Source organism: Mastomys coucha, unplaced genomic scaffold (genome assembly GCF_008632895.1).
Source record: "Mastomys coucha isolate ucsf_1 unplaced genomic scaffold, UCSF_Mcou_1 pScaffold15, whole genome shotgun sequence".
In the NCBI taxonomy this organism is placed as follows: domain Eukaryota; kingdom Metazoa; phylum Chordata; class Mammalia; order Rodentia; family Muridae; genus Mastomys; species Mastomys coucha.
In genome coordinates, this window is record NW_022196897.1 from 144,273,804 (window position 1) to 144,326,303 (window position 52,500).

The 52,500-nt window shown below is 48.2% G+C and overlaps 1 protein-coding gene across 1 annotated transcript; it reads left to right on the forward strand.

Moving 5' to 3' along the window:
- Positions 1–8,790: 8,790 nt before the first annotated feature.
- Positions 8,791–36,778, forward strand: Lbp (lipopolysaccharide binding protein). The gene is made up of 15 exons (XM_031372581.1): positions 8,791–9,193; positions 11,104–11,218; positions 12,169–12,297; positions 15,718–15,873; positions 16,347–16,410; positions 20,519–20,582; positions 23,261–23,352; positions 23,859–24,035; positions 25,447–25,506; positions 27,894–28,061; positions 29,230–29,297; positions 29,753–29,795; positions 31,789–31,852; positions 32,607–32,683; positions 36,369–36,778. The coding sequence occupies exons 1-15, from the start codon at positions 9,070–9,072 to the stop codon at positions 36,411–36,413; spliced, it is 1,446 nt and encodes a 481-aa protein (XP_031228441.1). The 5' UTR covers positions 8,791–9,069; the 3' UTR covers positions 36,414–36,778.
- The last annotated feature ends 15,722 nt before the right edge of the window (positions 36,779–52,500 follow it).

Here is a 52,500-nt window from a genome sequence, read left to right on the forward strand (position 1 = left end):
GTAAATGGAAAACATGGAACTGAATTGAGTGGTGTCTGAGTAGGGTATGGCTCACGTGGTTAAGAGTTTGTAGTCTAGCGGCGCTTGGCTGTAGGTTTGTTGTGTTCTGCGGCGTCTGGTGTCTCTAGCTGAAAGTGGTGAGCAGTCTCCAGGTGAGTGATGCTCTCCGCGCGCAGAACAGCAGCCTCTACAGTGGTACTGGGAGCGCAGCAGCAGCAGTGGCAGCCGCTGTGGTACTGGGAGCGCAGGAGCGGCGGCAGCCGCTGTGGTGGTACTGGGAGTGCTCCCTGCGTGGCGGCAGCGGCGGCGGCGGGAGCCGCTCTACCTGGCAGCTGGGGTCCCAGCGGACGCTCCACGTGGCCGTGCACCCTGTCTGCCCCGGCGGTGAGGAGCCGGTCGGTAGACGCAAACTGCCGTGTCCCGGGGCTCGGCACCAAAATGATGGGTTTTGAGTCGCGGCAGAAAGCGCCTGCAGACACCAGGCCCAGGCAGTTTCATGTGTAAGAGGTTTAATTGGAAGGGGGTAGGGGGTAGCGGCGCAGGAAGAGAGAAGGGGGAGAGAGAAGAAGAGAGAGAAGAGAGAGAGAGAGATGGAGGGAACTACCCACATATTTATATGTGGGGTGACGTAGTAATCCCGGTAAAGGTGGGAGCTGAGCCCAATGGATTCTGGGAATATGGTCGCCGTTGTCTTGGTGACAGGTCTGTGGACCCGCCCACATATCTGTCGCAGATAGGTTCTGGATGCTAACAGGTGTGGTGTCTGACGAATCTGGAAATCCCTCTGAAGGTTGGACCTGTAAGGTATAGACTCTTATAGACTCTTAGGTCGATGGGATAGAAAAGGAACTCTAGAAACTGGAATAGGGCCTTGGGACCAATGCATAAGCTCTGGTGGATGTCAGAGATGATGGAAGGCACCCGTTTCTGGGGAAGAATAAGGCAGTTATTTAGGTAAAGCCACCCATCTTTTGCTTGTGTGGTCCCTTTGCCAAGGAATTGATTCTTCCCCTAGCTGGGGTTTGTAGGAGCATATCAGGAAGAAGATGTGCCCTGTGGGTCTGGAGGAGCTGGAAGCCAAAACCCTGACCACTGAATCAGCCTTGCCATGATCCAGAGCTAAAGGTCTGTGGAGCTCTGGAGCCCCCAGCAGTGAATTGTGGTCACCTCTGCAGGGAGTTGGAAGGCCTCCAAGAGCTTGACTCAAGGGGACCACCAACAACAGGAATGCCCGTGGTGATGAAGAAACCTCTTTCCTTCCATAAGACCGAGTGGCTATGAGCTATTGGAAAGGCATGCTTTGCATCAGTCTGGATGTTATCATGTTATCCTTTGGCAACATGGAGTAAACTGGTTAGAGCAATTCGTTCAGCCATTTTGAAGAGGTTCCCACTGGAAAACAGTTCACCTCAGCAAGATTACCACTGCCTATGCCACCTGGTGGTTTCCTGAGTTGTCTATAAGGGAACTTCCATCCACAAAAAGGGCCAGTTGTGGGTCTGTGAGAAGTAGGCTTAGGAGGCCCGGAAATGAAAGAATCTGATCTGCTGTAGTTGGAGGTTGTGAGTCCCGCGGAGGCCACACTTGGTCAAAGGTAAGAGAGTCTTAGAGCACTGGCTAAGTAGAATGCTCAAGTATATGCTATAGTTGGAGAGCAGAGATGAGGTTTAGAGAGGGAGACATGATACCCCAGGGAGCCAAGAAAGTTTAAGAGTAAAGAGGTGGTCATCTGGGACAGACAGGGTGGGGCTGGAAAGCAGGAAGTCATCTACTTATTGCAGAAGTTTACTAGAGTTAAGATCAAACAGGAGAGGTCCCAGGCCAAGGCCTGGCTAAAGAAATGCAAACTATCCCCAAAGCCCTGAGGGAGAACTGTCTGTGTAAGCTGTCCCACAGCAGGCCCCTGGAGGAGTTGACTTTGGCTGGACCATGGTGGGATGGGGACTGGCGGGTCTCCCCTGTTTCCTCTGTGGGATTACCCTTGGCCTCGGGGCAACTACTAAGGATTGGGGCTAGAATGTAGCCTTCTGCTGTAGCTAAGCTTGTTGGAAAGATGTGGGTGTCTCCTCTCGAGCATTAAAGACCTTAAAAGCCATCTTTACTAACTCCTGTATGGGGATTTGATTACCATCCTCAGCTCTTTTTTTTTTTCCAAGTATCTTGTGGTGACTGGGAAATCAAATTGGTAGTTAGAATTGTGGCTCCCACTAGGGAGGCTGGGTCATGGCAGTTGTATTGGATCAGGATCTATTGTAATCAATTTAGAAAAATGGCCAGATTTTATCAACTTGTGTAATTTCACAAAGCTTATCAAAGTTAACAACTTTGAGACCATTTTCATGCCTTGAAGGAGGCAACAGACCATGAGCTTCCTCCCTCTGGAGGCCATTTTGACCCAGTTGATAATCCTAATTAGGTTCTGTGGCCAGCACCACCATGTCACCCACGGGGAATATACAGTCTCCGAGGTGGGTTTGGTCTACATACTGTCTGGTTGCTGCATGAACCTGTTCATACTTCTTGGGAGTGAGAGTGGAGGCCTGGATGACATAAAGGCCATGCCATGTTAAGTCATAGCAAAGGTAACAGAACTCCTTAATAAAGGCCAATGAGTTGGCAGAGAAGGAGCCCAACCATTTTTCAGTCTGGGAGAAATCTTGGTGGTAGAAAGGAATGTGAACGTGAACAACTCCTTCAACTCCAGCCACAGGCAGAACACGTGACAGTGTAGGAAGGGGAGGGGTAGGTGGGGAAGAAGGAAGAGATGGGTACAAGGAAGAAGGTTGGTCACTAGGCAGAGCATGTGATGGTGTAGGAGGGGAGGAGTAGATGAGGTTCAGGGAAGAGGTGGATGTGCCAGGGACTCAGGTACCTCAGTCAGGACAGAGGGTGGCTAGGGGCCTGAGCCCTGGATGGAAGGGTGCCTGAGGATGCCATAACCTTGTCCAGGAAGACTTAAGTCATCTAGCACTGTGTGCAGAGGGAGGAGCAGGAGCACAGTTCCCCCCAAAACTTCAATATAAGGGAGTTCAAATAATTTGTCCATATACCAGCAGAAAATTCAAAATCGTGAATGTTATAGTTGAGTGCCCTCTGGTGACCAGTTGGACTCATTGCCCAAGGTGTATTGCAGCCAAAACACAAAACAAAGGAAAACTAAACTCTTTGGATGTATGATCTGAGACAGCCCTAATTTCGATACCCTAAGAGTGACCAAGGATTGGGTTTAGACTCAATATTGCCCATTTCCAAGCCTGTGTCAGTAACTTGAAGACTGTGATGCAGTGTTCCACATAATAGCCTGTGGTTGAACAGTAGGGGATAAGGGGTAGCCCTGGAAAGGACTTCTCTGAATCCTAAGGCTCCCTGGAACAAAGGTTGTCTTTGTTCTGGAAAGAACAGACTTGCCATGGCACAGCCGTGGCTTGGCAGGGGATCCCAGGGGTCTGAGACCCAAAAGAGGCACCTGGTACCTCTTGGGCAGTAGCTGGGAAAGGTGACTAACTGTGAATAAAAAAGTTATTGTGTCAGGCAGAGAGAGAAAGACTCCCCACTTGGCTGGGGACTCAGCCCACCAGGCTGGGGGCTCAACTCCTCCCAGGTTCTTGGCACCAAAATAATAGGTTTTCTCCACTGAGGCAATAAGCCAATTCAAGCTGAGCGGTTTGAATATGCTTGGCCCATGGGAAATGGCACTATTAGGAGGTGTGGCCTTGTTGGAGAAACTGTGTAGGCAAGCTTTGATGTCTCTTACTGCTCAAGTGTAGAAGAGAGCCCTCTTCTGCTTGCAGAAGACAGTCTCCTTCTGGATGCCTTCACATCAAGATGTAGAACTCTCAGCTCCTCCAGTCCCACGTCTGCCTGCACACTGCCATGCTTCCCATCATGACAATAATGGACTGACCCTCTGAACCCCAATCAAATGTTTTCTTTTATAAGAGCTGCCTTGGTCGTGTTGCCTCTTCACAGCAATGAAATCCTAACTGAGACCAAAATTGGTACTAGGAGTGGAGTGTTGCTCAGATAGGCCAGACCATGTTTTTGTTTGGAATGTGTATTTTGGGGCTTTGGATTTGGAAAGCAATGGAATGCTTCAAGTGGGGCTTAATGGACCATCATATTAGGAATATGGAAGACATTGGTGCTGAGGGTGATTTGAACTGTGGGGGCCTGGCTGAAGAGATTTCAGATGAGAGAAATTTTAGTATGATGTGGATTTTTCTTGCCCTCTTCTGGGGAGTCTGGATGAAGCTAAAGTAAAAAGATTCAGATTAATTGCATTGAGAAAGGGGGTCTCAAAAAAGCCTAGCATAGACTCTGCCCTGTGGTTCAGTCTTTGGAAGAAAATTTTTATCTAGTGTAACAAGCTGAGAAAGGAAAAATTTAAAATATATGGTTCAAAGACTAAAGGAGCACCAGGAAGTGAAATGTAGCTAAGTCCTGTGTTCAAGGATATTAAGTGGGATTAAGGGACTTGGGGACAAGATCCCACCCAGATAAGCTTATTGTTTGTGTTTGCAGTTGAACAAGGGATGGTTATATCAGGTTAGGCATTATTGTTACTTGGGTTTTCTTTCTTTCATTTGAATGTAAGGAGATATGATTATGTGTCAAATTGACAAGTGATGGATTGTGATGGCTAGTCTCAGTTGTTGACTTGACAATATCTGGAATGAACTACAATCCAGAACTTATAAAGAGCTTGTGAAAAAGATAAAGAAAGGCTCAGGTTCAGGCATGGTGGTACACACCTCTCATCCCAGCAGTCAGGAGAGAAGACACATGCAGATCTCTGAGGTCAAGGTAGCTTATGGAGCAAAGTCCTGGATGGAAAAGCTAGCTTAAGCACTGAAGGGATTAGAAAATAGAAAGCTGGTGATGATGTAATAGAAGGGGGGGCATATTCTAGCCTGAGCAAGCAACAGAACTCAGCATTACCCAAAGGTAATGTAGCTCTGACTTTAGAGTCAAGAAGAGAATGGCATACTGAGAAAATTGATGCTGGTTAGCTGGAGCTAAGAAATTAGCAGAAGAAATGACCAGCATCATTGAGATGAAATCTTCTGGGAAGTGTTTTCTGAGAACGCTAAGAGGTTGTGTTCTAGAGATATTGTGCTGACAGCCATACTTAGTGTTATGCAAAAATCACCTAGATGATAGCAGTTTTAAAGTCATGAAGGGGTCATGGAGAGCAGCTAAGGCTTGCCTGCTGCCATGCTTCCTGCCATGATAATGGACTGAGCCTCTGAAACTATAAGCTAGTCCCAACTAAATGTTTTCTTTTATAAGAGTTGCCTTGGTCATGGTGTCTCTACACAGCAATGAAACCCTAACTAAGACACAAGTCAAATCAGGAATATAAAAGCATGTTTATTGAGAGATAGCTCTCAGGAGGATTCACCTATCTCACAGGAGGAAATCAATGAAATTGTAAAGCAGGGGAGTTTTATAGAGCTTAGATACCAGGATCTCACCAGCCTCAAGCATCAGTATCAGCATCAGGGCCATGTGTTCCCTGATGTCTCTGATGAATCTTGGGGCATTAGCAGGGACCTAAGCCAGAAAGGCCATCAGTGGATGGGGTAGGAAGGCCAGACCTGGAGCAATAATAGCACACTGACTGGCAGCTCTGAGATCCAAAGGTCACTGCTGTGGGAATTTCCCATTCCTGCAAACATCTCCTGGCTGAGAACACCCTCAAACCACCTGAAATAGGAAAAACAAATTCCCATTTCCACTGTACTGGCTGGTTTTGTGTGTCAACTTGACACAGGCTGGGGTTAGCACAGAGAAAGGAGCTTCAGTTGGGGAAGTGCCCCCATGAGATCCAGCTGTGGGGCATTTTCTCAGTCGGTGATCATGGCGGGTGCCATCCCTGGACTGGTAGTCTTGGGTTCTATAAGAAAGCAAGCTGAGCAAGCCAGGAGAAGTAAGCCAGTGAAGAACATCCCTCCATGGCTCCTGCTTCCTGACCTGCTTGAGTTCCAGTCCTGACTTAAAATGTAAGCTGAATAAACCCTTTCCTCCCCAACTTGTTTCTTGGTCATGATGTTTGTGCAGGAGTTGAAACCCCAACTAAGACATCCACCCACCAAGTCTCCAGTCTCCAAACCATCCCTCTCTCTCCTCAAAGCTGCAAAGCCCAGGAAAGTCTCCCATTCAACAGCAATTCACACAGGGAACTGAGGCCTGAGGGAAGAGGCCAAGGAAATGAGGAAGGAGCTGAACATAGCAGGAACATGTCACCCTGGCCAAGTTTAGGGGAAGCAGAGGCTCCCTGGGGATCCTGGGACATGTGTGTGTGAGCTCTGTTCTTCTCCCAAGCCTCTGTCCCTGTCTTCTTTATCCTAGTGTCTGGCCCTAATATGTCACCTCCTCAAACAGGCTTTCCTTGACCAGTGTATGGGATGGAACCCTGTGGGGCCTGCTGGTGGCCAGGAGCTACATCAGCTACCCACCAGAGGTTAAAGTACACACACCCTAGGAGGGCTGAGCAGGTACAGGAAGGAGTGTGGGCTTAACCAACAAGGGCCTGGCCTACAATGACCTCAATAAACATAGCTTCCTTCTAATCCCTGTCAATGCTTAGCAGCAACCACAGAGTGAAATAGACCTATCTGGAAATACCTAGGCTTGGGGGCTGACCCAGGGACAAAGGCCTCCACAACCATCTGTCCCCGTAGCAAGGATTACATGGTACACGGAGCAGCCAGTCCTGTGGGATTACCTGTGCTGCACATGCACACATAACCTCAGTGCCTTCAGTCCTTTCTGTGTGTCATACCATTATCCCCTTCACATTCATTCTGACAAAGTTACTAAGGCACCCCCAAGGCAACTCTATGGAAAGTGAACAGACTCCATCTTTAATTTTTTGAATTATTTTTTATATGTATGGTTATTTTTCCTGTATGTGTACCCCCTGTGTGCAGTGTCTGAGGAGGCCAGCAGAGGGCACTGGATCCCCTGGAACTGGTGTGAATAGATGACTGAGCTGCCATGAGGGTGCTGGGAATTGAACCCTGCTTCTCTGTAAGAGCAGCCAGTGCTCTTAATCACTGAGCCATCTCTCCAGCCCCAGTCTTCATTTTTGATGAAGAGTACCAAAGGATCTGCAATCGTGTTTCTAAGTGACCATTGTTACCACAAAGCAGAGTATGGTTAATGTCATGCTGGGAAAGACGTGCAAGGGAATCAAGGATCTCGGGGGAAACATGGGAGTGGTCAGGGAAGGGTTCCTGGAGCCAAGGGTGGAACAAAGTTTAAAGTTACTGGAAATTATGGGCAAGAGCTGAAAACACAAGCCCATCCCAATTGTAAATCTTGTTTTCTGCTTTGGTATTTTATTATCTTTACTTACTACAAACATAGAAATCTCCAGGACCACATCTCAGTGCCCAGTAAACTGCAGAGTTATATGTTCTGCGTGTGCTGAGCGAGCATTCTACCACACAGTTATATCTTGAGCCCCCAAATACCCACAATCCTCCTACCTAAGCAGAGACAGCCCTTCATAACTTCTTGAAAATTTTGACTTTGATCAAAGGCACAGAACCCTGCAATGTCATTAGGAATGGCAATTCCCGCTTATTTCTGCAGTTTTGCCATCAAACCAGACCCAGATGCTGCCCTCTGCCTCTTAGAAGCTGGTCTTTGGGAGACGAGAGCTGATACACAAGAAGTCAGGTTTATTCCAGGGCTGGCAACCTGGATAGTCCAGGGAGCTCTAACCCTCAAAGCTACAACGTGCTCAACACAAAGAGGTTTCACAGGGAGAGAAAAGACTAGACTGTGGGCAGAAAGGCTTCCATTTCTCAAGCTCTTCACAGCCCTGAGTGTGAGTCATTTTTATTTTCCTCTTACTTTCTGGCTGTGGAACACTGCTGTTTTGGCCTCACATACATGGGTGCCTTGTGCATGCCTTAGTACTATTCCACAGAGCCTCGGCCTCCTACATTCACTTTACACGCTTAGGACTTTTCCGTGTCAGCCCTCGGGGCAGTGCAGGGAAATTGTGTTAGTTTATACTCAGAACGAAAGGCTAAAGAGGGCTCTGGTGTAGTGTGAGGGTCCCCATGCCGAGCATCTACCACACCGTTATATCTTGAGCCCCAAATACCCACAATCCTCCCATCTAAGCAGAGACAGCCCTTCATAACTTCTTGATCAAAGGCATAGGAAGACCTCCTCTACCCCATCTCCAAAAATAAAAAAACAAACGGAAGAATCTTCTAGAATGCAGTGAAACGGGGGGGACATGTGATCCTCACAAAAAGTGAAAGAGAAAGCGGGAACAGAAGGATAATACTGCCAAGTCCAGCTCTCAGAAGACTGGCACCATCGCAATCTCGCTGGGCAAGACCATGTTTAAATCAGAGTGACCAGTCCCTCTCCCCTGCCGCCTTAGCTGGAGCTCACGCCTCTGCCTGGGTCACACGGCGCGCGAGGCAGCTGACACATTAGAACTGTTATGCACATCAAGTTCCAGGAGGAATCTGGCTGGGGTCATGGGGCACAAGGCTGTTTTGAGAGCTTTGGGGCGGGGGTGTTTGGTTTGGCGTGGTGCTGGAACGATTTGCCAAGGTTCTGTCCAGACAGTTATCCCATAGCAAGGCTGGGAGGAGAAGTGCCTATTTAAACAGTTAAAAGAACGAAGAGCAGGAGAAGCCAAACCTACTTTTCCTTCCTGCTTTCATGAGCTGGACTGTGACCCTGAGTGAACCTCAGTTTCCTTTCTGTGACGCCAGGTCTTCCTAGCAGAGAGTCAACAGATTGGCTAAGGCAAGGCAGTACCTCCAGGGAGTGTGGGGTTTCCCCCTCCTCCCTGCAAGGGAAAATGGGCGTGGCTTATCCCCTTGGAACCAGGCCCACCCTCCTAACCTGTGCAGCGGTAACAACAATGACCCCGGTGGTGTCGCAAGCAGGTTCCAGTCCGTGGGCCTCTCTTTCCCGCTTCCAGGAGCCCGCCCTCCCTCAAGAACCGCCCCCTAGCCCTGGGCCTTGGCTAGTTAAAGACACCAGAGCCAGCCCACATTGTCACAATCCTCAGTCCCCCACAGAGCATCCAGGATGAAGGCTGAGAAGGGGCCTCTACTGTCTACATTGCTGGGGCTGCTGCTCCTATCTATACCAGGGACTCGGGGTGCCAACCCCGCCCTGGTGGCCAGGATCACCGACAAGGGCCTGGAATACGGTGAGAAGTCGAAATATAGGCTGGCCTGGGAGGTGGGACACCAGGCGCATTATGGATGCGGAGGGCATTGTCCCTCTGGTAGGGAGCCTGCTATATGGGTTTGTGGCAATAGCTGCGATTCTGGCTGGTCACTCTCCAGATGTGTGACCTGAGCACATAGCTTGTATTTGGGGGGCTGGGTGGAAGGCTTGGGTTCCAGCAGCTGAAGCAGGAGGTAACAGAGAAAGGCAGCTAGCAGTGGGCAGATAGGCGCTCAGCCAAGTGCTTGGTAAACAGCCCCACCCCCAGCTCCTTTGTAAGAGTCTTGGTGGAATTTGAAAACATCACCTAAAACCACAAATCGTAAGTGGAGGCAGTTAGAGACTGGGAGGGACCAAGCGATGCCAGGGGCGGGGATGGGATGTGATGCCTTGGCATCTGAGTAGCGGTCATGTGACTTACCAAACATTAAAACTTATTGATCAGTAACTGCAAGGTGAGATCTCTCTGTCTCTCTGTCTCTGTCTCTGTCTCTGTCTCTCTCCCTCTCCCTGTCCCTGTCCCTCTCCCTCTCTCTCTCTTTTCCTCTCTCTCTCTCCCTTCCTTCCTTTTTAATTTTTCATGTATTGGAGTTGAACCCAGGACCTTGCACATGCTAGGTAGGTACTCTACCACAGAACTACTGCCACAGCTGCACCTTCTCTTTTTCATTTTTTGAACTTTGGACAGAAACTCACTAAGTTCCCCAGGCTAGCTTTGAACTCACTCTATAGGTCCAGCAGGCCTTGAACTTGTGATTCTCCTGCCTCAGCCTCCTAAAGGAGCCTGGGTCCGTCCCATTTATGCACCACCAGGCTTGATCCAACTTTACAAACTGAGAAAAGGATTTGACAAGATACTGAGAGTGACACAGAATTATCGTGCCCAAGGGGTGAGGGAGCTGGGATGTTTGTGCAGCCCAGACCTATCACTTCAGTAGAGCCTCCATTGCCTTACCAGTGGAGGCCATAACACTCCTTCAGTGGAGTAGGGATGGTGGGGTCTAAAATAGGCTATGGACAGAAGGGAAAATCAGGGAGGGCTTCCAAGGGGAGGTAAAGTAAAACTGGCAATAAGAACTAGCCAGGGACAAAGGGTGGCGATCCTGCTGTATACACCCTAAAGAAGCGGTCGCATTGAAAGGGTAAAAATGGATGTCAGTCACTAGTGACCCATGTTCACTGCCCGGCTGGGGACAGACTCCTGGGCAGACTCTGGTCAGAACACTGAGTGGGGCCACTAACCGCATTTGTTTGGGAACCCCGAGTCAGGAGCATTTGTCTTCTGCCCCTTTCCTTGGGCACACGTGCCAAGTGTGTGCATCCAGTGCTGGCTGTGTGGTTCTTTCCACACTTTTAGTAACACCCTCTTTGGTTGTTGTGGGCATTTGCTGAGTGCCTACTGTATGCCAGCCATGAGCTACAATCCCCTGTTCTGCTCTAGGTTGCTGCTGGTTTGACAGACTGGGCTCCGGGCTCCACAACCGCCCATGAGAAAGTGATGCCTGGGGATTTGTTCAAAGTCACTCGGTTAGAAAACTGTTACACGCAGGAAAAAATCCCTGAAATCCTCCAGGGTTTTCTACACAGACCTAGTCCTGGGGAGGGCCACACTCAAGACACTCGGCCCTCATTTTCTGCTCGTGTAGTTGGTAAAGGCTTCTCTGTTCTCCCCTGTAAAATGGGCCCACGATGCCCTGACAGTCCTGCACGATGAGTAGCTCCTGCCTTCCGTGCTGCCTGCCGTGAATGGGCTCGGCAGCCTGTACCGTGACTACCGGCAGTGAGGAAGCTAGCTTCTCTAGCCAGGGATGGTGGGAGCAGCTGAAGAAGTTGGAGCACAGGGCGGGAGGCGTGGTGGCCAGGCTGACCTCAGTTTTTCCTTGTCTGCAGCGGCCAAGGAGGGGCTGCTGGCTCTACAGAGAGAGCTGTACAAGATCACACTGCCTGACTTCAGCGGAGACTTCAAGATCAAGGCCGTGGGCCGTGGGCACTACGAGTTTCATAGGTGACTAGAGAGGGGACAAAGCCAAGGAGTGGGTCCTGGAAACCTCTTGGGTCAGGCAGTGCGGGGTTCAGGGGGGCCTTTTTGAAGGGTCTCCAGCTGGGTCCCTGTGTTCAACACACAGCAGTGTTAATGCTTCCTGAGTGTGTGGCCCGAGTCTCAGTTTCCACATCTGTATAATGGAACTGATGCTGTTCTCTCCTTTAGAAGGCTAATTCGGGATCTGGCCACTCTGAGTGGCCTGGAAGGGAAGGCAGGCTTAGAACTTAAAATGAAGTGCCCTGAACAGTAACATTGTCTTTTGTGGATGGAGCAGTCAGGGAAGGCATTCCAGAGGAGGGGGTACCTAAGCTGAATCTTCAAGGCTGAGACCTATGATGTACTACTCATGGGCAGCCTTGGCTCCTCTGAGGGCTATCTCAGGCTTTCTTAAATCTGGCTTCCTAAGCCAGGCAGTGGTGGCGCATGCCTTTAATCCCAGCACTTGGGAGGCAGAGGCAGGTGGATTTCTGAGTTTGAGGCCAGCCTGGTGGCCTCAGCTACAGAGTGAGTTCCAGGACAGCCAGGGCTATACACAGAAACCCTGTCTCAAAAAAAAAAAAAAATCTGGCCCCCTTCCTGGGCATGAAGAGCATGGGGTTGGAGGAAGGATCTGCCATTTGACACAGTGTATCTGTGGACCCTCCCCAGGATACTGTCACAAGACACCAAGGATCACAGGGCCCAGTCCTGTGTACCTGCAAGCTACTGAACCCCTTTCACAGAGTGTAGTCCCCCTAGCACCAGACTGTTGCAGGTCCCCAGTGACGTGAGGAGGGTTGTCTGGCATAGGAAGAATGCTGAAAGCCAGGGAACCTGATGCTATACCAGACAAGGCTGTGACGGAGCAAGTGTGGTTCCTGGGGCAGCTGTATTGGGCACCAGCCTGATGCCTCCCTCCTATCTCCCTGCAGCCTGGAGATCCAGAACTGTGAGCTGCGTGGCTCCTCCCTGAAGCCGCTCCCAGGCCAAGGCCTGAGTCTCGCCATCTCTGACTCTTCCATTGGCGTCCGAGGCAAATGGAAGGTGCGCAAATCCTTCCTGTAAGTTAAGTTCCATCTACCCTTGGACCCATGACTTTGGCCTTTGTTCCTTCTTCCTGGGTCTTCAGAAAGACCACATGATGGACACACAGGTGTAACCGAGGGGACTGGAGTCCAAGTCCCGAGTCTCTTTCTCTTTCTCTCTAGATTCCACATCTTCTCAGGGGACAGGCCTGCTTCCCTGAGGGCTCTGAGTGAACTTAAGGAGACCACTTGGCCTGTTCCCGGTTTGTTCCCTACACACAGATCTAGATCCTAAGGCTAGGACCTCCCATGAGCTAGAGCTATTCTTGGGAAGTGGCCTTCTGTGCTCTCCCTCAGAAAGAGGCTCTGAACAGGAGCTGTAAACTCAGGGTCAGTTGGAGCTCATGACATAGGAATGCCGGGACTGCAGGAGACACTCATCAGTGAGCCTAGCTCCACCTACTCACCCTCCTTCCTTGGCCCTGCATCACTGAGCTATTCGGGGTCATCAGCATTTCAGCCCCTAGATGAGGTAGCCTCATGAAAAAACACACTAGGGTGACTCAAGGGCTGTAGAGGTCAGAAGGTGATGGTCAAGGAGGCAGCAGGCCTCTCTCCTCAGCTTGCACATGGCTTGTGCTTGCCACATTCCCACGTGGGCTCTTGACAGCTCTGGTCTCTCCTGCATCTTGACCTCCTTTGACCATGGTTCTCAACCTGTGGGTTGAAACCCCTTTGGGGGAGCAAAAGACCCTTTCATAAGGGTCACCTAAGACCATCGGGAAACACAGATATGTACATCACAATTCATAATAAAATAGCAAAATTTACAATTATGAAAATAATTTTATGGCTCCAACAGGAGGAACCTTATTAAAGGGTCACAGCATTGAGACAGTTGAGAACCACCGTCCTATGAGGACCCACCCTCTTTGCCTCTGTTAATCTCTCCAAAGGGGCTGTCTCCAGGTGGAGCCACTACCAAGAGGCACAGGGGTGTGGCTTTAACACGTGCACTTGGAGACATAATTCAACCCAAGGTGGAAGAGCTGGCCAGTCTCCGCCTGGCTCACGTCTACTCCTGAGACCTGCAGTGTCCCGGGTGGCAGTTTCCAGCCACATGTTTTTGCAAAGTGCCTGAGATGAACAGAGAGCCCCAGCAGAAGTGTGAAATGGCCAGGTTTACAGATTTGGTGTAAAAGTAGAAGAGGCACAAATCTTAATAGTTCTTACATGGGCCACTGAAGTTTAGACACTGAAGTGGCAGCATCCATTACTACACTTGTTTGGGCAGCTGGAGAGCAAGCTCAGCAGTTAAGAGCACTGGCTGCTCTTGAAGGGGACCTGACTTTGCTCCTGGGTTTATGTCAGGCAGCCCATAGCTCACTGGAACTCCAGCAACAGGGAATGCAATGCCCTCTTCTGGCTTCCACGGTCACCTAAACACATATGCACATAATAAAAATAAATCTTCCGCCGGGTGGTGGTGGCGCACGCCTTTAATCCCAGCACTTGGGAGGCAGAGGCAGATGGATTTCTGAGTTCGAGGCCAGCCTGGTCTACAGAGTGAGTTCCAGGACAGCCAGGGCTACACAGAGAAACCCTGTCTCGAAAAACCAAAAAAAAAAAAATCTTCAAAAAGTAGTTTTGCCTCTTTCTCTGTTGCTTCAGTGTGGTCAGTAGGTGTTTGTAAGTGGCATGTGTAACTCACACCTGTGTCTGTTGAAAGCTCAAGTGTATGTGGCAACTGTGTGCACTCACTATTTCACCAGGGGCACTGGACCACACCCCTTCCTCCACCCGCCTTTGTCTCCAAGCTGCCTTTAACCATCTTTCTTCATGAGCATATGAAGTTCTGGTCTATTTTCTTTGAAAATTGCTTTTTTATTTATTGTTTGTTTTAGTTGGTTGGTTTTGGTTTTTTTGGAGACAGGGTTTCTCTGTGTAGCCCTGGCTGTCCTGGAACTCACTCTGTAGACCAGGCTGGCCTCGAACTCAGAGGTCCACCTGCCTCTGCCTCCCAAGTGCTGAGACTGAAGGTGTGTTCCACCACCAACAGGAGCCTTTTTATTTTTTTCTTTAAACTCGCAGAGCATGATACTGATCGTTTGACACATGTACATTAGTAGCTTTCAAGCACTCAGAAGCTTGTGGAATCATGGCCTCTATGCAGGTCTCAAACATTTCCATCACCACAAAGAACAGTCATAACTACTCCCCACTTCCCACTCTGTCCCCCTAACCCCAGCCTGCACAGCTCCTCCTGCCCTGGACCTCTGCAGTGAACTTGAGCACACCACACCACGTGTCTGTCCCTGTCACTTAGGCTTTGAAGTTCATCCACATCACTATGCATGATGGCATTGTATTCCTTAAATAGAGGCTGTCTCACAAGTAAATCATATTTTGCCTGTTACTTTAAAAAGCTGCCTGGGACATGAAAGCCCAACACATGTTCAAGCTATCTATTTTTTTAGGTTGATTTTATTTTGACTGATGGGGGGAAGGGTAGTGAGTGTATGGTGAGTGGGTGGGAATGGATTCATGACTGCAGGTGCCTGTGGTGGTCACAGGCACCTGTCACCCTGGTCCTGGACTTACAGGCTTGGCAGTCCTCTGATGTGGCAGCTGAGAACTGGACTCGAGTCCTCCACAGAGCAGAACACCCGCTTAACTGTGGTAGTCGCTCCAGCCCGGTTCATGCTATTCCTTGTCTTTGTTTGTTTGTTTGTTTGTTTTTGTTCTTGTTTTGTTTTGTTTTGTTGTTACCCATGATGGCTTCAGAGAGCTACCCACCCACCACCCGCCCCCAGGCATCAGGGAGAAAGAGTTGGGAGTCTGGGCCTGATAGTGCCCAGCTGTGCTGGGTTGTTCTAGAAAGTTCTCCCAGAGTCCTCTGGGGGCCACTGTGCCTGCAATGTCTATTTACCTTCATCTTTAAAAGTCTTCTCAACCCCGTGGGTGGAAACTGGCATTGTTGTTAGTTTATTCCCCACACACCATTTCCTATTCTAGAGCTGCTTGGGGCTTGGGTTCCTTTCCATTGATTTCTCCCTTCCTTATTAATCTGTTCATTGTGTGGATTAAAGAATGAGCCCCTGGATCTGCTCATGTGTTAAGGAGCTACTTGCACTGTCTTGGGAAATGATTTTTTTCACTGTGTGTATTATGAAATTTTCTTCTCCAGTTTGCAGTTTACCAACCACTTCCTTTCTGACTTTGAAGAGTCCAGATATTTCTAGAAGTCCCTCTGCCAATTCCCAAGGTGTTCTGCTAGCTCTTTTCTTTATGATTAAATCTGTTTTATGTATGATTAAATATTTTAATTTGGGATTAACTTGTAAATGTTTGCTTGCATCTACTTGTTTTGAGTAAGGATCGGCTCGCTTCCTCTTTATGCTCCAGTGGTTTCAGATCCTAGCTGCAATGAGTAACTGAGCTTCCTACCTCCTCCAGGAAACTTCACGGCTCCTTTGACCTGGATGTCAAAGGTGTCACCATTTCGGTGGACCTCCTCTTGGGCATGAATCCCTCAGGGAGGCCCACAGTCGCCGCCTCTGGGTGCAGCAGCCGCATTTCTAATTTGGAGGTGCACATATCGGGAAATGTGGGGTGAGTCACTTCAGGGACTCCCTGGGTATGGTCCTTGGTGGGCTCTGGTAAGTGTCCAGAACTGGGTAGAATGCTTACTGGTCCCCACGGACATAAGACCATCCTTTGAGGACCCTATTGGGATAGAGAGAGCTGAGGTGCCATTTCAAGAAGTCAACAGACTTAGGGGACCTTGTCAGAGGAGGAAGCTGGGTGCTGAAAGGACATGCAGCTTAAGTTCAAGCCCCTGGTCAATTTACTCTGCTTCCCAGTCTCCATTCCCCTGGCTAGAAAACAAGACTCTGACCTTAGCAGATCTGGCAGAAGGCTGGGACCCTCGTTTTGTGAGAGCCTGTGGGTGCTGTGAACCAAACCTGGGTCCACCTGCAGGAGCAGTATGTGCTCTTAACCGCTGAGCCATCTCTCCATCGACTTTCTCCATCCCCACTGTCCCAGAGACAGGCGGCTGACTGTGTGCTGTGTCCCCTGCCTAGGTGGCTGCTGAATCTCTTCCACAACCAGATCGAGTCCAAGCTCCAGAAAGTAATGGAGAGTAAGGTAAGAAAAGCCAGCGGGGACCAGTGGATCTCCCCACAGGCTTCTGTCTCTGACAGGCTGTCAGGGTCCACAGACCCACACAGGATCACAGCTCAGAGAGGAAAAACCACTTACCTAGGCCTTAGAGACAACATAGGGTGGAGCTGGGCAGGTTCAAGGCTCTAGACTCCATTTAGTTCCACCCAGTTAGGCAGAGAGCAGCCAGGTGCCTGGCCAAGGTAAAACGGGGTATAGAGGGGCAGAGACCCCATCTCTCCCCTTCTGGCCTTGCCTACCATGTCTGTACTATCCTCCCTCCTCAAATCCAAAAAGAAGTCATTGCCCAGGTGTCTCCAGGGACCTGGCAGGAGTCTGGCTGGTGGGAACTGAGCAAAATCATGAGCCCCTGTCCTGGTTACAGAAGCAGTGACATCATGTCATATTTTCCTATATAAAAACTAATATGATATTTCCAGGTTTTATATAGCATTTATTTATTTTATATATACAAATGCTCTGTCTGCATGTACACCTGCATGTAGAAGAGGGCATCTGATCATATTATAAATGGTTGTGAGCCACCATGTGGTTGCAGGAAATTGAATTCAGGACCTCTGGAAGAGCCGCCAGTCCTCTTAACCTCTGAGCCATCTATCTCTCCAGCCTATATCTCCACGTTTTATAAGTTTTGACTAGAACATAGACTTTTTATCCCATGTAAATGTTCAATTTCTATAAACACACTTTCACCCCCAAATCCAAGTTGTGAAATGCTGAAGGCTGGAGCTGTGTCTGTAACAACACGTTTGGCTTTGCACACCCTCTGGTGGTTGAAGCAGGAACATCGGAACACACTTCCACACACGTTGTCCTGGGGTCTAGGTGAACTTGTCAACCTCATACCCAGGCACCCATGACATATTACCAAAGTGACTCATTCCCTGCTGCTGCTCCTAATAATGATTAGTAATAATATAGTAGTATACATTGCAATAATTATCACAAAATACAGTAATTTAATTATTGTTTTGCTCAATTAATATAATTAATGCAGAATATACTATTCTTATTTTCAAACAACAGCTGCTGTTGTGTAATCTTGTGCTTCGGACAGGAATAATGAGATGGTTTTTATTTTTTGTATAATCTTGGCTATTATTATTATGATGATGATAATGATGATGATGATGTTTTGAGACAAGTTCCTACTATATAGCCCAGGTTGGCCTCAAACTCCAGATCCTCCGGGGTTATAAACATCAACACTAGCTCTCTTACTCCTGCTTCTCTCCCTTGCGTATTGCCTCTTTGTTCCCCCTCTCTCTCCATTTCCTTCCCCCTTTCTCCACGTGGTCATGGCCAGCCCCTTCTTCTCTACTCTCTCCTTCTCCCTGCCTTTCTCGGCCTCTGCTACACTCTTAACTCTCCCCCTCATGCCCTAAATAAACTCTTTTCTATACTAAAAAAAAAAACCAAAAAACAAAAAACCAAAAAACATCAACACTAAACTGGGTTTGATCTCAGACTTTGAAAGCGAGAAGTGTACTAAGTTAGCGATGCTGCCTGGTTAGAGCAGAGTAAGAGCCTTCCTAACAGTGGGGCCCCTTGTGCCATAGGCCTTTGACGAGCTGAGCACCTTGGAAGAGTTGAAGATCTAGCTTGGCCCCTGCTCTCTATGAGTTTCCAGACATCTCCTTTCTGTAAGCTCCCATCTGTGGCTGCTACGGGACTTGCTCTTCCCTGCTTAGGGTAGAATGCACTTTCTGAACCTCCGGGGCTAAGAAGGCATACTCTCTGTAAGACATGCTAACACATAAGAAGCACTTGGCCTCCGGTCTTGTGAGCAAGCAGAACACAGCGATGCAGAGGTCGCAGGGCCTGTGGGTACTGGTCAGGATTTAAGTGCAGAGGGCTCCCTCCTCCTTGCAGCCCCCTTAGGCACGGTGCTTCCGTGCCTCCTGAAGGCCCTGCTAGGCATCCGGGACCAAGGACACCACGTTTCCCCTCCACAACTATTTAGGTCTCTGAAAGAATAGAGTACCCAGGCTCAGAATTTGGGGGGTTTGATGGGATATTGTCTCCCCAGCTGTCCCCCCACATCTCCCAGGCTATCACTCCTTCTTTTGCCCCATGCCATCTCACACATGACCTTCTCTCCTGGCTGCAAAGAGAACCTGAGCCGTTTCCCTTTGGCTGCCCTGCCCTCACGGCCTTCCCCACTGCCTATGTCCTAACTGATAGCATTCTAGAACCGTTTGTCCTGAAGTGTGCACTGCGTATATCTATCCTCTTCTTCTGAGACGCCACCTGCGACCGCAGCTCTAGGGCAAAGTTTCCATGCCACTGTCTTTCATTGCACGCATGGGTACACTGCAATCGGTGGTACCTCACAAGTCAGAAAGTGCTTTAGGGCTGGGCACGGTGGCACACACCTGCGATCCCAGCACCGGAGTCCTGAGGCGAGAAGATTTCAAGTTCGGGGCCAGCCTGAGGTATGTAGCAAGAATCTGTCCAAATGGAAGAGAGCAGGACAGAGATATCTCAGTGGGAAAAGAACCTACTGTACAAGCCTGAGGATATGAGTTTAGATGTTCAGCCGCATTGTAAAAGCCAGTGGCATGGTGCATCTGTACCCAAATGCTATGGGGTTACACACAGGCAGGTCCTGGGGGCTTGCTGGTCATCCAGTCCAGCTGAATAGTGAGCTTCAGATTCAGAGAGAGACTGTGGTTCGAAAAAACTAAGGTGGAGCAGGATAGAAGAAAATACCTAAAGTAGACCTGTGGCTTCATCTGCATGCACAGGGGCGTGTACCTGCAGGCATGTGCACACATGCATACGACATACAACAACCACAATAGAACGGGTGTGTACCTGTGGGCATGTGCACACATGCATAGGACATACAACAACCACAATAGAACAGGTGTGTACCTGCGGGCATGTGCACACATGCATACGACATACAACAACCACCATAGACAGCAAAGAAATGCTGTTTAAAGTGAAAAACTCCTGTGCACACATAAACAAAGAAAATAGTTATGGATGCCCTCGGATGTAAGCGAATGTAAGTTGACACAGGACATGGAGCTGTACTCTGAGACAGGCTCCTGGTGGACACTGGACTTGACCTTTTCACCTGTGAAATTGGCTTGTTGCAGACTCCACTTCTTCAACTGGCTGAAGGTGATCGTTCCGTGCTGTTAACCAGTGGTTACATTTATTTATTTACATATTTATTTCATTTGGGAGAGGGGGACACATGTGTCATGGTGTCCTATAGAAGCTGGAAGCTAATTTGCAGGGGACATTCTGTCCTTCCACTCTGTGGGTCCTAGGTATCCAACTCGGAATGTCATGGTTGGTCACAAGTTTCCTTACCCACTGAGTCACCCCACCAGCCCCCATCTCTATATTTAGGACCCTTTTCCTCCTCCTGGCTTCCTCTGTTGTCTGGAGGGAGCCACACGGCTAGCACCTTGCCTTTCAGAGTCTTTACTTTTGTTTTTTTTTGTTTTTGTTGTTTGGTTTGGTTTGGTTTGGGTTTTTTTTTTTGAAGCATTTCTTCCTGGTCATATTTCATTGGCTTATATAATGTCACAGCAGCCAGGACAGCAAACAGGCTTGGAAACATATATTTCCTGCTTTTAAGAAGCTCACAGCTCCACTGGTGGCAATAAATTGTCTGTAAGTGGTTCATAGACATGACCACTGGGTTTCCTAGGAATATACTCAGGAAGCAGGGGCTGCAGCAGCTGTCACGACGCAGCGACAGCCAGCAGGGGTTGACTGTAGGACCCCTACACCTACTTAGAATGGGCCAGCTGTTCAGCTCAGAGCTCCTGCTGCTTCCTCCCCTGAGAAGCCTGTAGTGGTGGCAACCAAACCACCTCCCACCAGCGCTTTTCTCTTTGTAGATGGCCAGCCTTGGGCTCGCTCTCAGCAGTCTCCTCAGACCCTGTTGGAATCCATTATCAGGGCTGATAGGATTTTTTTTTTTAAATCACTTGTGCTTTGACTGTGCTTGCCATGTGCTAAGCATTTACGGTAGTTGAGCGCAGAGCAAATGTCACCAAGAGCTCCCAAAGGTGCAGACTCACAGCCTTTCCTTTCCTGTACCTCTCAGGTTTGTGAGATGATCCAGAAGTCTGTGACCTCTGACCTGCAGCCTTATCTCCAAACTCTGCCAGGTAGGGGCACCATTCACCCTTGGGGAGGTAGGGCATCACACACCCCTGGGGGCCTCTATTTCTCTTCATTTTTCATAAGCCGATATTTGAACTATGTCAAGTATTCAGAGACAAAAGAGTAAAAAGTCGTGATTTAAAATCCTCTTCTTCCCCCAGCTTTTCTACCATGAGGTACCCTTGATGGTTTCAGATCATTTCTTTGCATGTCAAAGCAGAACAACACATAAGCTCATGACTATGTGTTCTCCTGTGCCTGAGTATGTGTGTGCGTGCCTAATTGTGAATATTTACCTCTCAGTAGATGCAGTATAGGCATTATTCTGATCTTTAAATTTGAATGACTTAGTGAAACTTCTATGTCAGTATATGTAGGGAGAGAGAGAGAGAAACAGAGGCAGAGACAGAGAGTGCCCTGGACTGGACTGTCCCCTCCTCCACAGCCAGGTCCCACACATAGTCAGCTGAGCCAGTCTGGGCCTGGGGTGAAGCAGTGTCAGCAAGTGGCTTTTTATTGCTAAACATGGTATCTAACTCCTATCATCCCAGCACCTGGGAGGTAGAATCTGGAGGACCAGGAATTCCCAAGGCTAACCTTTAGTGCATAGTGAACTACAGGCCAGCCTGGGCTACATGAGATTGTCTCAAAAACAAATCCTACTTTTAACCCAAATATACTGACGGAGAGAAATACTGACAGTGTAAACATAGCCAGACTCCGGACCAAGAAGGTCTGCTCAGTCACAGTGCTCAGCAGGTGTCAGCTCTGCGCTGCGCATGCGTGGAATCTCACTGTCTCTGAGACCCTCCCAGGAGCCAGAGACCTTCCAAGTCTATCTTTCAAACAGGAGGTCAGTCCACACTGCTGCCCAGGGATGTTCATGCACTCTCCTTACTGATGATTAAGCTGCCAGCACACAGCCGCCCCTCCATTTAACTCCATTGTGCTGTTGAAGGCCCATTGGGTAGTTATTGTTACAGATTGTCCTGGGCTGGACTGCAGTGAATATTCTAGGATCTGTGGCTTCAAGTATAGACTTACGAATGACGTCACAAGCTCGGCTGTTCAGTATTGTATTCTGCCAAAAGGTTTCCATAGCACTTGAGGCAACTGCACAATTTTAACAGTTGTGTAGTATTCCACTGAGGGCATCCTCAGGTGTTTATCAGCCCCCCCGCTGATGAACATTGTGTTAGTCATTATTCTATTGCTGCAAAGAGACACTGTGATCAAGGCAACTTTTCTGAAAGAAAGTATTTAATTGGGGGGGCCTGCTTACAGTTTCAGAGGATCAGAGGAGCAGCTGAGAGCTACATCCTGATCAGTAAACAGAGAGAGAGCCTGGGCCTGACATGGGTTTTTTTAAACCTCAAATTCCACCCACCACACATCCAGTGACACACTTCCTCCAACAGGGCCACATCTCTTAATCCTTCGAATCCTTTCAAATTGCCATGCCTCTGTGACAAGCATTCAAATACATGACCCTACGGGGCTGTTCTTACTCAAACTACCATAGACAAAAATTTGCTATTTGCAAGGCAGCAGGGAGTTCCCTGCTTTTGCTCCTTGCCCACATTCAACAGTACATCTGAGGAGCAATGTTTCCAGTCCAAGTTCCAGGGTGCATATGGGAAGTTTGCACTTGACAAAGAGCCTGAATATTCTACAGTGAGGCTCCTGGGCCCCTGGGTGGCACTTGTTAACACCCCTTCAACTGAGGCTGAGACTGGCACATCTGACTGTACATGGAACATTCGCTCAATCAGCATTGTGGAAGGGATATTCCCACCGGGCCCGTGGGAAAGATCTGGACTTCATGGTCATTTTGCTTAGCATGAAGGTCTTTTGTGCGTGTCCCTCAGGTTGGCTGTGACTACCCAGCTCTGGAAACTGCTTATGCCTGAAGCTGAGCCCCAGCGCTTATCCACCACGGGAGTGGAGAATTCTATCTTGTCCCCTCATTAGAGAGGCACAGAGGGTCTTTTATAAGATTAATTTTTATTATTTTAAATTGTGTGTATTTGTGTGTGTGTGTGTGTATGCATAGGTGTGTATGGCATGTGTGATGTGTGTGTATATTTGTGTGTGTGTATGTGTGTATATTTGTGTTTGTGTATGTGTATATGGTGTATATGATCTGTGTGTATGTGTGTGTGATGTGTGTGTATGGTTGTGCGCACACATGAACTCAGAAGTTCTGAAAGGCTAGAAGAGTCAGATCCTTCTGGAACCGGAGTTAAAGGTAGTTGTGAGCAACCTGACCTGGGTGTTGGGAATTGACTCTGGTCCTCTGACCATCTCTCCAACCCCCTGACCATCTCTCCAACCCCTTGACCATCTCTCTAACCCCCTGGCCATCTCTCCAATCCCCTGACCATCTCTCCAACCCCCTGGCCATCTCTCCAGCCCCCTGACCATCTCTCCAACCCCCTGACCATCTCTCCAACCCCCTGACCATCTCTCCAACCCCCTGGCCATCTCTCCAACCCCCTGACCATCTCTCCACCCCATGACCATCTCTCCAAACCCCTGGCCATCTCTCCAGCCCCTGACCATCTCTCCAGCCCCCCAGGTGGAGGCTCTTGAGAGATGCAGTAAGTGCTCCCTCTTCTTTACTTGCTAGGGCCATACCTGACCCCACGTCTGCCTCTCACTCTGTTCCTGTTCTAACTCACAGTCACTGCGGAGATCGACAGTGTCCTGGGCATTGACTACAGTTTGGTGGCGGCTCCTCAAGCGAAGGCCCAGGTGCTGGATGTGATGTTTAAGGTGAGGGTGCAAGAGCAGGAGTTAACCACAGGACACAGGCCAGTACCCATTCTTGGGTCACCTCCTCCCCATCTTCAGGACTGTCCTCATTTTTAGTGGTTCTTGCTGTACACGGGGGTCAGAGTTAAGGAGTAGCAGGTAGGGTTCCAAGCAGTGGGAGTCATACAAAATGTCTCTATATCACCCTCAGTCTCAAAACTCCCACTTGCCATCTCCAACACCACTTCCAGCACCTAGTCCACCCTGATGTGGGAGGGTATCGGAACTGGGTGGGGCAGATGGGCTGGCCAACACCTATACCGTTGTTTCCATAAAATGAGCACTTCCAGGGACCTTATGCAGTAAGAGACACAAATTTACCTAAAAGAGTTCACCATTAGAGGGGCAGTTTAAGATGATGTTTCTAAGTCTGTGCCCCTCATCAACCAGGTAGGAACCCCCCGAGCTCAATGGCTAGCCATAGGATAGACTTTAAATAGTCCAACTGTCCCCATTTCTCTCTCCAGGGTGAAATTTTTAATCGGAATCACCACTCCCCGGTTGCTACACCCTCTCCGGCCATGAGTCTACCTGAGGACAGTAAACAAATGGTCTACTTTGCCATCTCAGATCATGCCTTCAACATAGCCAGCCGGGTTTATCACCAGGCTGGGTACCTGAACTTTTCCATTACAGATGACATGGTGAGAATTTGGGCTTCACTGTACTCCTGGGACAGCATGGCTCATCCTCCTATCCATTTTGTTTTACTTCCACTATGAAAATAGTGAGTTATAGCTAAGCAAATATCAAGACCAGAAAAATGTATTAGCATAATTTCTATTCATTTCCCCAGGTCACCAGAAAACTCAAAGGCCAAAGTTCTTTCTCCCAAATAACTATCAAAGATTTGTCTGTGCATCTCTGTTTGACCTTCTAGTCTAGGCCTAGTCTAACTCGTATTTTTCTCTTATCCTGAACTCCTGCACTGGCTGCTCTTCTAGAGGTCCTGAGTTCAATTCCCAGCATCCACATGGTGGCTCACAACCATCTGTAACAATAGTCCTGTAGGATCCAATACCTTCTTCGGGTATGCAAATGTACATACAGACAAAACACATCTGTCTGGGAGCTTCCCTGAAGGCAAGGTGAAAAGGGTACCTAATTTGGTGAATTGGAATGAAAGAAAGAAAACATGTTTTCTTCACACATTCCTTGAGGTACTGGTTGCCAGTGGAATTTGCAGTCAGGAGAGTGGCTTTCATAGTAAATCACACCTTATAATCCCCTTATTTTTTTTATAGTGCCTCTTAAGAGTTGGGGGTCTGTAAGCAACGTCAAGATGGGAACACAGAGTGATCACCCTGGCAAAGATTAGGGGTTCTCTGATGACAGAGAAGCAGCATTGTCCCCGAGGTGGTTTCTCCCCATTCCACTACAGCCTTTAGTGTCTCCCACCTGCCTCACAGCGTGCTCTATGCGATGCGTGCCTGAAGTAAGGACAAAAAGCCCAGCCCAAAGTCACACAGACAAGCTGGGAGCTTGTCTCAAATGGGAGAACCCTCAAGGATGCCCATAGGTTCACAGCTACATCCCATCCCCAGGAGATTCACACGCTCTCTAAGACAGAGGCCTCATGGTAGCCTAGGCAACTGGACCCATAGGAAGAAGCTAGTCTTGACCTTCCTCCAGTGTCATGGTCCATGCTGCTTATCAACCTGACAGGATCTGGAATCACTAAGGAGACAAAGCCCTGAACATCTCTGTGCCGGGGGGGGGGGGGGGGGGGGTGTCCCAGATTAGGCTAACCATGGTGGGAACCCAGCCACCTGTGGGCGGCACTATTCTGTAGGCTGAGGTCCTGACTGAGTGGAGAGAGTGGGCCAAGCACCAGAGCCACTCTCTGCTTCCTGACTGTGGACACAGGGTGACCAGCTGTCCCAAGCTCCAGCCATGATGAACTGTACTTTTGAACTGTGAGCCAAAATATCCTTCAAGTTGCTTTTGTCAGGTATTTTGTCACAGCCATGAGAAGTGACTAACTCGTCCATCTCCACAATTCTCATCAGAGTTCTAACGAAAATCTCCCTAATGCCCCATGTCATCTTGCTGCAGTTACCGCCTGACTCCAACATCCGGCTGAACACCAAGGCCTTCCGTCCCTTCGCTCCCCAGGTAAAGCCCCTTCTGCCTTCCATGCATACAACTTATGTCCACCAGTTTGCCAAAGTTTCTCTCTAGAACCTGTAGGACCCTCTCTGCTTGACCCAGAGTCAGAGGCTAGTGAGGAGACTCCAGGGAAGGCCTGGGAACTGCAAACTTGGGAGCACCTTTCAAAGTCCTTGCAGCATGGACCTGAGCTTCCCTAATGAGTCTTTTTCAGGTTTCCCTAGTTTTGGTGTTAAGGAACTCAAGGAATTCTGGGAAGGGCACCTTAGTTAATATTACCTAACAGCCAGAGGGTTTACCAGAAGCTAGGCACACTCAGCTTGCTTTAAGGGGCTCTTACAACATTTGAGGTGTGGGAGATGGGAACCCATGGTGCACGTATGCCACAAAAGCTCTCTGCTGAGTTGCAATTCAGCCCTCTGTTTTCTAATACAGGGTCTCCTATGTAGCCCAGGCTGGCCTTGAACTCGCAGCTTCTTCCGTCTCAGTGTACTGAGAGCTTAGAACTACAGATGTATACCACTACAGCCAGTGCTGACATTTTTCTGAATAGAAAGGGAATTCTCACAATTCCAAAGCTATAAAAGGTGACGGAAGGAGAGCCTCAGGGCCCTGCTTGCCCCTGGCACCCACTTTGCATGGAAAAACTCCCCAGTTTCCCAACAGTGTCAGATCCCAGAGATTGTGAGGTGCCATGCACGTACTGGGAATTGAACCCAAGTCCTCTGCAGGAACCAACTATGCTCTTAACCACTGAGCAGTCTCTCCTACACCTGCCCCCTCTTCTATAATCGCTACAGGAGGCTGTGTGCACCCCCCACCCCCACCCTGCCTCTTGTTTTTTTTTTTTAATTAGATATTTTCTTTATTTACATTTCAAATGTTATCCCCTTTCTTGGGTTCCCCTCCAAAAACCCTCTATTCCCTCCCCCCTCCCCCTGCTCACCAACCCACCCACTCCTGCTTCCTGGCCCTGGCATTCTCCTACACTGGAGTATAGAACCTTCTCAGGACCAAGGGCCTCTCCTCCCATTGATGACCAACAAGGCCATTCTTTGCTACATACGCAGCTGGAGCCATGGGTCCCTCCATGTGTACTCTTTGGTTGGTGGTTTAGTCCCTGGGAGCTCTAGGGGTACTGGTTGGTTCATATTGTTGTTCCTCCTATGGGGCTGCAAACCCCTTCAGCTCCCTGGGTCATTTTTCTTGTTACTCCATTGGGGATCCTGTGCTCAGTCCAATGGTTGGCTGTAAGCATCCACTTCTGTATTTGTCAGGTACTGGCAGAGCCTTTCAGGAGACAGCTGTATCAGGCTCCTGTCGGCCAGCAGTTGTTGGCATCCACAATAGTGTCTGGGTTTGGTGACTGTATATGGGATGGATCCCCAGGTGGGGCAGTCTCTGGATGGCCTTTCCTTCAGTCTCTGCTCCATCCACCTCCTGGTTCTTTTGTGCAGATATGCATGCTCTGCACGTTCCCTCCCTCCTATTTGAAAACCCTCCATACTGTAAGATAAGTAGCTTCCTCCCCCTCCTTTGTGGTCACACCAGGACAACCTGCCCTTGTGCAAGTACAGTCCCCAGAGAAGGACGTGTGGACTGTTTGCAGCCTTCAGTGACTCTTCAGCGTTGGCTCTGCCACCACCAGACCTTTGTGTATGTCACTTCAGTTGGTCCCCCAGATAGTTCTCCTCTCTCAACTCTTCTCTAACCACACCTTGTAGAAGGCTAGAATACCGTGCAGAGAGAAATTAAAATAATGAGAAAGAATTTAGAAGTCTGGACTGGAGAGATGGCTCAGCATACAAGAGCACCTGTTGCTCTCAGCAGAAGACTGGGTTCAGTTCCCAGACAGTTCCCAGGGCCCTGACAGTGCAGGACTTGAACATTCAATTCCTTTCTGAAAATTTAATTTGTTTTAAAATTTATTTATTCTACTGTATGTCTACAAGCGTTTTTGCTTGCATGTATCTATGCATACCACATGCATGCCTGATGCCCACAGAGGTCAGAAGAAGGCGTCGGATCCCTGGAATGGAGTTGTGGATGATTGTGAGCCACCATGTGGTTGCTGGGAATTGAACTCAGGACACCTGGAAGAGCAACTGTTACCCTTAACCTCTGAGCCATCTCTCCAGCCCCTGAGTCTTCTTAATGCTGCAACCCTGCAGTGCAGTTCCCCATGTTGTGGTGACCTCCAACCATAAAATTATCCGTGTTGCTACTTCATAACTGTGATGTTGCTGCTGTTACAAATTGTAATATAAATATTTTTGGAGATAGAGGTTTGTCGAGGGGGGGGTCGCAACCCCCAGGGTTGAGAAACACTGCTCTAGACTCTGTGGCCCTGTTTCCTTCTTCTGACATGATCGATCTCCACATTCTACTCCCAGATAAGCAGAAAGTACCCCGACATGAACTTGGAGCTCCTTGGAACAGTGGTCTCTGCCCCGGTTCTGAATGTCAGCCCTGGGAATCTGTCCTTAGCCCCACAGATGGAGATTGAAGGCTTTGTGATCCTGCCCAGCTCTGCCCGGGAACCTGTCTTCCGCCTTGGCGTGGTAAGGCTCAGAGACTTTGCAAATGCCGTTCCCCTTCACGAGCGCTTTTGTTCTCACTCTCCTCAGCTCTTAACCGATAAATTACAACCCCAGAGAGGGAGGGCTTTCTGGAAGCCTCTTATGGCCGATCTGCCTTACCATTTGCATTTTTTAAGTTTGTGGCACTCTATTAACTCTCCTCATGGTGTTTATTGCCCAGGCATTTGTGTAGCTATTTGAAGACTTGTTTATTTAGTGTGGGTGTCTCCCTCTTAGTCGAGGCTTAGTCTTTGTCTTGTTGCCTTGAAGACTACATCTCCCAAGCTCCCTTGCATTCTCACTTCCAGCTTTATCAGCCAATAGCGACATTGTCAGGATACTGGCTGGACTTTCTCTAAGTCCTTGACTAACCTCCTACACATTACCACCCCCCCAACCCTGGGGTGGGGCTGCAAGGAAATGATGGCCTTCTTAAGGTCCCTTCACCCACATCATCATTCCCCTGACTTAATTCCTTCTAAATTAAATACTAAAAGTGTTTTTCTTTCTTAATGGCCTCTGGCTAATGGGCACATATTTCAGAGACTCTGTGCACTGAATGAAGATTTTGCTGTCTTATTTTAGGCTTCAAACTCAACAAGGCCAAACTTCTGAAGGGCAATTCCTCAAACAGGGGTGTGTCAGCCTTTCAGAATGTTGGTTTTTTTTTTTTTTTTCAAGACAGGGTTTCTCTGTGTAGCCCTGGCTGTCCTGGAACTCACTCTGTAGATCAGGCTGGCCTCGAACTCAGAAATCCACCTGCCTCTGCCTCCCAAGTGCTGGGATTAAAAGCGTGCACCACCACCGCCCAGCCTTCAAATTGTTTTTTAAGTAAACTAGAATTCATTATCATTATTACTAGAGCTGAGCTGGGTCCTAGGGTAGCCGGCCCTGACCTCTGAGAGCTGAGTAAGGTTGCCAACGCCAAGTCTTCTTTTGGCACACCGTTCAAAGCTTATCTGCTGTGATCCCCAGCGATTTCAAGTAAACCTGACCATGTCTAATTTCAGTCACTTACTGATCAACACACTGAATGCCGTGGGAAGCTGCAGTCCAGAGGGTGAATTTCCGACACTGCCCGTTCCCGCCCTCATCCCCAGCATCAGAACCACCATCCTTAAAGCCTGTTTCTGTCTCCTGCCTCTTCCAGGTCACTAATGTATTTGCCTCACTAACTTTCAACAACAGCAAGGTCACCGGGATGCTGCATCCAGACAAGTAAGTATCCTCTATGGGGATGGCTTCACAGCAGGGGAGGGCTGTGCATGGCCTCCCAGCCAGGCTCCATCTGGACTCTGTGGCTGGGGTATGGGTGGGATGGGACACCCCTTTTAATGTTGAGGGCTTGCCATTTGGGAAATATAAATAGTACATACTCTGGTTGGCTTAGTCCTTTTTGCTGTCCTGCCTCACCAGTTTCTAATGTCTGAATGGCTAACAGTGCTTTTTCTTAGCCTATGAATTTCAGATCTCAGATGTACTGGGTTACCAAAAAGCTAAAGACAACGCTTTGACGCTTCCCCCAGCCCCACTTGCCTTCCCGACACTGCTGTATCTCTGTTTCTCCTGCCCCTCCCCTCTGGCACCAGCACTTCCCCCTCTCGGGGGACCCACTTAGCCTCCCTCTGCTGGGATGCAGGATGCTCAAGCCCTGTGATTCTGCTTTAATACAGGGCACAAGTGAGACTGATCGAATCCAAAGTCGGCATGTTCAATGTGAGTTACTATACTTAGTTATGACATGATTAAAATGCCAGTTAATTGGTGATGTTTCTGAAGCAGTTGCCATAGCGCCTAGAATAGGAATGGGAATAAAGAAGAGCAGATCTCTGCCCAGAGCCCCTGTAGAACCTCTCAGAGATGCAAGACAGGGTGGAGGGGTAATTATGTCCCAATATAAGGTTGGCTATTGGGCAGAATTATTTTAACTGCAATGAAAAGAAATCCTCCTCAGATTGTCTTGAGCAAAGAGGTGAGGCTCACAGGGTCTCATAACTAAAAACAAAAGGCAAGGCTTAAGAGATGCTTCAGTTGGCAAAGTGCTTACCAAGTATAAGGACCTGAGTTCAAATCCCAAACACACAAGTAAAAAGCCAAGCCTGGTAAACCCAGTGCTAGGGGGTAAGGGGTATCAGGTGGACCCCTGGAGCCCTCTGGCCAGCCAGCCTCATCAGTGAGCCTCAGGTTCCAGTGAGATACCCTGTCTCAGAAAATAAGGTAGATATCTCCTGAGACATGACATCTGTCCTTCATAATACATACATACATACACACACACACACACACACACGCACGCACACAGGTACACAAGCACACATACACGTGTGCACACACACATACACACATGCACATACATGCACACACATGTATTTATCCATACACACACACACACCACACACACAGGTACACAAGCACACATACACGTGTGCACACACACATACATGCACATACATACACACACATGTATTTATCCATACATACACACACCACACACACAGGTACACAAGCACACATACACGTGTGCACACATACATACACACATGCACACACACATACACACATGCACATACATGCACACACATGTATTTATCCATACATGCACACACCACACACACAGGTACACAAGCACACACACATGCACACACACATACACACATGCACATACATGCACACACATGTATTTATCCATACATACACACACACCACACACAGGTACACAAGCACACATACACGTGTGCACACACACATACACACATGCACATACATGCACACACATGTATTTATCCATACAAGCACACACACACACCACACGCAGGTACACAAGCACACATACACGTGTGCGCACACACATACACACATGCACATACATACACACACATGTATTTATCCATACAAACACACACACACACCACACACACAGGTACACAAGCACACATACACGTGTGCACACATACATAACACATGCACACACACATACACACATGCACATACATGCACACACATGTATTTATCCATACACACACACACACACCACACACAGGTATACAAGCACACATACACGTGTGCACACACACATACACACATGCACACACATGTATTTATCCATACAAGCACACACACACACCACACGCAGGTACACAAGCACACATACACGTGTGCGCACACACATACACACATGCACATACATACACACACATGTATTTATCCATACAAACACACACACACACACAAGACAATTACCACTACAAAAAACTAAGGGTGGGCACTTCAGGTAGAGCTGGATCCAGGTGCTCAGGTCTGTGTATCAACAGCCTCTCCCCATCTCCCAAGTCCAATAGACAGGCACTTTCCACTGGTAAAAATCCCTAGAGTCTCCTGTAGTTTAATTTTTCCGGGGGGTGGGGGGAAGGAATTCCTTAAGCTAGCTCTCATAAGATTAAAGTTAGTAGCTGGTTTTGTTTTGTTTTGTTTCGTTTTGTGACCAGGTCTCACTGTGTAGCCTTGGCTGTCCTGGAACTCACTTTGTAGGTCAGGCTGGCCTTGAACTCGCAGAGATCCACCTGCCTCTGCCTCCTGAGTGCTGGGATTAGAAGAGTAAAGATTCGTAGTCAACTCCACCATTATTACCACATGGGCTGAGGTAGATGCCTTCCTTATTGGGGCACAATATGGCTGCATGGTCACCTGCCCCGCTTCTCTTCTCCCCCAGGTGAACCTGTTCCAGGCATTCCTCAACTACTACCTTCTCAGCAGCCTCTACCCTGAAGTCAACGGTAAGAATGCCTCTGGGCCTTTCCAGGTCTGGAATTGATCCCACTTCTGGGGAAAGAGTGTTTGCACCAGAGTCGGAAACCAGGGTCTCCTGAGAGCTGAGCAAACCTAAGCCATCACTTCTCAGAGCTTTGATGGCCACTGTGGGATGGAATAGTGAAAGCAACCTCATCTTCTTCCGGGGCTCCATAGGGATTTGGAGTCGAGACAAGTCTTTGATGCAGGGTAAACTCCTCATGGGGAAGGAGACACTTTCGGAAGTGCCCACCAGGATTAGGTCATAGTAAGACAAGGTAACGACCTTGAATATACATTTTCCAGTCCTCTGCCCAACTCCATAGTAAAATAAAATGTAAGATCCAAGCCCAGTTTTGTGACATGTGATCAGCAGGCTACAACAGGAAGCATGTGGTAGAGGCCAGAGAGCTGCCCACTGGTCCTCATTATACGCTTACGCTCTTCCATACCTGCCACTTCCTCCATCAGACCACATGTAGTTGCTTAGGTGCCTTCTCAGCCACTTAGGGTTCAAATCTGCCGTTTTCTGGCTTTGGGAACTAGGACAAGTTACTTGGCCACTCTGTGCCTCCGATTCCATATTTGTAAAATGGGAAGAGCGATAACACCTAGCTCACAGTCTTAGGTAGTCACTGAGTGGAGCACACTCCATCGAGCATATGTAGAGCATATGGTTAAAGATCTGTCTATCACTGTCAGTCATCAACACATGTCCTCCATGATGTTGTCAACCCACAGATGAGCTGGCCAGGGGCTTCCCCCTTCCTCTGCCAAGGCGTATTCAGCTCCACGACCTCGACTTCCAGATCCTCAAGGTCAGTGGGTCCAGTGGGGCTGTGGAGGTGGGAGGGGTGGGAGCTGAGCAGCCTGTCAGGTCTGGAAGCCACTATTCAGAGGATGGTCCCAGTTCAGTATTGCAGCCGTGAGACTGCACGAGGACAGAGTGTAATTAAAATACGCCAGGAGGCCATCTGAATGTCCTTTAGAAGTAACATGAAGATGAAGCGCAGGGTTGGCGGTTGGCAGGAGATGCCTCAGTGGCTGAGAGCAAGTCTTGTTCCTTCAGAGGACCATAGACTGTTTCCAGGCCCCATAATGGGTGGTTCACAGCTGCCTGTAATGTACCTGCAGCTGGAGAGGATCTGACACCTCTCAGCTCCATGTGTACCTGGGCTTACATGCACAAACACATGTGCACGCGTGCGCCCGCGCACACACATACACACACACACAAACACATGCACACACACAAACACACATACACATACACACACATGCACACACACACATACACGCACAAACACACACACAAACACACACGCACAAACACACATGCACGCACACAAACACACACAAACACACATGCACGCACACAAACACACATACACACATACACAAACACACACGCACACAGACACACACACGTACACACACACAAACACACGCGCACACACATACATAAACACACACGCACGCACACGCACGTGCACACACACACACACACAAGCTGCCGCTCCCTGGTGGCCTCATAAATATCCTTCGTATCATCTAAAATGTCTCTCCTTGACGAAGGACACAGAATCGTGAGCTCCTGGGCTTCCCTTTCTTGATGCTCTTGAGTTTCTGTTAGCTAAAGGGGTGGGAACTGGGCCAAGTTCAATTCTTCCACAGGGATCCACCCCAGTCTTTAATGGTCAGATGGCGATGGTTGATCTCAAGATTCTAATAAACATGATAATGTATGATAAATCTTACAGCCACATCCGAGGTGCCAGACATAATAAAGACACTAATTACATATGCAAACACACAGATGTTGTCACTATTGGGCAGGAGGTATTTGACACAGCCTGGGGCTTTAAAAGGCTCTTTTTGAAAATCCCAGCCTTGCCAACAGGTCACGTTCCAAAGGCCGTTGGTAAGTTCTAAAGGTTCCCTGGGTTTATTTGTTTGTTTGTCTAATTTTATGCTGTGCTAGCTTTTACACATGCTGGGAAAGACTCCAGCGCTGGGCTACTGCCTCGGTCTGCTTCTTAAGTGGAGGAGTTGTACTCCAAATGCAGCTTAGAGTACCCCATTCTAAAGAAGTGCTATAACCCCATACACCCTTTTTTAATTGTCTGAAGGCCATTACCACCCACAAGCAGAGCTGGGCTTTGGTCTTATCTCCAGGACTCTGGGGTTAGGCTTGGTTTGTTTTTTCTTTCCCTGAAGTTTTCTTTATTATTATTATTATTATTATTATTATTATTATTAATTTTGCTTGTTTCAGACATGTACAGCATTAGCTCTCAGATTGTTACAGGGTCTCTCAGTTCTGATCTGTCTGAATTTATTCAAGAGACAGAGACAGTTCAAAGAGAAGGTTATTTAGCAGGGGTGAGATGGGTCTGTGGTCGTGTGTGTGTGTGTGTGTGTGTGTGTGTGTGTGTGTGTGTGTGTGTGAAAGGTCAGGAGTGAAGGCATTTGCCCTAGGCCTAAAGACCTGAGTTGGTTCCCCAGAGCCCTCATGGTAGGAGGCAGTGGACTCCCATCAGTCCCCACAAGTTGTCCTCTGATCTCCAGGCATGCACCAAGAGGTGTCTGTGTATGTATCTCTCTCTGTATCTGTCTCTCTGTCTGTCTGTCTGTCTCTATCTGTCTCTCTCTCACACACACACTACATACATGTGTATGTACATATGTACATATATTCATACATACATGCATACATACATACATACATACATACATACATGTAAATATAATTTAAACGGCTAGATAAACACTGCAAAGAGACTGGGGTGAGCTTTCACAAGGTGCCCAGCTCCCAGTGGGTTCTACTTTGTAGACTTGACTGTTTTGAGATGGGTGGCATAATTCATAGAGTCACCTTTCTCCCTCTCAAATAATGGTGGACCAGATTTCCTTTTTAGGGCATTTTTTCCTAAGATCCTCTCAAAGTGGGGAGGCAAAACCACAGTGCAAATGATAATAGAACCATCTTGGGTCAGTATGTGATGTAGACCCTTTATTAGTGTGTATGCTTGGGAGGATTCCTTGAGGCCTCAGGTTCTGACACAGAGAGAGCAACCTAACTGCAGAGGCTGACCATCAGGAGACACAGCTGCCTGGAAATGACTGCAGTTTTCTTCAATGTCCTCATATCTGACAACTGTCCTCCTAGTATTAAGATTAATTTCTTGCCAGGCAGTGGTGGCACATGCCTTTAATCCCAGCACTTGGGAGGCAGAGGCAGGTGGATTTCTGAGTTCGAGGCCAGCCTGGTCTACAGAGTGAGTTCCAGGACAGCCAGGGCTACACAGAGAAACCCTATCTCGAAAAACCAAAAAAAAAAAAAAAAAAAAAAAAAAAATTAACTTCTTTTCCTTATTATATATATACATAAAATGTTAATACATATAATATGTTAATATATCATATTAATATAAAGTATTGACATATTGTTTTACATATACATGTGTGTATATTTTATATAAATATATATAAAATACACATACATATCTGTATGTGTATTTCACTCCTTGGACGTGTTCCTTCTTGTATCTAGCGTCTTCTGCCCAGTGATAGATAGTTGGGTCCTGTCCCATCTGACATAAGGACAGTGTTTGATTCCTTCAATACAGGCAGAAGTGTATCTGCTTTTTCACTCTCCTGATTGATAGCCTGTTCTGTGGTCCATCTGCACCCTGAGTCTTGGTTCTGTCTCTGAGCAGGATGTCCAAGGTGAGATAAAGGGCTGGCAGACGTATGGACCCCCATTGGAGATGCTGTGGCCTGTGGCAGACATCCATCTGATTGCTACTCAGAACGAGGCTAGGTGGCCATTCACACAGATGGCTCCAGGGCCTTTCCTCTGTACAGAGGGTACAACCCACACTTCCTAGAGTTTTTATGAAAGTCAGGGGCCAAGTATGGAAGCTTTCAGTTCAGCGTCTGCCACCTGGAAAGTGATTGTAAGACTTATCATGTATTATCTTCTTCATTAGAATTTTGAGGTTAACGATGGTTTTTTTGACTGCCAGAGACAGTGGCGAATCACTGTGGAAAGAGTCCAAGCTGGCCTGGAGTTTCATCCCCTAGATAGTGGAAACTTAAGAACAGCAAGAAAGGAAGCCTAGGAGCTTATGAATCCATGTCTTCTGCCAAGAAGACAAAACTTAGGCGACAAAGAACATTATGAGGATCTGCCAGGACGCTGTAGCTTGGGAATGATAGACAGGATGAGAAACGGACACTGACCCCACTCTTGCTTCTAGTAGAGCTTGTGTTCTTCACCGCTGCTATCTTTCTGGAGTAAAGGATTCATATTCTCTGTCGGTCTGTCTTTCCCTCCCCAGCCCCTCTCCATTCTCCCCTCCTCTCTTGTCCTTCTCTCTTAAAAGCTCTGGCTTCAAATTCGTGGTCCTCCTGCCTCAGTCCCCAGGGGGCTAGGACTCCAGGTGTGCATCACAATGTCCAGCTTAGAGGACTCTCTTTCTTGTTTTTTTCTCCCCCTAGGACTTCTTATACTTGGGTGCCAATGTCCAGTACATGAGAGTCTGAGGACAAGAAGAAAGATGGGCCTCAGAGGCCACAGCTGGACCTGCCATTTGTAATTCCAGATGTGCAGCACATCTCTGGAGAGTCTCGAAATACAAAGATGTTTCTGTTCCTGGCTCTGGTGGACCCTGCCCCCACAGTCCTCTTCACCAGGTGCACCCTTGACCTCGACTTGACTCTGTCCTCCAGGAAGGGCCCCTCCCCTCACTGACCTCTCCAGGAAGGGCCCTCTCACACCACTGCTTGGGAGACCTGGAATCACTTTAAGACCAGGCACTGTGGTTTTAAATTCACCATCCAGCCTTCATGTCTGACAGAGTGCTGGCACTTAGTAGGTCCTCAATAAATATTTATAGAATGCCATGACATCCCAGCAGAACCTCTTTATTGTTCTATCATCTGGTCTGAGCCAGCCTTAGATGCTGTGACAGAGCTGTGGTCTCTAAAGCTAGACTTTGGCCTCCTTTTCTCTCCTGTTGGCCCTGGCTATGAGGACTTCAATAAGGGAGTAGAGGACTCTATACTCATGCACATGCACGTGCGCAGGCGCGCGCGCACGCGCGCGCGCGCACACATACACACACACACACAGAGAGCACTTAGGGAAGTGACGAACTTAGTGTTCATCACTAAGGCCTTTGGCCTATCTAGGCTCCTAGCCTTGTTCCCACAGGTATCTATCTCTTCCTTGCTTGCTGCTTGCTGCAGACAACAGACCCAGAACCAAAGCAAAATGGCAGGCTCCCACGGCTGTCCCCATGGAGGCCTGTGTAAGTGAGGAAGAGATGGATCCAAGGAAGGTTTTGGTCGGACCCAACTCAAAAACGCATCGGGCTGTTTATTCATGAGCCACATGCCTGGGAGGAGAGACCGTGATTTCTAACTACCGAACAATAAGCCTTTCATCAGACTTAATAAAGAGTCATTTCCGTGTTATGTCCTTAGGCCCCCAGGCTGGGAGTCAGAAGGCTCGTTGGAGTTGTTTTTCGTTAATTGTGTTAATGAGCAGATGGATAGCGCTGCCGGCTAGCAGATAACTCATGGGGAATAGACCCATTTACTCCGTGTATGACAGAGATGGGCTCTGAGACTGGAGGATGTGCTCTCACAGGCTGGTGGCAGGGTGACACATGGCCTCTCCTCCTCCCTCCTCCCTGCCATCTCTGTGAAGAGTGGGAGGGACTCCGGCTTTTTCCTGTGGCCCAGGGCAGGGTACTCCCTCCCTGAACCACTAGTCTATGAAGATAATGGTGACAGCAATCATAGCCTCGGGATGCAGGATCACAACATTAGGTCAGATCTGTACAAGCGGAACCAGAATTCTGGGGCTCCTGTTACCCGCCACCAGCAGTACCATTAAGCAGGCACAGGAACTGGGTCCTCAAGTTGTACTTTATTCAGGGGGAACTTGGTGACCCAAGAAGGTGGCAGCTACTATGCTCCTGCCAGCAGGTCATTTAGGACAGGAAACAAAGGCAGCCAGTCATCCAGAGCTGAGTGTTGCCCCTCTGGTCAGGTGGTCAGCTGAGCCCCAGAGATTCATGGTGTCATGCATCTCTCTTATCTCCTCAACGTCTCCCTAATTGTGTCTCTGGCTGAACAGTTTAACTGCACCCTTCCCACTGGTCTAGCCTCTACCAGTCTTGACTGTTCAGCTTCAACTGTGGTCTCCAAAGCTGGACCTTGACCACAACCATTTTTCTAGACAGGGTTTCTCTGTATAGCCCTGGCTATCCTGGAACTCACTCTGTAGACAGGGCTGGCCTGGAACTCAGTAATCTGCCTGCCTCTGCCTCCCAAGTGCTGGGATTAAAGGCGTGTGCCCCACTGCCCGGCCACATCCCTTTTTTGTTGGCCCCTGCGGTAAGGGCTTCATAGAGAGAGCAGAGAGTTTAGACACACTCCCAGGGATGCTGAGTTTGGTTAGTGTCTGCTAGAATCGATCCAGCATCTTTCCAAATGCCACCGGGACTGGGGCTTCACTCAGAACAAGCAAACACTTCATGGTGTGTATGAGCTATTTCTACCATATGAAGTATAAATGTGGCCTTACACAATAGAAAGGTGGCCTATCCATGCTCCCTGGCCTCTTAACCACAATGAAGACTTAGTGTTCCCTGGCTGCTAAGGACCAGGCAGCACCGGCCCAGCTCCAACCCTTGCTTCTGAAGGCACTACCTTGTGTCTTCAGAGAAGAGTCATTCTGGATAGCAACTGGCCTACCCTGGGCCCTGGGCCAAGTATCTCTGAGCCTCTGTGTCCTCACCTGTCAAAGGAGGCTGGGAATAGCTCATTCCCTGGCAATGTGGCAACACATTTTGAGGCTCATGTCAAGTTCCCATGAGTGCCCAGGGCACAGCCAAGTCCTGCAAATGGCAGATACAGTTGTCACCTGTGTGGCCCTGGGCTTCCCAGAAGCAGAGCCCAAGACAAAGGAAGCGTTATATATTTGAAAGATGGTCCCAGGAAGTATGGAGGAGGGTGGGGAACAAGAGGGAAAAGTGGGGGCCACTATTAAGGGCGTGAGCAAGCCTCCACAGTGACTGCAGTTCAAGCCCAAGAGGAAACTGAGTGGCCCTCAACAGACCTGCCCCACCCACCGTAAGTCTGTCCCTTTCATTGTCACTAGGATCAAGTAAGTGGCAGAACTGCTAAAAAGGAGGAAATGTTCAGTTTGGCTCATGGTCACGGTCACGCCTGTCAGTCTATATAAGGCCGCAATGAGCAGTTCAAGTCTTGGGGCCCAGACACAGAGCTGAGGAGAAAACTGGTTCTCAGCCTGCTTCCTATGGCCGTGATAAACTACCATGACTAACAGTATCTTGAGGAGAAGAGGGTTTATTTGGCTCACATGTTCTGATCACAGTTCATGGTGAAGAGAAGTCAAGGCCGGAGCCTAAGGTAAGAACCAGGAAGCAGGAGCCAAACAAAGCAGAGACCACGGAAGAACGCTTGCTCCACATAGCTTAGCAATTAGCTGAGCTAATTTCTTATTCATCCCACCATCGCCTGCCCTGGCATGGGACCACCCTCATCAGTCATCAATCAAGGATATGCTGGTCTGGTTGAGACAGCTCCTCAGCTGAACTTTGCTCTTCCCTGATAACTCCAGCTTATTTCAAGTTGACAAAAAAACAAAACAAAACAAAACAAAAACACTCTCACCAACACTCAGTTCATTTCGTGTTCTCCCCCTCCCCCACACACACATCATGGCCCCCCAGCACATGGAATGGTGTTGCCCATACCCAGTGATGGTCTCCCAGCTCAGTCAGTGTTCTGTGGAAACACCCTCATCAATCTCCTATGTGATTCTAAATCCTGTCGACTTGAATTAACCATCACAGGAGTGGTACCTGCCTATAGTCGCCTCTCGGTATCCTTGGAGGATGGTTTCCAGGGATGTCCATGGGTACCAAACTTGGCAGCTGTGCAGATTCCATATATGAATTAGCAAAGTGTTTGCATATGACCTACACACATCATCCCATATTCTTAAAACCATCTCTAGACTGTTCACACCCAGTACAAGGCAAACACCATTGGCAATAGCCATACTGTATTGATGATCTCCATCATAAATTGGTTAAAGCCATGGGTGTGGAGCCCTTAGATACAGAAGTCTGGCCATGTTTAGGGAAGCCCCGCCCAGGCCATCACAGCAATTCTTGGACCCTGGGAGGTCATTTTTGAGCCCTTGAGATGTTTTGTCTGATATAAGTCTCTGTTAACATGTGAGGACTAGACTGTGCCACGCACACTAACAGTGGAACCTGAGATGGAGATTTTTGATCACATGGTAGGAACTCACCTTCGGCAAGCATTGAAAACTAAGCCCACGCACTGGGATTAAAGGCATGAGCCACTGCCTGGCTACATTCACTTTTTCATTTGTCTTCGCCCAGACTGGTCTACAGCTCCCAGCAATATCACTGATCCTCCTGCCTCAGCCTCCTAAAGTTATAGATATGAGCCACCACACATGGGTCTACATGGTCTTTAAAAATAAAAATAAAAATTTAAGCCTTCAACTTTTTTTTTTTTTCAACCAAGTAACAAGAGGTCAAAAGCCACATGTCCCCTGAGGAAATGGAGACCAGAGACGTCTACAGCCAACCTTCCTCCCATAGAGGGTGTTGGTAACTGGTTGGCTGGAGCTGTGCTGAGCTACCAGAACAGAGAGAATTTGCATTAACAGGGTTTCTATTGCTCTTCAGAAGGGACTATAACTTAGATGTGGGTAGGGTCCAACCTGGCGCATCTACCTTGAAAACAGAGTTCTCTCTGTGTGCCCATACATTCTTCAGTGTTAATGAGAGGCATCTGAACTCTGGAGAGAGAACTCAAATCCTTCAGAGAAACCCCTCCGACACAAATCTCCCCACGATCACAGCAGCCACAGGTTAGGTCTGGAGCTTGGCTGGTAGAACACCTACCTGTCTAGCATGCATGAAGCTTTCAGTTTAATCTCCAGCATCACATAAAATTGGGCATGGCCATGTATACCTATAATCCCAGCCTATGGGAGGTGGAGGCAGGGGGTTGGGAGTTCTAGATAATCCTTAGCTACATAGGGAGTTTGAAACCAGCCTGGATGAAGCCCTGTCAAAAAAACACCAAAACAAAGAATCCATCGTCCCTCAGCCACGCCCTCCACTCTCTCTCCTGCCACCTGCCAGGAGCCCTCCTCTGCCTGCTATGTGCACTTCTCTGAGACAAGTCTTGGCCACCTTCTTCCCTGCCTTCCCCTAAAGGGGCCCAGCCTGAAGCTGTCTGTCTTAGTTAGCTTTCTGACGTTGGGATGAACACCATGACCAAAAGCAACCTAAGGGGAAAAGGGTTTATTTTAGCTTACAGGGAAACCAAGACAGGGACTGAGGGCAGGAGTATAAAGCAGAGACCACAGGAAGATGCTGCTCAGTGGTTTGCTTCCAGGATGTCTCCCAGCGATCCTTGCTACACAGCCTGGACTGTTTCAGACTGATTTTGCCCACACTGGGCTGGGCCCTCCTCTATCAACTGGCAATCAAGGAAATTCCCCATAGAAATGATCACAGGCTAATCTGATGGAAGCAATCCCTCATTCCAGGCATGTCAACTTGCTAACCAAAGTTAGCCGTCAACACTGTTCCGGGCCCAGTTTCTGGCCCAGCAGAAGGGAGATCCTTGAGTTGTTCAGCTGTCCCCTGACTGTGGCTTTGGTGTCTCCTTTTGCTCACTGCATTTGGAAGGCTGCACCTGGCCAGTATGTTGGGATGGTAAAGGCCTTGTGGGTTCCTGCTGGAGCCCAGAGCATCCATCCTCTGCAGCATGCCCACCTGGGCCTGCCTCCCCTGGCCCTCTGAGGAATGAAGGTAGTAAAACACAGCGGAACAGATGGCTGCCTTATGAGCCAGAAGAAAATGACTTCCCACCTGGGGCCACTAAAGAATCCAAGGCCACCTTCTCTGGTTTCCTTCAAGAAGGTATGCCTCATCTTGCATGATCTCGTGGGGCTATAAGCATTGCCTCTGCAGCACAAACCCCAGGCATGGATGGCCTGCTGCAGAAGGATGCTCCTGCCTACTCAGGTCCCAGCTCCAAAGCACCTGCATCCCCCAGACCCAATCAAGGCTGGCTTCCTTTCAATGCCACCCCCACACACACACACACACACAAGCTTCCTAGGGAAATCAAGGCTCTAAAAGCAGCCTGCTAAAGAGTCAACACAAAACAACTGTTAAGAAAAGGCTCTGCCAGGCAGTGGTGGCACATGCCTTTAGTCCCAGCACTTGGGAGGCAGAGGCAGGCAGATCTCTGAGTTCGAGGCCAGCCTGGTCTACAGAGTTCCAGGACAGCTGGGGCTACACAGAGAAACCCTGTCTCGAAAAACCAAAAAAAAAAAAAAAAAAAAAAGTAAAGAAAAGGCTCCAACAAACGCAAAGAATGCTGAGTGACTGGGAAGCCATGCACTGCTGGTGGGAGCTGGTCCAGCCATTGTGGGGGCTGGGAGGAGGGCTGCCCTAAAGAATTACCAGACTAGGTAGCTTAAGAAATAAACAAATATTCCTCATAGTTGGAAAGGATGGCAGACAAGATTAAGGTGCTGACAGATCCAGTGCCCCATGAGGGTATCTGCCTGGTTGAAGGTTGGCTCTCTTTTCATTGCACCCTTACATGACAGAAATCAAAGAGGCAGAAAGTCAATCTCTCTGTCTCTTCTTGTAAGGGCACTAACTTTATGGTGAGGAACCATCTTCCTGACCTACTTATCTTGCAAAAGCCACATTTTAAGAAACCATACACAGCTGGGCAGTGATGGTACATGCCTTTAATCTCAGCACTTGGGAGACAGAGGCAGGTGAATTTCTGAGTTCAAGGCCAGCCTGGTCTACAGAGTGAGTTCCAGGACAGCCAGGGATATACAGAGAAACCCTGTCTTGGAAAAATGAATTGAGGGCACAGATACTCAATCCATAGCAAAGGGGAAATGGATACAAATGTCGGGTGACAGTTTAGATGTAGCTGCTGAAATTGAACATGCACATACCCCATGACCACAAGTCCACTCCTCAATTCACGCTCAACAGAAACGCCTGCTTGTATTCAACAAAAGCCACAGACTGACACATTCATGTGGTGGTCTAAATGATAATGGCTCCTGGAGGCTCTTACAGTTGAATGCTTAGTCTATAGTTGGTGGAACTGTTTGAGAAGGATTAGAAGGTGTGGCCTTGTATGGTCTTGTTGGAGGTGTGTCACTGGGGGTGGGCTTTGATTTTTTGTTTGTTTGTTTTGATTTTTTGTTGTTGTTGGTTGGTTGGTTGGTTTTGATTTGGAGTTTATTTTTGTTTTGTTTTGGAGAGTTTTGTTTGGTTGTTTGGTTTTTGTTGTGATGGTGGTTGTTTCGTTGGGTCTTTTTGTTTGTTTGTTTTTGTTTTTGAGACAGGGTTTCTCTGTGTAATAGCTGTGGCTGTCCTGGAACTCACTTTGTAGTCTAGGCTGGCCTTGAACTCTGCTTCCCGAGTACTTAGAATAAGGGGGTGAGCACATCCCCAGGTAGTGTTTCCTCTCTCTGCCTTGTGTCTCAACATGGAAGCTCTCAGCTACCGCTCCAGCACCGTGCCTGCCTACCTGCTGCCATGCTCCTCACCACATTGGTCATGGACTCACCCTCTAAAAACTGTAATCAACCCTCCAATCAAATGCTTTCTCCTGGTTTTGGTGTTTTGTCACTACAACAGAAAATTAAGGACAACAATCCATCAAGCATTTTTAATAACAACTCTATGCTGGAAATAATCCAAACACCCATCACTAATGAGCAGATACATTATTAAATAGTTACGCATGTGTGTGTGTGTGTGTGTATACATAAAAATAAAATCTTTTTAAAAATCATATATTGGTCTCCTGTTGCTGCAATAACCAAGTTCCACAAACTCATTAACTTAAAATACTGTGAACTTATTGTTTTCTTGGGGTGGAGAAGGCAGAGAGCAGCTGTCCCAGATCTCACAGGCTGCCCACACCTCACTGTGGCCATTCCTCCCACTGTCCATTTTCTTTCTTTTTTTTTTTTTAAATTTAGATTTATTTATTTATTATATGTAAGTACACTGTAGCTGTCTTCAGATGCACCAGAGGAGGGCGTCAGAACTCATTACGGGTGGTTGTGAGCCACCATGTGGTTGCTGGGATTTGAACTCATGACCTTCTGAAGAGCAGTCGGTGCTCTTACCCGCTGAGCCATCTCACCAGCCCCCTCCTCCCACTGTCAAAGCCAGCAATCTAGATCTGCTCTCCCCGCTGACTTCCACCTCTTGTCTTATAACCTCTCCGGTCCAAGCTGACCCTCCTTCATCACTCTTACCTTCTGTTTACCAGCCCCATGTTCCACTCATAGCATTGTATACCATCATTTGGACTTCATTATACCAGCAGAAATACACTGTGTGGAGCAGAGTGTGTTGTTTATGGACAAGGATGGTACCGCAGACCCACCAGAACTGGCAAAGCCTTCCTCTGGTCTGTGTGGGAATGTTAGCAGAGGATACAGAAGTCATGATGGCAGTTTCCTCTTCCAGGATGTTTACAGCCTGGAGTGCTCCCCTACAGACTACCCAACAAGACTCGCCAGCCCCTCTTTCTCCCGCTAGACATAGTAAACACTCTGAGACTCTGGAATCTTTCTGTTTGTTTGTTTGTTTTTTGGGTTTTTTTGTTTGTTTGTTTTTTGAGACAGGGTTTCTCTGTGTAGCCCTGGCTGTCCTGGAACTCACTCACTCTGTAGACCAGGCTTGCCTCGAACTCAGAAATCCGCCTGCCTCTGTCTCCCAAGTGCTGGGATTAAAGGCGTGCGCCACCACTGCCTAGCAAGATTCTGGATTCTTGTATAGTTGGTGCTGCTCCGTCAGAGCCAGCATGGCCTATCCAATCCCAGCCTTTCTGTGTATGTGTCCGTGTGTCTGTCCTCTCCTTTCCTTCATCACCCCAGTCAGGTTTCCAGAACCAAGCGTGCCGTGTGTGCCAATAAACGGCTGTACAGTGAGGCTCTGAGCGTGGGACTTGTCTTGTTTTCAAGTGTTAGCTTTAGTTACTACAGAATATAGAAAAGGACAGACAGAGACTTGGAGGCAAGAGCATTAAGGTGCGGGAATTGCTACCTTCCATAGGAAGTGCTCAGCAAAGGGGAGTTTCTTGCTGTCACATACACTGAGGTGCTGCGAGCGCTCCAAATTGCAGTGTTTATTAACCCTTCGGTTTCCCCCAGGAAGAAAGCAAGCATCTATCCATGCCACCAACAACCAAATAACCTCTCCTCGTTCACAACTCCAGTAATGTTTGTTATTACCGCTGCAGTTCGTTTGACAGCTAATGGAGGTGCAGGACGGGGAATTGCTGTTTAACTGCTTCGCCATCTCTTTCTCCTGTGTTTTATGTCTACGTCCTAAATAGATTATAATTGCCTTGAGGACAGAGAGCAGGCATTTCTGTATCCGCTGTGACTCAGGGCAGGGCTGGTTGGGCCCTTCATGTGTACTGTTGATTTGAGTCTCCTCATTTAATCCAACGCTCCAATCCTCCTGTGGTATGGAGCTGCCCTGGGCCACCATCCTCCCATTTATTGCCAGCTGTAAGTGATCTCAAATGCGTACACTGCACATGCTCAGCTTGCCTTTGTTATCCCTACAGACCATTCCTGCTCAGAGCACAGGCACCACTGTAAAAGGATTAGCCACTCTGTGCTCACTCTTTCCAGAGGCCCTGAACTGTCTGGGGACTTCAGGAGATAATTGGAAGGTCTACAGGCTATGAAATGTCAAGTCCGGAGGTGAGAGCCCAAGACCAAAGGCAATAAGAATGGGCCTTTCAGAAGGTGACCCTGAACTAAAGTGACCAGAGGCCTGGAAGGTGGACGGGTCTTTACCATTGCTGGCTTATTGGTTAGTTTACATGACAGTATCTTATTTCAGGAAAGCCTGGGCATGGCTGAGGTCTCAATCCCCATAATCTCCATTCCACAAGTGTGATTCAATTTATGGAGTGTGACCCTTTTTTTTTTTTTTTTTGAGGGTCTTGGGAGAAATTCCCGAGCTATAATGGAGTTACTAGGATGAGTCCTAACCTAATTACACTGGCAGTGCTATATTAGGGACCACTTAGAGGCAGGTACAGCCAGACAAGTGACTTGGACACAACTGTGAGACAGTGAAGGCGGTCATCTTCGAAGGTGCACAGCCCACAGACACCTAGATTTCTAAGTTCTGGTCTTCAGAACTCTGTGACAATGTATGCCCTGTAGGCTTAGGTTTTTCAAAACCTACTTTAATAAGGATTCTCAAACACTTTGACCCTAAACCTAGCTCACCATCCAAAGGTTGAGAAGAAAAGATAGTAAATAGGACAATGGGACGTGGACCTGTTTAGATGTAGTTCTTTGAGGCAATTCCAATCTCCGTTGTCGGGAAAACAGCAGTCTAATTCAGTAGTGTCAGGATAGCAAACACAGATCATCACAGCAGCAGCAGCATAATCCAGCAGAAACACCAAGGCCTCTGCTGGATTGGCACAAGTCAGCGGGAACAACCAGAACCAACCAGCAGGAACACCAGGAGAAGTTTTCTATCATGTCTCTCTCAACAAACTGAAGATCAACAAAGAATCCAGACCCAAGCCAGGCAGTGGTGGTACATGCCTTTAATCCCAGCACTTGGGAGGCAGAGGCAGGTGGATTTCTGAGTTCGAGGCCAGCCTGGTCTACAGAGTGAGTTCCAGGACAGCCAGGGCTACACAGAGAAACCCTATCTCGAAAACACCCCTCCCCCCAAAAAAATCCAGACCTGAGAAGCACTGCACAGCAAGCTATGCAAGCCCCCCACCCCCTTCCCACTACTGTCTGTTGAGACCTACTTATATGCTCCCCAAAACATCACTGTGCCCTCTCAATCCCCTGATGCTTTAATCCACTTGGTGAGTGGCACCGTTAACCCAGCAGCCCTAGAATATGGATGTGCTGTCCTTGTCCCTTTTCTGTACCCATAGGTGGACACAAATGGCCTCACTAGAATGGCAGGGCTTCAGCTGTGATTAAAGTAATGCTGTGTGTGTCAGCTGTCCTCTCTAAAGCCGCCTCCTGGGGAGCCACAGAAAGAGCATCCCAAGGCAAGAAAAACCATTGGGCGTATTGCCAGGCTGATAGCTTGCAGTCTGCCAAGCACTCTTCTTGGGGGAATGTTCTAGGTTGCTCAGCTTTCCTGGGACTCTCCCTGCCCACCCACATGAGTCTCATGCTCTGACATAGAGGTTCAAGCTGCCGCTGTTTAGGGTTCGACGGTCTGGAAAGTTCCACATTTTGTTTTCAGTGGGAAAGTGAGTATCCCAGATCGGTGTGGGAAAGAGAAGAGGAGAGAATTCAGTCAATACATACATTTGAGTGTACACCTCAGATCAGATGCTCTTGTGGGTATGGATGAGGCACTACATGCTTGGGGCGTGTGACCCCCGATGCCCCACTTTTGCAAAATTTTATATTCTAATGGGTGGGAGACAGGCAATGAACACAAATGTACACTTGATTAGTGTGCAGGTCATAGTACAGCAAAGTTATAAGCCAGTCTTGATATTAGTACTGAGATGGCCCCAGCGTTAGCCGCTAGAAATGGCCTCCGAATACTCCCATAGGTTTTGGCCCTCCACTTCCTGCACGCTCCCCTGCTCTGGAGTGCTATAACTTGAGTCAGGCTCACCTGGCTCTTTCCTTGCCACATCCCAGGTTATTCTTCTCTGTAGACAACTCTGTCTCCTTCTACTGGCAAGTGGACCTGAAAGGCCAAGGTCCAGCCAGAAAATCTCGAGATGTGCCAATGTTGCTGGGTATGAGTGGGCAGAACAAGGACATGCATGCCTCTGTGTTTGTCTGTCTATGTGTATATTTATTTAGTAAAAACCATGGTTTTCTACCACCATTCCTGATTCCAACCCAACAGCACCACACAGTTCATTCTAGTTCTTTCCTCTTTGCCTGTTTTTGAACTCAGGGCCTCACAAGAGCTAGGCAAGGGCTCTACCGCTTATACCCCTCGGCCCTCCTTACTTAGAACTTTTTTTTCTTAACAGAGAACCCTGGCTCTCATTAGTCAGGGCTCATTTTACTGAAGAGTTCAATTGCCATATACTTGTATTTATAGAACAGAACAAACATATCTGGGTGTGATCCTTTAAACAGACAGCCTTACATCCCCCAGTCAAAATGCTGTCTTCAGGGTCTCAGCTTGCCTGTCAGCAACATAGGCTCACCTGGCACCCCTCACTGGCCTTTGAAATAACTTGAGAGCATCAAAAAGAATGTTGATATCATCCATCATCCATCTTGGAGGGATCATTGGCTAATTCCAACCGTTTCTGGTTGGTTCCCAGACATCAGCCTTATAGTCAATTTTTGCAATTTGTTTTCTTAAGCTTTTTTTTTTTTTTTTTTTTTTTTTTTTTTTTTTTTTTTTGGATTTATTTATTTTATGTATATGAATGCTCTATCTGCATATACACCTGTGTGTCAGAAGAGGGCATCGGATCTGGTTATAGATGGCTGTGAACCACCATGTGGTTGCTGGAATTTGAACTCGGGACCTCTGGAAGGGCAGCCAGTGAAGCCAGTGCTCTTAACCGCTGAGCCATCTCTCCAGCCCACACTGCATTGTTTTGAGTACTCTTTCCAGTTCTCTATCAAAGCATGCTTGCTCGGCTAAGAGAACAGTGTTCCCCAGTAGGTTTTGATCACTCTACACAGACATAGGAGGGGTGGCGCTGAACCCACCTAGCCTTGGTTTGACTGTGCTGGCCCTACTAATGTGGACAGTCACATGACTTCTGGAAAGAATTCTAGAAGTTGAGGGGATCCCAGTGGAAGACAGTGTCACTAGCTGATCTGTGACCTTCCAAGTAGAAGCTCTTGCCTCACCCCTATGCCTGCCTCCACCCTGTACCTCAGAACCGGACTGTGATTAGAGACATGGCCTTTGGGAATGTTGACTGAATTAAAATCCTGCAGTCAGGGCACTTGGTCCAATCTCACTGAACTCGAGTAGAGGAAATGCAGGTGAGCAGAGACACCAGGGCGCTTATGCCCAGGGAGACAACAGCGTGAGGGACAGCCAAGGAGAGCGGCCTCTGAAGAGTGGGTGCCTCCCAAGGCCTCCATCCCGGCTTCTAGTCACCAGGCGACTAGCCTGCAGCAATCTGCTATGGCGGCCCTGGAGAGCCTGAAAAGAGGGCCTCTGCATTTTGCTCTGTCTTTTCTTTTTATTTGACTTCTACCTCCAGTAAACAGGCACCCATGCATTATTTATGCAATTAAAATGAGTATTGTCTTGTGCTTATTCTTCTGTCCTTCCTGCTAATTGTGCTTCCTCCGAGTATATTCTTTTCGCCCTCCTTAGGCTGCCTCGTGGCGCCCTCTAGAGGCTTGTGGCTTGGCAGGCGGCTCTTTAGTTAAACCGTGTTTGTTTCCGCGAAGGACCCAGATTCATTCGTTCCTGCCTGTTTTCACTCCGTCTTTTCTCACACCCATTTTGTTGCTCTGTTTATGTCTTTATGAGTTGAATACATCTTTCATTCACCTGTTTTCTTCTTTTTCAGAAATGACAGTTTTCCTTTCAACTTGATCTTAGCTGGATCTCCTCACTTAAAAATAGAGAGAGAGATTTACTTTTATTTTATGTGTATGAGTGTTTGTCAGCATGTATGTCTATGCACATGTGCATGCCTGGTGTCTGCAGAGGCCAAAAGAGGGTATTGGGTTCCCTGGAACAGGAGGTATAGATGGTTGTGGGCTGCCACATGGGTGCTGGGAACAGGACCCAGGTCCCCTGCAATCTGAGTCATCTCCCCATCCCCTGGATTTCATCACTTTTGATGCAATGTGGTTCTTTTTTCTCATTTGATTTTGAACTTGCAATTTTGACTTCTGGTTGCTCTCATATGGAGCTGAAGAGGGGGTGTTAAATGTTTGGGGTGTTTGGCCTTTGTGTCATTTCTACTTTTGATGGCTGGTTGACTAAATGTTAAGTAACATGGCATCTGGTGTTCCTATCATGGGAATACACTGTTCTAGTCACTGTGCTAGTCACTTGTCTCGTTGCTGTGACAAAACACCCTGATAAAGGTAACGTACAGAGAGAAGGGTTTCTTTTGGCTCACAGTTTAAGGGTACAGTCACCACAGTGTAGGAAACAGGATGCTGGGAGCTTGAGGAAGCTGGGCCACATTGCATCTGCAATCAAAACAGAGATGACCTGCCCGGCAGTGGTGATGCACACCTTTAATCCCAGCACTTGGGAGGCAGAGGCAGGCGGATTCCTGAGTTCGAGGCCAGCCTGGTCTACAGAGGGAGTTCCAGGACAGCCAGGGCTACACAGAGAAACTCTGTCTTGGAAAAACCAAAAAGCACGCTGGTGCTCAACTTGCTATCTCCTTTCCTTTCAGCCTGGTACCTCAGGCTAGGAAAAGGTGCTGCCAGGAGGAAAAGTGTGTCTTCCCATTGAATTAACCTAATCTAGATAACCCCTCACGGCCAACCCCAGAGGCTTGTTTTCTAGAAGGTTCTGGACCCTGTCAAGTTGACAGTATGCACCATAAATCGTCACAGCCCCAGTCTGTCTTGTAAATGTTTCTGTGTGTCTCTGTCAAGTGTAGCCTCTGTGTGCAAGTCACTCACTCACTGTGTACCTTGTATACTGGCCTGGCTAGCTCATCAGCTCAGATCCCCAACCTGATCTGTGACTGCAGCTCCCACTTAGTCCTTGGTCACCCTTACCCAGTGTGGGCCTGTTGATTTGTTCATTCAGTTGGAGTGATGTTACACAAAAGTGATGCTGGTCATTTCGCTTCTCTCCCTTCTGTGCCCTGGGTGGCTGATTAGGTGAGGCCCACAGTGCAGATAAAAATCACAAGGGGCAAATAAAATAAAATCAATAATTAACAAAAATAAGGCCAGGTGGTAGTGGTCCATGCCTTTCATCCTAGCACTTGGAAGGTAGAGCCAGGCAGATCTCTGGGAGTTTGAGGCCAGCCTAGTCTATAAAGTGAATTCCATCTAGGGACAGCCAGGGTTCTTATACAGAGAAACCCTGTCTAGGAAAAAAAAAAGTGATTAATTCAAATAAAATATTTTTTAAGAGTTGTCTGAATCACATAAAAGTGTCCACCTTTGGTGGACACTGTGAAATATATGCAAGGTGTCCCCGAGTAATTATGCCATGCAATAGATCTAGTCTAAGGAGGTTTGTGGGGGCAAGGGAGGGGGTTGGGAACCTGGAGAATGGATAGAGGCAGCAAAGTAGACAAGCAGACAGGCAGACGGATAGGAGCGGAGCCATGAAGGCAGAGAAAAAGACGGGCACAGAAAAGGATAAAAAGTGTAGATTCCTTTTTTCTGCCTAGAGGCAGTGGCTGTCCTGTGTTACTGCTTCCCAAAACATGTCCCTGTCTGTAGTCTCTGACAATTTGTACCCTGTGAAATCTCAGGCTTATCCAACTTTCTTCAGTCTCTTGACACCTTCCAACTGTGGTGGCCAGATTCTGCACAGCGGGTTCTTCTTAAAGAAGTCATCATTTCCAGAAGGCTCGGAAGTGACAGACACAGATGGTCACACATATGATGACCAAAGACAAGCACCAGCCCCTCCTGGCTGGTTTCATCCAAGGAAGCTCCCACGAAGAGTTGGACCCATTCACTGACTGTCCTGGGACCTCTTCATCCGCCAGTGAGACCCAGAAATGATGACTTGCAAATGGACAAAGTGCCATCGGGACCAGGTCTCAAGCTCTGTGGATTCTAGAGATCGGTCACCTCTCTTGACCTCTGAGATCTCTTCACTCAATAGATCTGACAAGATTTGTTCCCTGAGCTCCAGAAAACCAGCAAGGTCAGCTGTGGCATGAAAGAGCCCCTGCAGCTCATGGAACTGAAAATGAGCTCGGGCTTCAGGCTCTGCTTAGAGACAGGAACTCCGGAGGAAGCCCCCTGGCTCTTTCCCTTTGTCCCTGAGGCCCCAGGGATGCTTCAGCCACATCCAGCCTCTTTCTTTGTGGTAACAGGATAGTGGCAGCTGGTCCAGCCTCACTTTCTCCCACTTAGGAGGTAGCATATAGAAAATGGAATCATGATTCTGGATAAGAAAATTCACAAAATAAATAAATATGTTAGAGCAAGGGGAGGTATAGAAAAGACTTTCCCCAAATGACTCAGTGGTGTCCTGTAAGTTGTAGACTGTGGATTCTTGGAGACCTGGGAGAAGGAAAGATGTCTACCTGTCTATAGACAGTTAAAATGTAAAGAGTAATTAACTGGCCAGGCATGATGGCACATAACGCTAATTCTAGCACTCCAGAGACAGTGTTGAAGGACCTCTGTGAGTTCAAGTCCAGCCCACTCTACGTAGTGAGTTCTAAGCCATAGTGAAACTTTTGTCTTAAAAAACTAAAATTAAGCCAGGTGGTGGTGGTGCACGCCTTTAATCCCAGCACTTGGGAGGCAGAGGCAAGCGGATTTCTGAGTTCGAGGCCAGCCTGGTTTACAGAGTGAGTTCCAGGACAGCCAGGGCTACACAGA

Excerpts from the sequence above, each read along its gene's own strand:
- Lbp (XM_031372581.1), top strand. The coding sequence starts at position 9,070 with ATGAAGGCTGAGAAGGGGCCTCTACTGTCTACATTGCTGGGGCTGCTG. Across the intron at positions 11,219-12,168 it reads GGGCACTACGAGTTTCATAG|CCTGGAGATCCAGAACTGTG; the intron begins GTGACTAGAGAG and ends ATCTCCCTGCAG. Across the intron at positions 25,507-27,893 it reads TCCGTCCCTTCGCTCCCCAG|ATAAGCAGAAAGTACCCCGA; the intron begins GTAAAGCCCCTT and ends TTCTACTCCCAG.